We start from the raw sequence: 71,529 nt of genomic DNA, 5'->3' as shown, positions 1-71,529 counted from the left end.
AGACTCTCCAAAACTCTCAACACTGAGCAACCTTAGCTGTCCTCCTCCTCCCTGTCTAGCCTGTGACCACAGCTCACAAAAAGTGACTGGAGCCCTCACCGGTGCTGAGTTACAAACTGATGTCCTGGCTTTGAGCATATGAAAGGCGTATGAATAGCTTTATTTTACTAACGAAGAAGCAGAGTTTACAGAGGTGATGTAGGTAGCTGGTCCGTGGAAGTTTGGCCCAGGCTCCTGACCACGAGGCCACAGTGATTTTTTAAATGCATTCTTAGGTAAGGCAAAGAGCAATGTATATAATGACTCCACCTAATGTAACCTGTTTGTAAACCAATTTTTTCTTTTTTTTCTTTTCTTTTTTTCTTTTTTTGAGACATTGTCTCACTGTCACCCATGCTAGAGTGCAGTGGTGCAATCACAGGTCACCGCATGTGTCTCACCTCACCACCCCCGGGCTCAAGCAATTCTCCCACCTCAGCCTTCTGAGTAGCTGGGACTACAGCTCATGCCACCTTGCCCATACCCCACTAATTTTTATGGTTTTCTGTAGAGATGGGGTTTTGCTGTGTTGCCCAGGCTGGCCTCGAACTCCTGGGCTTAAGCAATCTGCCTGCCTCAGCCTCCCAGAGTGCTGGGATTACAGGCATCAGCCACTACATCCAGCCTAAATCAAATTTTTGAGCACATTTCCCTAAAATGCTATTTAATGACATACGGTTTTATCCCCATTTCCTATCCACAAGATTTTTGGTTTCTCGCATTCTTTACTTGCATTATAGGACATGTCGACGAGGGATTACCAGACTTCCGGGAGCTGTACTACCCGATAGTTGCCTGTTGGGTTTTGTAGTCTGTCCTCCCACCCCTTCCTGGGGGCATTCTGTGGAGGACAGCGCGGCCCACATGGACACCTGCATGCTGAGCAGATTAAAACTCGTCCTGTTTCCACACATCGCATGAGATCGGGGGGGGACAAGAAACATTCGGGGTGGTTTTGGATCTTACATCTTGGGTCAGGGATCTAGAAGTAATCCAGATTGGACAGGCGGGAGCTGTCAGTCAGGAGAGGCTGTGTCTCATTAGCTCTCGGGCATCAGCACTCCCAGAACCAGTCCAGAACAGAACAGCGAAACCCAAAGGATCTGGCATGGGAGGGCAGAACCACCTGCAGGGAAATCTTATTTGTTTTACTTTTATTTTGTTATTATTTTTTTGAGACAGAGTCTTGCTCTGTCACCCAGGCTGGAGTGCAGTGGTACGATCTCGGCTCACTGCAGCCTCCACTTCCCGGGTTCAAGCGATTCTCCTGCCTCAGCCTCCTGAGTAGCTGGGATTACAGACGCCCGCCACCACGCCAGGCTAATTTTTGCATTTTTAGTAGAGACGGGGTTTCACCGTGTTGGCCAGGCTGGTCTCAAACTCCTGACCCCAGATGATCCACCCACCTCGGCCTCCCAAAGTGCTGGGATTACAGGTGTGAGCCACGGCGCCTGGCCGGGAAATCTTCTTAACTCAAGGGACATGGAATGCCCCAAAAATAACCCTTGGTGATGATGAGCTTACTGTTTAAAAAAACCAAACTAGGCAAGGAAATGAACCTCAGAGCCTCAGCAGCCACAACACAGAAAGGATAACTTGGAAGAGGCTTTACATAAGTAAGCTTAGGAGAGTGAACTTTACGTAAGTAAGATTAGGAGAGTGAACAGGAGGTGAGAAAAGGGGCCTGGTGAGTGCAGCCAATGTTGTCGGGAAGTTTTACTGTGAAGAGGACAGAGCCAGGCGGAAGCTGGTCAGAGATGGGAGAGGATGGGGAACTGTGTGTTCCAGGAATGACCAAGACCTGAGACAGGGAGAGAGTGGGGCTGAAACCTAGAGTGGGTGAGAAGGAGAGGGGAGAGAGCTTCTAGTGGGAGGTGAGGGGGTCTCTGTGGGCAGGGGGAAGGCTGCTTGTCCATCAAAGCCCGAGGGAAGAAGCCGGCACAGATGGCGGGATGGTTCCAGCATTGGGAGAGGGACGACGAGGCTGTTTCTCCCTGATGGCTGCTATTAAAGACATGAGACAAGGTTACCTGGTTAAGGTGACAGAGTTTAAGGAGAAAGGGTAAAGTATGCAATTATTCCCTTGCAGAGGGGGACAGCAAGCTTTCCAGAAGAACTCCGAAGGGTCTCTGGACAGCACGGAGGTGTGTGATTGTGAGTGCAGCAGAGGAAGCTTGGCAAGAGAATTGAGGGCATTTTCAGGCAAGCAGTGATGACACCAGCTTATTGCATGGTGAATGCCCAGAGAACAAGCCAGGCACTTCGTCAGAGGACCCCCAGATGCCAGTCGCTCAAGGTGGGTTCTTGTCCTCTGTTCAGTTTCTCTAGAGAGGCAGAGCCCAGTCTCCCGGAGGGCAAGTGCCTGGCTGCAGGTGCTCCTCGGCAGGGTAGGGAAAGGGGCAGAGTCTCACTGTCCATTATGTAGATTTCACTGAATCCTCTTGTTTGCAGCCTGCGTGGCACCCCACTACCCTCCATTGATCCTAGTGGCCCTAAAGTCTAAGTCCCTTCTGTTAAACTTATTTAGAAAATGAATCTCCGTTCTCCTGCTGGCTCTGGTGGGAAAGGGCTGGGGAGAGAAGGAGCGTGAGTCTCTGTGTGAGGTGGGGTAAGGAGCATACACGATCGACCCACAGTCAGACTTGAAAACAGTGCCCCTCTTCTCCTGTCTGAGGCACATCCTGACCTCTGCAGGTTGGGCAAGAGGCTAGTCAGGCCCTAGAGGTGGCTCCCAGCCATTTGATCCAGAAATTGTCACCCCATGTGTCTATGTCATGGTCTGGAAGCACCTGCAGGGGCTGCTGCTAGCATGGCCCCTGACCCCATGGATTTCCCCACCTGGAGCTGGAGTAAGGCCTACACTGGGGCCATCTGAAGTGCAGGGTTGAGGCAGAGACTTGGACTGCCCAGCTGTATGGGAGATTCTGCACCTAACGTTCAGTTGACTGGAAGATTAGGGAACAACTCACTCTCCGTGTTTATTCTGCGCTTATAAAATGGGAACTGCCCCAGACAGGGAACAGGGATGCAGTTTTGTCCCCTAATCCAGATCACAAAACAGATTAAAACAGTCCTGCAGAGTTCCACCTTCCCCAGTATCTGCTAGACTCATAACCCATTAAGAGGAGTGTGCTAAGAGGTTCTTTGCCTTTCTTGGCTGAAAGTTTTATGTCCCAGTAGGCGGAAGAGGCAAGTGCCTTTAGCTCACTGCTGGTTATAAAAGTCAAGCCGAATGTAAAGAATTCTTACGCTGGATTCTTTGCTCGGCTTCTGACCCCAGTCCCAGGTTCCCACTGGTGATTATATCTAAGTTGCTTTCTCCTACACGTAAAATAACACCTGTCTAGGTTAATACCTATCCCTACAAACTATAACCAAATATACTCGCGCACCCAAACTTAGACAAACTTTTACACATACTAAATCTTCACAATCTGTGTATAAACTATAAACTAAAATACTAACTTAACACAGTGCAATAAAACCTCTCTAAAAGTCTACCCCCCCGGCGATAGTCCTCAATAAAACATTCAAATAAAACTAACTTTAATTCTTTAAAAGCTTATTTCTTTCTTTAGTCAACAAAACATAATGGAGCCAAGTGATGGTGTATCCGGACAGATGGAGCAGCAGGAAGAGGCAGAGACGCCCACTCAGACCTTTACCCCGGGGGAAGCAGTGGGCTGGGAGTCAGAATGCTCAGGGTTTGCTGTCAGTTTCCCTCTTACCAGCTAGTGACTGCAGGCAGGTCAAAATCCGTAAAGCCGGGCAGCTTTGGAGTAGTCTAAACTTGAGTTTGAATCCCGGTTCTGCCACTCAATCTATGTGTGACCCTAGACCTTGGAGAGTTAAGCTGTCTAACCCTCGCTTTACCTATTATTAAAATGAGGAATGATAGCACCCTTCAGTTACTGGGTGGCTGTGAGGATCAGAGGAGCTCATGCTTGTAAGGGACTTAGCACCCTGTGTGGCACTTAGGAAATACTCCAGTGAGGGTTCTGATGACGATGAACGTGATCCTAACGAATAGAACAGACACTGAGAGCTCAAAAGAACATCATCTTGCCTCGACTCAGTTTGCTTACCTCTAAAATGGCAATACTGCTTTAATCCCTACCCAGTTTTCCTCACATTGTTGTTTTGGGGACCGAATGAACTGAAGCAATGGGTCCCAAGTACAGATCTTCGGAGAGCTATCAGCATATGACACAGTTCTCACCAATCTGAATAATGGGGAAATGAAAAAAATAACAATGTAGTAATGTAGTAAATGGTTTGTTTGTTTGTTTGTTTGTTTGTTTTTTGGAGATGGAGTCTCACTCTGTCGCCCATGCTGGAGTGCAATGGCGTGATCTAGGCTCACTGCAACCTCTGTCTCCCGAGTTCAAGCAATTCTCCTGCCTCAGTCTCCCAAGTAGCTGGGATCACAGGCACCTGCCACCAGGCCCAGCTAATTTCTTTGTATTTTTAGTAGATGGGGGTTTCACCATGTTGGCCAGGCTGGTCTTGAACTCTTGACCTCAGGTAATCCACCTGCCTTGGCCTCCCAAAGTGCTGGCATTACAAACGTGAGCCACTGCGCCTGGCCTGTAGTACATGTTTTACAAATTGAATTGTTCCCAACTTTAAAAGGCTGCATTATCCTGATATTATGTAATTTCTAATCTGAGTGTGTGCGTGTGCGTGTGTGTGTATGTGTGTGAAGTTATCCCTTTTTAATGAAAGTATGGTGCTAATGAATGATAGTTTGTTTTAATGGACTAGCTCAGAAAAATAAAAGTTGTCAACCCTGTACGGATCCCTTGTTTTTTGGAAATCTGTGAAAAACAGACAAACAAACAAACAAACAAAACCTCTATAAGGAAACCTCCAAGATAAGAAGTTTGAGCTTTCCCGTCATAAGATTCTGTATGGAGATAACAAAAAGAACAGCACTTCATATTGAGTGAGTCCCTGCCACATGCCAAGGATGGCTGGGGATGGCTACACATTTCCCATAATCCTCACAACAGCCTGGCAGGCTTGGTGTGGCTTAGCCCGTTTGACAGACGGAGAAACTGAGACGTAGAGAGGATAAGCAGCTGAGCTCTTCCTCCGGGGGGAGTTCAATACCAAGTGCCCCTGACTCCTCGCCTCACAGTGTTTCCTGGATTGTGCTAAAGGATTACTGTGGAGGAGGTCCTGACAGGGCCGTGGAGACTTCACCACTATAAAAAGTAACCACATCACAGGCTTATGGGCAAATCACTTAACCTCTCTCGGCTTCTAGCATCCAACAGGGAAATGAGGCAGAAATCGGGGTCATGCTGAAAACAGATGGAAAGGCAAGCTGGGCTAGGAAATAAAATTAGCACAAAGAAGCCATTCTTTATGATTCTCAATGATTCAGTGCCCTTTGACTATTTATGAAATTGGGAAGCTTCCCAGCCCGGGTAATTGACAGAATGCTGCCTGGATACAGGGACATCATCAGATGGCCTCTTTCTCTCTTTGGCCAACCAGATTCAATCCCTCTGCCTTCTCACAGTTGGCCAGGCCCTCCCTTCCTGCTACCCTAGGTGGTTTTCTGGGTCCCAGGGGCCTCCCAGAGCTGGGTTAGTAGAAGACCCCTCCTGCCCTGTTCACTCTCCCTCCTACCCTTCACACTGCAGGTGGGCCTGGCTCTATGCGTTGTTCATTTGTTCTTAAATGCCCTCTCAGCAACTCTGGGAGGAGGTTTTATTAACATTATTTTGCACATGGGGAAACTGAGGCTCATTGAAGCTAAGAAATTGGCTTGGGGTGACACAACCTACAAAGGGCAGAAGAAGAATCCCCACCCAGCCAGGGCTGCCTGACATGAGTCTGCGCCTCCCATTTTATCACTAAAGCCCCATGAAGACTGAGGGAAGAAGATTCTAAAACTCTAACAGCTCTCAGCCTCCCTTTACATAAACTGTGCCTTCTCTGGATGCCAAGGCGGTCACTATGTACCCACCATGTACTGGGCCATTCACTCAGAGCCGGGGTCAGCCCAGCAACTCCTTCCTGACTTACACCCTAAGAATGGACTCACAGCAACATTTATCTGAGATGTGGTCATTCTGATGACAGTAACATTTCAATTCTAAACCTACCCTTTCCTTTTTAATTTAAAATAAGTGCTTCATAATTCTCTCTTCAGCCCTTTTTAATTTATTTGTTCTTATTGAAGACAGCTAGTAACAAACTCACATGATCATTCAATTTTTGTTGAATTTTTGTTGAAAGAGGTTACAATATCTTTAAGCAAAGGAGAGGAATAGCCTTTAATAGGGAGAATTGAGCCCCTTCTCCAGGCCCAGAGGGCTCATGATCCTCAAGTGTATTGGTCCAGATGTCCCTATCTCATTTCAAAGTCTTATTTCTTCCCAACCGTGACAATGGTGGCATTACAGACTTGCTGTGGTTGAGAACTGAACCTTCTCTGGAGCTCACCTACCCTCATGATTCAGTCTTGTGCCTGATCCTGAGCTTTTTCTGCCCTCCAGGTGCAGGAGATGAAAATTCTTTCTATGCTGTCAAGGGGACCCTCAAACTTTCACACTTTATCTTAAACGTGATTAGTCACTCTCGGCCTTTTATTATCTTGCTCCAATGAGTACGTGGCCATTCAGGACAGTCATCTGATTGCATAGTCCTTATAATCACAACTTGACCCTACTCCTTAAACACCTGAGATATTGCACCTGCTACTGCATCCCTTCCACCAGTATTCGATTCCACCTCACCACCAGGAAGAGTCTTAGCAATTGAACTACCACAGCACACCAGGTGCCACCCAAACTACCCACCAGCCAGCCAGTGAGGGACCCAGTTCCACATCCCCATTGTAGAGGCAGCTTCTGCAGACAACTTCTGGTGCTAGCTGTCTTATGTTGAGATCCCCAGAAAACAAACTCTAAGATGGAGAGTTGTGACTAGGTTTATTGAGGTGTGCTCTTAGCAAGAGAACTATGGGGAAGTGAGGGAAGCAGGTTGGACAGAGGGGGAAATTGAACTACAACCTAGTTATAACAAAGGCCTCAGCCAAGCTCATGGTGAGCTCTGGAGCTAAAGTGGTCTTTCAAAGTTGTCCCAAACCGAGGTAAAGTGGCCAGGCCTTTGTGATCCTACATCAACCAGTCTTCAGATGGGTGTTGTCCTTGAGGAGGTGACATAGCTTTGGGTGAAGCAGCTTCTCTTGGCTGAAAGCAATGCTGGAGTCATGAGCAGTGGGGAAATGAGAGCCTGGTCCTGATGGGAGGAATCTGGGTGGCATACCACAGCATCCACTACAGCCCCAAACAGTCTCCACTTAACCCTGTTGTCCTAGAATAATTATGAGTAATGTGCCTTCTCTGTTAAAAGTGTACCAGTGCGGATGATAAGTTTTGCTGCCCTTCTGTTCATGAGCCACCACCATGCTGCCCACTGCTCCGTGCATGAAGGGCACTGCACAGATAGCTCCTCCTTCCCTTCCTGTCGCTTGCTGCAATCAGCTCCTTCACTTCCCCGTGGGAGCATCTTTAAAGAGCCCACATGGTCACCGGTGCCACTGGGCCATGCTGGCTGCATGCTAGGACCCGTCATCACCTTGGGTGCGTCAGGAAACTTGGAAAGAAGAAGGAGACACAAGGTTCTGAAGTCATTGCTCCTGTGACCCTGAATGTGAACCAATGGTGGCTCCTGGCTGAGAGGGGGCCCTGCCCCGGTGTAACCCTGGTCATCTCCTAAGTTATCAATAGCCTACTTCATACAGTGTCCATGCCCTGTTGCTGTTCCGCAACCTCTAGTGCTCCATCAGTGAAGCTGAAGAGGTAGAACAGTGTTCAGCGATCAGCAAACACAGCCTCCTGCTCCCAGCTGCTTGCAGCTCCCAACCTCACCTCCCCTCCAGGCTGCCCATCCTTTGAGAGCAGATTGATCCCTCCCTCCTCACCAAGGCTGTGGCTTGGTGGCTGATATGGTGGCTGTGTCCCCACCCAAATCTCATCTTGAATCGTACTCCCATAATTCCCACATGTTGTGGGAGGGCCCCAGTGGGAGATAATTTGAATCACGGGGGTGCTTTCCCCCATAGTGTTCTTGTTGTAAGGAATATCTAACAAGATCTGATAGTTTTATCAGGATTTCCGCTCTTGCACCTTCCTCATTTTCTCTTGCCGCCACCATGTAAGAAGTGCCTTTCACCTTACATCATCATGATTCTGAGGCCTCCCCACCCATGTGGAACTGTAAGTCCAATTAAACCTCTTTTTCTTCCCAGTCTTGGGTATGTCTTTATCAGAAGCATGAAAACAGACTAATCCAGTGGCCCTCAGCCTTGCCCTGAACTGACCTGCAGTGGTTGGCAGGAGGTTCACCAGGATAATCATGGGGAACCCAGCACATGAAGAGTGTCCCAGAGGCTTATGCAGGAAGCAGCCCTTCCCTGGGCTTTGATGCCTCTGAATCCAGGGAGCACCCCCTTCATCTGTGAGGATCCTGCTGCAATTCTCATGCACACCCCACAGGCAATCAATGCTGCTGAGAAACCATTTCTGTGAGCCATTGTCACCCTCATCCCCAAGTGTGGGCCCAGCTTTCTGTCTGAGTCTTGGAGCCTTTTGGTGCCTCGAAGCTGGGCTCTGAGGACTGATGTTTGCTCTTCCACACTGATGAATCATGGAGGACACTCAGAGAGCCTGTCGCCCACCCTCTGCTCTTACTGAGCTGCCTCTGTGGACCTTCCTTTCCTTTCCAGATGATGGAAAGAGGTTGGCAGACTGTCTAGAGATTTTTCTCAGGGGTCTTATTGTGGCCTACATTTTTTTCAAGGACAAGCAGAGATTCCATTTCTTTGTCACTTCTTGGGCACTATATATTTTTAATGGCCCCTTGTAAAACCAGAGGGATATTGGCCCTAGCAGAATGGAGGGGCAGCCAGCCCCTTTCTGCCCTACTTGCCGATGTCCTCAGACTGACTTAAAGGTTTAGTTGATCTATTTGGTTCTTACATTTCAAACCCTTGCATAAGTAAAAAGCGTCATAATTCGTTTCATTTTTAAATAAAAATGGAAAGTTAGCACTCACATCTTAATGACATCTTGGTTAGTGATTCTCTCAATACTCGAGGAGGGAGAGAAGGTGCTGAGTGCTTTCATGCATGATCCTATCTGCAACTCTGTGGAAGACGCTGGGCATGTCCCATAGTTCTCAATTTTCAGATAAAGTGCGATACAGGGAGGCATTATGGCACCTTGGGGGCAGAGGCTGTTCACACATCTTGGCATCTTCCATGGCATCTAATGGGATCCCTTGCACAGAATGAGGGCCCTCAATGTTTGTTGAAAGGGTGAAATTGTCAAGATCACAGAGCTTGCTAGGTCTCTGAGATCCTAATCAAATGTTCTCTCCATTAATCTGAGCTCCTTTTGTCCAAGTGAGCCAAAGGCTTTGAAAATAATAAATAAACATCGTTTAGCAAGTTCAAAACTGCAAAGAAAAACAAGCCAGAAGCATGAAAGAGAGCAAATTTTAAACCAAAATGAGCAGGTTCCAGGCATCCAGGATGCTGCTCATTCTCTGATTACCTTCCCCACTGCATTTTAGATGGAACAGAAGGGCCATGGCAGATCCAGTGAAGGGATGGTCCATTTTTACAGAAAAGACCTCTTGCCATGTGGCACCACTGTGGTGCTCCAGCCCCAGGTGAACTGCGTAATCACGGGTGGCAGCAGGACAGCACATGTCCCCAGCCCTTCCTGTCAGCCTGCATCTTTCCTCATGAACTCCTCCCTGGCCTCGAATGTGTCTGGGGAGAGGCATCCTCATGTCAGTGCAGGCCCATCCTCCATGTGAAGTGAATTGAGCCCATGCATCACGCTTCACGCGTGGGAGCTAATGCAATAAAGGCCCAACCCAGAGCCACCGTGGCACATTACACACATCAATCACCCACTCCCACGGACTGAACAGCCTCCTTCCAAGCCCCTGGGTGAATGCTGGAGGTGCTTTGGGGACTGATAAAAGTTGTTCGCTGAGTTTTAACAACTCTATGTCTCTCCTGCTACAAGATTTGGGTTATTTAAATAGGCTGGTGTCTGTTGCCTTTCCAGCCCTTTGAGGTAATAAAACTGCTTGGAGTCTACCACTAAAGTAAAATGGTGGAGACTTTCAGCTCCTGAGTGTGGGCCTTCCTTTTCTCCTCTCCTCTGTTCTCCTGCAGAGGCTGAGCTCAGGCCATCCTTCCACCTACCACTGTCCAGCACTTCCTAACGAGGGGGCCCCTGAGGAGTGGGCTCCAGGCTACAGAGGAGGAGTAACTCATCACTCCCTCACTGAGCAAATGGCAACCATCCCTGATGAATCGCATGCTTGCCCCAAGGCTCAGTGTCCCTACCGCAAAATCATCTGTAATCATCCCATAGTGGCATCCAGTGCATTACATTAACAAAGCCCTGTGGCCTTTGCCGTATATTCAATATCTATGCCAATCTTTTGAGAGTGTACGCTTATGTTCATGTACTCAATCTCCTTTTCATGGTGTGCTTACTGTGTTCTATGTACTGTTTTAGGCACTGCCATTCAACGAATCATTTTATCATCATATCACCCCCAAGAAGGGGTTTTATTAGCCTGATTTTACAAATAAGGAAACTAAACCTCCCAAATGCCGAGTAACTTGGTCAAGGTAAACAGCCTTGAGTCCACAGCCTCTGCGACCTTTCTGCTACATCTTAGAGCAATTGCACAGGATCAGAGGAAAGCCAGAGCTCAAACCGTAGGGGTCATTATCTGTTATCCTGATTTGCCTTTTAAGGGTGCAAATTGTGGGGAAGATTTTTTCATGATATCAAAAGATCAGAAGGGCATTTCAGACAACAGAAGCCCTCGCCCTCCACAGACTCTCCAGCAAAAGCTCTCAGGTGCATTTCATGCCTGTGGGGCCCATCCTGGGCTGAGTGACACACCCCAGCAGCACAGGCTCCTGCACAGAAGCCAGCCTGGCTTCTGGAAAGGAGAAGGTCTGGAGGCAGGGACACAAGCTTTGAAGGCTGGCAGGCCTGACTTTGAATCCTGGCTTCAGTCCTGAGCTGAAGTCACTTATCCTTTTGGGGTCTTAGTTTTCCCATCTTAGAGTAAAGGAAATAATAATTATTTGGCAAGATTCTTGTATGGCTTAGAGATGGGGCAAAGGCTGGGTGCTGGCTAACTGGAGCCGATGGGGGTGGCAGCAACTATTATTAATCCTCCTCCTGAGGGCCCTAGTTCATTTCCCCTTACACTGTTCTAACTAAAGAAAACAATCAGATGGAGATTATTTGAAGAACTAAAAAATTATAATGGCAACAGATTGCCCTTTGCTGTAAAATAATTCTAATTGCTCCCCTAGGTTTGGAGGCCAAGCCCCACTATTACAAATATGATAATTAACATTTCGGATAACAAAAATACTTCAAATGTAAATGAAGACCCTTCCCTTACTTTAAGCCAAACAGGAAACCCACATGTGTGGGGTACACAATGGGTTGAAGAGGCAGGTCCCTTCCCTTGTCTTGGTGTCAGTACACGTGGTTTAGATACCCCAGAGACTGGGTGGCAGCAGCAGGTGGAACCCATCTCAAATTTTCAAATCAAGAAATTCAAATCACACAATCTGATTTGTCTCCTGTGCTCAGTGCAACTAAATCTGGAAACCCCCTCCCTGCCACCCACAATTGTATTGTAACAAAGCTGGACATATCTCCTCTCTTTCCCCATGCAGAACAAATAATTCAGGAAGCTCACAAAACCTTTATCCTATTTCTTATTGCTTTAGCTTATTTGTCCTTTTGACCTCTCAGTTCCATGTGTGTTCAACTAAAATCTAAATTGACCCACTTTGTACCCGGCACTGGGCAGAGCAGAGTGGCAGCTGACCTCCTTTAGCGCCCATCACCTTCTGACTCTGTGCTACGCGCCTCACACAGCTTCTCCCTCATGACCTCATTCCCTGCCCTCAAGGGACTTAACAAGCAAATGGGAGAGACACAACTGTGTACAACCACAACATGGTGCACAGTTTCCACGTCACGAGAAGGGAATGTGCAGGCAGAGGGGTGCTCAATTCCAACTGGAGAAACAAGGAGGTTCCAAAGAGGAGGCAGTATATGATGTGCCTTTTAATGATGGAAATTTCAGAGAAAGCTTTTTCATGACATCAAAAGATCACAACAGTCTTTCATCTAGGAGAAGCCCCAGCCCTCCCATAAACTCCATAAAAAAAAAGGAGCAGAATTTCAAGACGGGAAGTTGGGAAGAGGAATCTGGTCATTGTAAACAGACTATGTTGCAAAGCTTCAAAGACTCCTTAGAGATAAGTAAACCCATGTAGCCGGGTCTTATTTACTGAAAGGGAGAAGCGTCAGAGTGGAGGGAACAGTTCCCTACATTTGCAGTCCCCGCAATGACCATGGATCAGGTAAATGACTAATAATGCAGTTCTATCTTCTTGAGTGGATAATCTTCCTATTACTGACAAATTGAGATGTGCTGCTGTAAGAAGCTTTGAGCGCCCAGGCCTGGGAGTGGAAACCTGGTGCAAACATCCTAGACCGTTTGGAGCTGTCCAGGTTGTGTTGGTGTAGCCCTAACTGTGCAGCCAGACCAAGGCTAGGAGAGGAGCACAGAGCTGGCTCTCTTGCCTGTAATCTGATGCATTAGAGAGTGCCTGGAAAATTATGTGTCCATTAGCTAAATGACCCTGGGGCTTTATGACTTGCTCTTTTTGTAAATCAAAAATAATAACAATAACAGCTCACCATCTTCTCATGCTGTTGGAGAGAGTGAGGATTTCATCTACCGTTAAACAATGACAGCTGCTCACCAAGACAACTCCATTCTAAACCCCAGGATACAGAAGCTGACGGAAAGTCTGTGCTCACATCCTGACCCACCTAGCCAGGACCCCATCATAATGAGCAATTTAGCCCCTTTCTTATCAAAGGGGGTTGGCAACCAAGCTAGTTCAGAAGGGAAGGTGATTGTTTTAGTGCAGCAACCTTCCAGGGAGGGACCAGACATCCCTGTCTTGAAGCCAAGGTAGCCCCACCTAGAAGAGCTCCCTGTTAATTCCACCTGATGACAGGCGTCCCCATTCCAGTCTGCTATGCCCTTTTATCCATTATATCCTTCCTGCGCCTGGGGGTGTTGCCAGCTGGCTGGAGCAGCAGAGAGGTGATGCGGAGGTGAGTGTGTCTTTTGCAGGGCAAGAACAGGGCTTCTCTCTGGGCAGTTCGCCCCGTTCTAGATAGCCTCACGCTGAACCCCAGACACTAGTGTGTGGCTGTTTGGTGCTGATTCACCCCAACCAATGGGTGCCTCACTCCAAGGCCAAGGTAAAAATTTCCAGACAATGGTTTTCCCCAAAGGATGAAACACATAAAATGGGCAGGAACTGATCACTCCCAGGCCTTCAGCGTGACAGATTCTGACATCATCTATACCCAAGAGACCTGCTGTGGCAAAAGGTCCATGTCATTTGTTCTGACAAAGCCACCCAGGCTTCTTGCAGGGGACGCTGCGCTGATTGTGTCAAAATCCTCCGTAAGTTCCCTGATCCAAACTTGGGAGGTTGAGAATCCTGATTTCCCTTTAGTCAGAAACCTGGTTCCTAGGGCTGAAATCTCAGTTCATATTCCTTGACCTTTGTTTCTGTTTTCTTTTTCTTGTATAGGCCTTAGGTCCTGACACACTCTCATGAATGATCCTCTTTTCATTGATTAATTGATTGATTCATTAATTAATTGATTTTCTTCTAATTATGGTATACTTAACATCAATGAACTACTCCAAAGAACCAGGGCATTGGCAATGACATGTCTCTGCCTGTGTGTTTCTTCCTCATCAGACTTCTCTGCCTCTCCCACCGGAGCCAATCACTTATTTATCATGACCTTGGTTGTTTTAAAGTTTCATTTTACATATGGTTTTATTTAGATTTAGTTGTTTACTAAATAGTAAACAGTAGTAAACAATATTCTTCTTCGGGATCTTAATTTTCACTCAGTATTTTATGCATGTGTATACAGGATTGTGTTATATATGTTACATAGTCTATGTATATACTATATTGAATATCATGTAGCTATAGCTCATTCATTTGTACTGTACAAATGAATATTTGCTCTCTTAACTCAGACAAAGTGGAGAAGACTTGCTCCACCCGCAGAGAGGCAGGGAGAGCTCCTTCTGCTCCCAGGTCCCCTGCCCCAGCCCTCTGGATACAGGGTAAGCAACTGTGACTGTGATGAAGAGCGAGAGACAACAGGAGGGTCCAGTCACTAATCCAGTGACCTAGGAACAGGGGGGAAGATGTCCTCAGGACTCTGAGAGGCCAGCTGAGGGCAGAGCCCACGCTGGGAGCCAGGGGTCCTTTTGCTCCTGTCCACCTTCCGAATAGCTCTAAGAGTCCTCTCCCTTTGCTGGGCCTCAGTTTCCCAGTCTTGAGGTTGACTTAGTGAGAAAAGGTGACCCTTAACTGTCATGAGTATTGCCTGTCTCTACCCCTTCCCTCATCTCAAGGGTCCCTCTGGTAAAAATTAAGAGGTGCCACCTCTCGGCCATCTCTCTCAAAGGGCTAGCTGGCTCTGGCGTCACAGTGCTGGCTCTAGTCACGATCCAACAGTCCTGATAAAATGATTCTCCCCCAAAATGTTCCTGTGATAAGTAATTTTCACGCTTGTGTGAAGCATATTTGTTCTTCTGCTGCAGGAAGGAACCATTTAGTGAATTACTTATTTCTCTAAGCACTTGGTGCCCTGGGAGAGTTCATTCACTTCACAGAGGCAAGCAATTTACTCCTATAAGTTCACCATGAGCCCTACCAGGCCTCTAAATCTTTGGAAAATTACCCAAACCTTCTCCCCCACAACCCTCTCCAACAGCTGAAGTTGCTCAGCACGTGAACAGAGTCCTTCAAGGTTCTTTGGATGTTAGGTCTCTGCTGAGCACTTATGAAACACCTTCCGGGTATGAAACTCTGCATGAGGCAGCTGGGAGATACGGAAGACAGATGTGCCAATCTCCAGTGACTCACAATAAAACTGGGAGACAAAATGAGTCCCAGATTCGGGGTCATGAGATCTTCCCTGAGGCCCTGGGCCAGCCCAGTTATTCTCTGTTTCCTCGGCTGAAAGATGAGGGAACTTGGTTCTTCATCTCTAAAAATCCTGCTCTTCAGTTTTCTAAAAGGCTACACAAAATGCAACAAGCAATTCCAACCCATGAAGGAGAAGAAAGAGGGTCTGCCTGGCTCCCCCAAAGCCAGTGCCTCCTCACCCCTCAATACCAACCATGAGTGTTTTTCCTGCTGCGCCTCTGCTCCCTGCACCTGCAATGGCCCCGACTTCCCCTCTGCTGCTCTGAAGCCCTCCTCCCCGATGTTGTCCTTGACTCTTCTGTGGCTATTCAGTTTGGCAAGATCTCAAGTCTTTGAGCTTTCAGTTCTGATTAGAGCTTTGTGTCTTCAGAGTCTCTTTATTTGCAGACTGCAAGTAGGGTGGGATTAGTTCATAGATGACAGAGCATCAAAGTAGGATGACCCTTAGCAACTGGTTCCACCTCCTTTGTTTTACAGATGAGGATGCTGAAGAGGACACGTGATCTACCCAGGGAGATTCAGGGAGCACGGGGATAGGGGATGAGACTGGCCTCCAGTCTGCTGTCCACCAGGTTGCGGCTCTTTCTAATTCTTGTGTGTAATTATTTTATTAATATACACATTCAATAAATACTTACTAAGTTCCACTGTGCCAGACCCTGAACTAGGCAGCAGACGTAGAAAGATGAAAAGGGGCCTTCGAAGAGTTTACACTTGGACAGGAGAGACAGACCTGCATGTGCATGTCCCAGGTGGGGTACTCAGTGGTACAGGTTAGAAGCTACCCAGAGCATCATGGGAGCTCAGAGGAGGGGCGACTGCTTCTGGCTTGGGGAAAGATCCAGAGAGGAGGTGATATGTGACACTGGCCTTAAAAAATGTGTCCTCATCCATTGGGAAGAAGCTGTGAGGAAGCTCATCCCAGAGAGAAAGGCTGCAAGTTGGGCACGATCAGGAGAGCGCCTGAGGTCAGCTCAAGCTCTGTGCTGGCAGTGGGAGAGCAGTACACTGTGGCTCAGGCATCGGTGGGAGCCAAGTTCTGGGCCACAGCCCACACACTGCAACCTAAGTGAACGCTACTTTCCTCAAGATTATGTCAGCACTCCCGGTTTCCCCTGACAATGGCATATATTTCTGTAGTCTTTCTAGGTGGCTCTCATGAGAGCTGTGAGTCTGTCCACACAGGCAGCTTTAAGAAGTTAGAAGCCTCATTAGACGGTAAGCTCTTGCCCTCTCCCAGCTAGAGGACTGAGATGGTCAGGCCTGTCCCTGTCAGAACTCCAGCTCCCAAGGGGCAGGTGGGATGGACTGCAAGGACAGGGGCCCACAGGCAGGGCCAGTCCATGGGGCATGGTGGGTCATCTGGGGTGGTCCCAGCAGAAGATGGCACAAGAAACTGTGAACAAGCATCCGGCCTCAGGGGGCCAGGGGCAGTCCATATGCCGACACCCAAGCCATCGATTTCAGGGGTGATTCAGACAGAGGCCAGCTCTGGCCAAGGATTCCAAACCCCAGATCTCTCACCCAGACATTGCCTTTGATCCTTAGACACACAGTCTGCCCAAGCATCTTGCGTTTCTCACAGACACCTCAAACTGTCGTGTCCAAACAGAATTTATTATCTTTCCCCCAAATCCGGTGGCTCTTCCTCTGGATCTGCCTGAGAGAAGAGCTTCTAGAGGTCACTCTGACCTTGTCCACAGCCTATGAAGACTGCCTCTAAAATGTCTGCCTCCTGCTCTGCGTCCCTACCACACTCTCCTCTGCAAGTCTGCCTCTTCTCCCGCGTGGACCACTACAGCAGATCCTAACTGGGTTCACAACATATAGTGTCTTTCCCTTCCATCGATTCTGATTTGGAGTCAGATTTCCAAAATGCAAACCAAGTCACTTAAGCTACTCACTTCTCAGTGCCCCTAGAGTAAACTCCAAATGTCTGAACTTGACCAGTAGGGTCTTCCATGATCTGGCCTCTGCAGAGCTCAGAATAGCAGAAGCCCAGGTGTCAGACATCCTCCCTGTTCCCCTTTTGGCCTGCTAAGCTTCAAGGACCACATTGATGTAGCGATGCCCTAAGTCTGGACTCTGGCTCCTGGACCTCCAGCTCAGGCCACTTGCCCCAGGGATGCTGAGTGGTCTGCACCCCAGGGAGCCTTTAGGCACTGCAGGGAGCAGAGTGCTCACTCTCAGGTCAGACTAGTCATACTCAGGAGGAGAAAGATTCACCCAGACCTGGCACAGACCCTGCTCCTCCTCAGCTGAAGGGTAAATGCTGGGCTGGCCTTTGTTTGATCAGCAGAGCAGCATGCTAGGAGGAAGTCACACACCCATGGTCCCTGGAATTAGCTTAGCATCCCTAGATGGGAATACCTCACCTAGACTGGGGAGAGAGATAGACTAAATGAAAATCTGTAAGCTCTCTTTCTTTCTCAGGCTTCAAAGTGTCTGGGAAATATCAGCCATTCTCTTGGCCTCAACCAAGCCATCATTATACTATCACTGCTTGAAATAGCCATTTTATTCCACCTTCCATCTCTACATTCTGGTTTTTTCTCATCACTTCTGAGAATATCTAGAAAACAGGACAAGCATATGTACCAGAGTTATATTAAGAAACTCAGTCCATAGGGAGAAAACTCTCTGTAATGTATACATTGGATATTATGAGTGTATACTTTTTTAGTCACCAGAGTTTTGGGTTTTGAGCAACAGAAATGGACTCCAGAAACAGACCAGAAGTTCATTCAAAGAGCACTGGAATTGTCCAGAAGGCTGGAGTAGCAAGCAGAAAAGGAGTAGGGGAGAAGAAAAGAAGAAAAAGAAGAAGAGGGAGAGGGGGATGGAGGAGGATGAGGAAGAGGAAGAGGAGGAGAAGCAGCAGCAGCCAGAACCAAACTAAAGCCATGCTACAGAACTAGCCTGGGGGAAGGTACTGCTGTCCTGCCACTGAATACCAGGCATAACAGCTGCTCCACCAGGTCTCACCGCAACAGGGCATTGTACATGGCACACTTGCTGCAACCACCTCCAGAGCCACCAGAGAGAATTCTCCCCAGGCCCTGCCCTTTATATCACTTTAGAAGGGCACATCCACCGAGCTACCCAAGGTATCTAATGGCCATGACCTGAAAGTCATCCTTGAATTCTTCCTCTCCCTCTCCCCATCCCTGTCTCTCATGCCTCACATCCATTTTGACATCTATTCCAGCTAACTTCGCTTTCTTCAATTGCTCAAATTTCTGAAATCTGTCTCCTCTCTCCCTCCCTGGAGAGTTTAAGGTCTCATTGTTTCTTGCCTAAACTATCCTAACAGACTTCCTCTGTATTGTCTCCCGAGCTATACGCCTAAGACAGAGATATGACTTCTGCTTCCAGCTATGGCAGACTAGCTTGTATTAGACCAACCCTTCTACCAATAATAGCCACAAAATTGAATACTGCATTTTAAAAATCCATTTGAAGTCATTGGGAAGTGACCAATATCAAAGATGTGAAGGGCCAAGATCATGGAAAGAAGGTAAATACAAAGAGGCAAGTCCAACATTTAGCTGCTCTTGAGGCATTTGCCCATTCATAAGCAGCAGTCTAGAGTTTGAGAAACTGAACAGACCATTTGACAGCCTTATGGGGCTAGAGAGACAAAAGTGGGACTGCAGGGTCTATCAGTCTAAAAGAGTTAAAATCTGATTGTTGGTCAAAAATGAGAGTTTCCTCTCTGGAGAAAGATAACATCATCCTCAGCCTCAAATAATCTCTACAGCAGAAATATCAATATTTGGCAATGATGGGAATGGTCTGTAACCTGCACTGGCCAAGACAGTAAGCACTAGCCTTATGTGGCGATTGAACACTTCAAATGTGGCTAGTGCAACTAAGGAACTGAATTTTATATATTTTTTATTTTAATTCAAATAGCTACACGTGACTTGTAACTACTATGTTTGATGATGCAGATGTGTACAATGCCTGGCTTTCAATTAAAAATTACCAAGAAAAGGCCGGGAGCGGTAATCCCAGCACTTTGGGAGGCTGAGGCGGGTGGATCACAAGGTCAGGAGATCGAGACCATCCTGGCTAACACGGTGAAACCCCGTCTCTACTAAAAATACAAAAAATTAGCCAGGTGTGGTGGTGGGCACCTGTAGTCCCAGCTACTCGGGAGGCTGAGGCAGGAGAATGGTGTGAACCCAGGAGGCAGAACTTGCAGTGAGCCGAGATCACACCACTGCACTCCAGCCTGAGCAACAGAGCGAGACTCTGTCTCAAAAAAAAAAAAGAAAAAAATTACCAGGAAAATAAGAAGGTAAGATCAAATGACTGAAAACCAAGAGGAAAAAAAATGGCACATATAGATTCAAAGGAGATCCAGAATATTGGAGTTATTAGATGCGGTGTTTAAATCAGAGAGGCAATGACTCCCTGTATTCATTAAGTTTGGCTGAATATTACAAATCCCCAAGTGACAGTAATTTAAATAACTTGTTTATTTCTCACATAAAATAAAAGATGACACACAGGGTTAGTGCCTCCTCTTTCTACTCTGCCATTTTTAATTGTGGCTTTCATCCTCAAAGTGACTTTGTAGTACAAAAGAACTGCTGAAACTCCAAGCATGATGTCCAAGTTGCAAACCAAAACAAGAGGAAGTAAGAATGACACAGGGGTCTCTGCTTTATAACTCATCTCCCTTTAAGCGTCTTCTTAGGAGTTACACACAACACTCTGCTTATTTCCCTTTGGTCAAGACTGACTAACTCATATGTATCTTACTCATGTGGCTAACTAAATACATGGGAAGCTGAGGAATGTAGTCTTTTGTTCCAGAAATTAATAGGCCTAACTAAACAGCAGAGTTCTGTAAGTAAGAAGGGAAGAGATAATAAATCTTAGAGTAGATAATCAGCCATCTCTGTTATACTTTCATATTTAGAGACCTACAACAACTACCCATTGCTAGGCACATAAGGTCCTTCCTGGTTTGCCCCTACCCCTCATTCCAGCTCTGTCTCCTATCCCTCCCCCAGATATTCTACCCACCAGCCACCTCTTGTCACTGACTGCTTCTAAAACCCCAGATACAAGACTCCATAGCTCAATTCCTGCTCTTTCTGTAGCCTGGAATGCCCTTTTTCTGACAAGTCTGGCTCATTTTCAAAGCATGATCCAAAGGTCATCCCTTTTGTGTTATCTCTTCCAGCTTTCCTAGTCATACCCAAAGCCGCTCTCCTGGTTCTCACAGCACTTTGTGCATACCTGTATTGTGTTTGTATGGAATTGGGATAATAGGTTTGGCTTTCATGTCATCTCCCTTTCTAAATTATAAGCCTCTCCAAATCAGAAATACAACTTACTCTTCATCTTTATTCCCCTGGAGTTTACTAAGGTCTGGCACATGGTAGGTACTCCGTCAAGGTTTGTTGAAAGGATAAGAGAGTAAGGAATAAATTTAGTCCAAGAGGGAAAATGCTTTTTCTTTCTAATTCATAAAACTCTAACTCTAGACAAGGTAGCCTTTACATACAAGGTAGATAATTTTGCAAATTCTTTTTTTATACCAGAATTTTATTGTATCACACTTTGCACAAAATAAGCGTTCTGAGCTGAAAAGTTATTTTGCTATTTATATACATATTATTTGATACGATGGTATAAAACCAACTTTAGAGCAGCACAATTACAATTAGCAGTCATAAGGAATTAAATTTAATTCAGCAGGGTCAACCAAGTATCACCTTTGTGCTCAGCATCCCCACCACCCTCCCTCCCCACACGCACTCCAGTCTCTGCCTTTTAGGAGTGGGAGTCTCCTGGCATGGAGGCCCAGAACAGTTAGGTTACAGTAAGTATCATCATAATTGGTACTTTTTACCATAAAATGGTACCTGTTACTATAAATATTTACTATACCATTACTATTATACCTGTTGCTATAAGTATTTTCTGCAATGATGGGAATGGTCTGTAACCTGCACTGGCCAAGACAGTAAGCACTAGCCTTATGTGGCTATTGAACACTTCAAATGTGGCTAGTGCAACTAAGGAACTGAATTTTATATTTTATTTTATTTTAGTTCAAATAGCTACACGTGACTTGTAACTACTATGTTTGATGGTGCAGATGTGTACAATGCCTGGCTTTCAATTAAAAATTACCAGGAAAAGGTCGGGAGCGGTGGTTAGAGAAAGAAGAAAAAGATATAGGCAGAAGTAGTAAGAAAAGACTCCAAAGACTTTTGGAGGCAGTAGAACCTTTTAGCTGGTCTTTAAAAACAAGTCAGGATTTGGGCAGAACTGTGATTATCAAAGCATGAAGCATGGGCCACAGGAGGGAGGAGAAATGATTTGAGGTAGATACAGACACAACATTGAATAGCATTAAATCACAGAGTAAGAAGATTTTTGCCCTTTTCAATTCTCTTTGGTTTCTTTAGTTTACATTAAAAAGAAAGTCTCATTGGTACATCTTGAACAGATGGTGATATTCCATTCAGTAAACACAGGGCAGGTCTCAAGCCTGGATCTTTGGAAGACAATGATATTGAGCTAAAATGATAGTATTTTGTTTTTATTGTATTCCGTTACTCAGGCATCGTCTATTTATAGTAAGTGATTCTGGTTTTCATCATTTCGTTTCACTTGTAAAATCAATTAATATAAAGAAAGAGTCACTCTAAAGAAAACTAATAAGCAAATAACAGTACATGTGGTATGCAGATATGAGAAAAATGGTAAATGGTACTTAAAGGTCTGGTGCTTGGCAAACACGGCAGCGAGTGTGCAGAAGAGAGACTTTCCCAGCCCAGGTGAAAGCTGTGCAAGCCGAGGGCTCCCGGGGAGCAGCGGAGGATCTGGGTGAGGATGGAGGGTCAGGGAGGGCAGGCTAGGGACTCCCAGGAGCTAGATGTGAGGCCTGTGCCTGCCAGGCTAATGTTTCGTCCTGTGGGCAGAGGTGAGCTTGTGTCTCTCAACATGACCCATGCTGTTTCCTGGTCCCCTGGCTCTGAAGACAGGGCTGTGCTGGTGGACGGCAGATACCAAGGAGAGGCCTGGGGGAGGGAAAGAGAGACCCAGAGGCCAGGCTGGTGATCAGCACTTTCCATACTCACACCCAGGACCAGAGCTGCCATCATGAGTCACAGCTGCAGCCCCTCATGCCTAGAATCCTGTCCCCGAACATCCTGCGAAGGAACATGCCACAGAGGAGCAGGGGCTGCCTGGATCTGCCCTGGCGCCTCCACAGATTCCTGTGTGCATGGAGAGGGAGCCATCAGTGCCTGGTAGCTCCTGCGTCTCCACTCGGAGACACGGCTCTCCACCCTTCTCTTGCCTCCCGCCCCCATCCGTGCCTCTAATTACATGTGACTGTATCCTTTTTTCCATCTCTTTTGCTCTGAGGACAGAAAATCTAAAGCAGCCCCCATGACTAGAGAGGCAGACTAGAAAAGCAATAAAAGTGAGGAGAAAAGGGAGGGGAATGTGTCCTGCATAGGCGATCAGCGGGACATCGCCCAGCCCTGCTATATTTCTGGCTGATCTGACCCAAGGTACCAATTGAAGCGACGCAAGGTGGAGGCTCCACTTCTCAGCATCCAATGCCATCAATCTAGACCCTGCTGCCAGCACTGACTTCCCTTGAAAAACATTTTAAAAAGAAAAGGTCAGAACCATTTGTTTCTCCATGTGAATGAGTTCACAAAACCCTGGCTGCTGGTCCCCCGAAGCCTCAACATGAGCCCAGACAGCTGCTTCAAACCTCCCAGAGCAAGCTCTCTGGGCAAAATAAAACTTGCACAGGCAAATCCCCTAGATCTGAGTCTGTCCATCAGGGGTTTAGTCCCCCGGGTCACCTGCCTCCAGTCACAGTACAGAGCACCGCAGAATGGCATAAGGTCTAAGGTTAGGTTGTTGGGGTTTGAATCCTGGCCTTTCTACTCACTTGCTGTGTAACCTTGGCTTTATTACTTAACGTCTCTGAGCCTCTCCTATATGTAAAGCAAGTGTAATTAGCAATGACAGGTGCTGGCTCATAGAATTCTTGGGAAAAATCAAATAGAGTAATAAGTGTAGAATGCTTAGTATGGTGTCTGATATATAATAAATGGACAAGAATATAGGTCATAAAAGGCTACTATAGACAAAATGGTCCTGAAACCCAATTGCTTCACTTGGGTTTCTCTGTATCACTGTAAAAGAAACCACTTCAAAATCTAGTCACTTAAAACACAAATTTATTATGACTTCCCATTATCCTGAGGATTGACTGGGCTCATCTGGGCAGGTCTTTCTGGGTGCCTCTTCTGGTTGCAGTCAGATGGCAGCTGAGGCTGGTGTCATCTGAGGACTGGAGGGGGTGGGAACATCCAACCTGGCTTCCTCACTCATGTGTTTATGCCTTGGCTCGGGGATGGCTGAGCATCTCTCTCTCTGTCTCTCTCTCTCTCTCTCTCTCCATGTAGCCTCTGCATGTGGCAGTCTTGGCCTCTTCACAGCATGGTGGTCTCAGAGACATCTGATTTCTTACATGGCAGCTGGCTTCTTCCAGAGCAAGCATTCTGAGAATCAGGAAGCTGCAAGGCTTCTTACGACCTGGCTTCAGAAGTCACACAGCATCACTTCAGCCACATTTATCTGGCTACACGGGGTCAGCTAGGATTCAATGTGAGAGGCAATGGTACAACGGTGTAAATACTAAAACCAGTTCATTGGTGCCATCTTGGAGACTAGTTACCACAACAACCAGCAGCCTCTTCTAATGTGTTATTGAAAAGAGCTCTGGATTCTGAATTGGACACTTGGGTTCAAGCCTTTAGGGAAGTCACTACCACCCTCAGGGTCCCTGAGAGTGACACGTGCCTTGCGGGTTGTGGTGGAGAACAAATGTTATTGAGTATAGAAAGCTGGCACACAGGGGCGCACACAGAAGTTCCCCTCCCTATTCAGAGCAGGGTGAGATCCTCACCTCAACACTCTTAGTCCTCCTCCTTGAAGGAGCCACTTTGAGATGAGGCTGCCATCACTCTGCCGTTTCTGAGTTCTGTCTGTGTGTGCCAGCAAGTTTAGTTTAGCTCATCACCTGCCGGGCTGGTGGCTGGCACTGAATAAATGATGTACTATTCAGAAGCAGAGTTGTCAACTCACGCTGTTTCTCCAGAAGCCTTCCGAATGGAATCTCTGCTAAATCTGGAGTGAGTTATTTAAAAATCTTTTTAAAAAGGTTAAGCCACTTGATCTAAGAAATCCCAGAAAGGCTTCTATTTTCTTTTGATCTCTATTCTTTGAATCCTGCCAGGAACCAGCACACATACTCATTTGGGACTTAACATGAATTACCAAACAGCTGGAGAGAAATCAAGGTGACAAATTACTGACAATGGTTCTTAATGCCTGGTTCTTAATACTGTATTCAGGACACCACATAAAGCCACTTAGCCCTTCAGTGGATAGCTCTATCCCCTCTTTGTGGCTCTGGGCCTGCCTGGGTGGGAAGGGGGTCAGAGAAATCTGGAGACGCTTTGCCCGGCCTGGAGTCCCTGGAATGGGGGGAGATTGAGGTGCCAGCCATGTCTGTACCCACTTTGTCCAAGCCCTCTCATCAACTCCAAGGAATCATTTTACCAAGACCAGAAAACATCAGACTTACTGCTCCAAAGAACCCACGCTCATTAGTGTCAGCAGGGAGGGACAGCGTCACATCTACCAATATATGCAATGCTAGTCAAAGAAGGAAATGACTGTGAAAACTGGGCACATAAACCTTCTCTGGGAATTGGTCTATGATCCTTGTTATATTCCCTTGGGCATGTGGTTTAGTGGAAAGAGCATGGCCCGGGAATCAACTCGGACTGTGCTTTACCTGGCGGTGAACTCGCCCCTGCAAATCCTCCTTCCCACAGATTCAGCTTCCAGAACATGTTGGCGAAATGCTACATCTCCTGCTCAGTCCTGTGCTCTGAGCTTCAGGCCCTACATCTCACTACCTGCCAGCCTCCTCTGGACGTCCCATAACACATCCAAAGCTCACTGCTCACCCCTCTGAAATGCCCACCACTTCCTTGCTCACCACCTCTTATACTTTCCTGGTCCTGGTTAGCAATAGCCATTCAGCCAGCAACCAAAACAGAAGCCCCAAACTCCATCATTCCTCCAACTCACACATGTAACCCGTCACTATACCCCATCGATTCTGTCTCACAATTATCTTTGGATACAGTGTTTAACCTTCATCCTCCCCATCCATCCAGCAACTACCTGAGCCCAGACCCCATCACATCTCACCTGGACTATGGGAGTGTCTCCCACAGAGCCTTCCTCTGCACTCATCCTGTGCCTCAGCCAGCCCCGGTGCCTCCTACCCCTGGGACCAAGGTCCAGATAAAAGAGGAAAACATGAAAAGGGCAAGTGTTTAGCTGTTTCCTGAGGCACATTCTTTCCATACTGTGGGCTCCGTGTGCCTTCATCTGCCATGAAGAAATTGGATAAAATTGAGTCTTCTGGAAGCTTCTTCCTGCTCCAAGATTCTGTGATTCTTCTGAGAACACTTCTGCAGAGATTTTTTAAAGCTGGCATCTTTTTCTGACCAAAAGCCTCAGGCAGCCTTGCCATAGCTGAGGGAGGAAAATCACCAACTTCTTCTTAGTGCAAATTAATGTCATCGATCTCCTCAATCTGGTCTGCTCAACAGAAGGCAATCAATATGGAGGAAAAGAGTGGGCTGGAAATAAAAGGCTGGAAGGGTTCCTTTCAGGAACAGCTGACCTTTCAGAGACAGGGACAGTGAGCACCCAGAGCCCTCGGCCTACCTCAGAGTTCATCTCCTCAGCATTCGGGCGGTGTGAGTGTGGAGCTAGCAATCACCCTGAGACGAGAGAGCAGGGACCTGGTCAAAAGCCCTAGGCTACAGGATTGGCTCTGCTGTGTGACCTGGGGTAAGTGAGGCCCCATCTCTGGGCCGGCTTCCTCACCTCTAGTTGTACTCACTGATAGCTAAGCTGGCACTAAGTTATCTAAAAGGAGGTAGGTGAGCCTTACGGGGTCCTAGGGTCTGTTCTGAGTCCGTGGGAAGCTAAAGCTGTTTCTGTTTTCTCGCAAAACCTCGGTTTGAATCCGTAAGATTTAACAAAGAAGGAGGGGCCTCAAGATATCTGACTGAGGACATCTGATATCCGCCTACTCCACAGAGAAGAATCAAACAGCAAGTAGATAATCATGCTTCCAATAAATCATCTAAGACAGAGCATGGGAATTCAACAAGAAGTGACAGAAAACACCTGAGGCAAGGACGGAGAGGGAAGCAGGATCGGCTGGAAGCTGGGAGAGGATCTGCAATGTGGGGAAAGGGGAAGTGAGAGACCCCCAGTGGTCTGCATTCCCACCTTCGACTCTTGCAACCTTAGCCACAGGAGAGACTCTCAACTCCTGCCGGCCCCAAGACTAACTGAAATGGGCTTTCTGGAGACTGCACAATGATATTGCTCCAGAAAGGGAGCTCACACTGGGTCCCACATCCCCTTAGCTATCCTAAACAGCTACAGCATGGCACCATTTGGAGCACCCAGCTCCCACCAGACTGCATGTGCCCAGAAGCCCAACAGCCCCTGCATCTCCACATCCCTGGAGTCTGCCTTCAGCAGTGGGGTTGCCTATGACTGCTGCTACTGAAAGCAACCCCACTCTTGCCAGCAACAGGGCCTCAGCCACTGTCATTCCCACCTAAGCATTCTTCCAGGGGCCCAAAGATCATCCCACCTCTGCCTACTATAGCCAGTGCCTGTACATACCATTTGAGGGCCTGAGGACCGGCCCAGGCAGCCTGGTTCCGCCCACCCCCCCAGGGCCTGAGCATGCCGCCCAGGAGCCTGGAAATTTCCCAGCTTCATCCACCACTGTTGTCACCTGAGCACTCCTACCAGGGGCCCAAACTTGGGCCCACCCAACCTGCCACTACCACCGCAGCTGGCATCCACCCACACAAGCCACCTACAGGCCTGAGGACTGGCTTCACCACCCAATTTTAGCCACTGCTAACACCAGCATGAAATGCTTAGGATCCAGGGGGCTGTCTCCACTGTTACTGCCACTGCCCATGCACACCTGCTACCCAGGGGCCCAAGGGCCCATCTACCTGTCCAGCCCACCACTGCCACTGCAAGCACCCAAGCAAGGCACTTAGAGGTCCAAGACTTGGCTAGATCCCCTAACATTGGTGTCAGCATACACCACCCTGGGGTCTAAGAACAGGCATGCTTGGCCCACCGCTGCCACAACTGGGGCCCAACGACTAGCCCACTTGGTGTCGCTATGTGCAGCAAAACTTCAACACAGTCTCCACTAATAAACTCACCATAAGCCACGGGAAATCACAGACAACCCTCATGCTGTTTACAGCTGAAGAAATTACTTGGAAACTACACTACTGCATACACACAGAATAGAAGCCAAAGTGGCCTACCCAATCAACACCATAGATACATTTTTAGGAAAAAGTCTTCCACTACAAAAGCAAACCCAGAAAACTGGAAGAAGTAATTGTTACATCAAATGTGTAGATATCAATGTAAGAACACAAGAAACATGAAAAAGAAAGAAGATATGACATCTCCAAAGTAACATAATAATTCTCCAGCAACAGATTCCAGTGAAAAAAAATCTTTGAAATAATGGGAAAAGAATTCAAAATAATGATGCTAAAGAAGCTCAGCAAGATACCAGAGAACACATAAATAATACAAATAAATCAGAAAAAAATAATTCAGGAGATAAATGAGAAATTTACTAAAGAGATAGATAGATATTTTTTTTAAAAAAAGAACCAGACAGAAACCCTAGAACTGAAGAATTCATTGAATGAATAAGTATATTCAAAAGCTTCAACAATAGACTAGGTCAAGCAGAAGAAAGAATTTTAGAACTTGAAGGCAAGTCTTTTGAAATAACTCAGTCAAACAAAAATAAAGAAAAAAGAATTTAAAAGAATTAACAAAGCCTATGTGACATATGGGACACCATGAAGTGATCAACTACTTGTCATCTTTGATCAACTCTTTGTTTGCTGTGACACTGAAAATTCAGTGTCTCAGAAGGAACTCTATTTAGAAAAATAATAGCTGAATTTTTTTCAAGTGTAGCAAGAGATTTTAAACATCCTGATACAGGAAGCTCAGAGATCCCCACATAGCTAAAATTCAAAAAGGTCTTCTCCATGGCACATTATAGTCAAACTGTCAAAGGTCAAAGACAAAGAGAGAATTCTAAAAACAGCAAGAGAAAAGTATCTAGTCTCTTAAAAGGGAACCCCCGTCAGACTAACAATGTATTTCTCAGCAGAAACCTTATAGGCCAGGAGATACTGTAATGATATATTCAGAGTGCTGGGGGAAAAAAATCCTGTCAGGCAGAGATACTGTACCCAGCAAAGTTATCCTTCATAAATGAAGGAGAAATAAAGTATTTCCCAGACAGGCAAAATCTCCGAGGATTCATCACCACTGGACAGACCCTATAAGAAATGCTTAAGGAAGTCCTACACCTGGAAGTAAAAGAATGATACCTACCATATGAAAACACACAAAAGAGGCTGGGAACAGTGGCTTACACCTGTAATCCCAGCACTTTGGGAGGCCGAGGCAGGCGGATCACAAGGTCAGGAGATCAAGACCACTAACAAAGTGGAACCCCGTCTCTACTAAAAATCAAAAAATTAGCCAGGCATGGTGGTGGGTGCCTGTAGTCCCAGCTACTCGGGAAGTTGAGGCAGGAGAATGGCATGAACCCAGTAGGCAGAGCTTGCAGTGAGCCGAGATCATGCCACTGCACTCCAGCCTGGGCAACAGAGCAAGACTCGGTCTCAAAAAGAAAAAAAAGGAAAATATACAAAAGTATAAAACCATCGGTAGAGCAAACACGCATATAAGGAGAACACTAAAATGTTACCACAAAAAAAGTACAATGACAAGCAATAAGAGATAAAGGGAAGAACAAAGGATATATGTAACAAGCAGAAATCAATTAATAAAATGACAGGTATAAGCCCTCACACATCACTATAACTTTGAACGTAAACAAGTTAAACTTTCCACTTAAAAGATACAGACTAGTCCAGACGCGGTGGCTCACACCCGTAATCCCAGCATTTTGGGAGGCTGAGGTGGGTGGATCATGAGGTCAGGAGATTGAGACCATCCTGGCTAACACAGTGAAACCCCGTCTCTACTAAAAAAATACAAAAAATTAGCCAGGTGTGGTGGCAGGGGCCTTTAGTCCCAGCTACTCGGGAGGCTGAGACAGGAGAATGGCGTGAACCTGGGAGGTGGGCTTGCAGTGGGCCGAAATCGCACCATTGCACTCCAGCCTGGGTGACAGAGCGAGACTCTGTCTCAAAAAAAAAAAAAAAAAAAAAAAGATACAGACTGACTAAATGGGTAAAATAATATGACCCAACTATATGCTTCCTACAAGGAACTGATCTGCCCTATAAAGACACATATAGAGTGAAAGTAAAGGTATACAAGAAGATATCTATTCAAACAGAAACCGAAACCAAAACCAAGCAGGATTAGCTATACTTATATCAGATAAAACAGTCTTAAAGTCAAAAACAGTTAAGAGACAAAGAATGTCGGTATATAATGATAAAGGAATCAATTCAATAAGAGGATATAATAATTCTAAATGGATGTGTACCAAACACCAGAGCACCCAGCTATATAAAGCGAATATTACTAGATCTAAAGAAAGACATATGCTCCAATACAATAATAACTGGAGATTTTAATACCCGATTCTCCATGTTAGACAGATTATCTAGACAGAACTTTTTTTAAAAAAAACATTGGATTTAAACTGCACTTTAAACCAAATGAAACCAAAGACATTTACAGAATATTTAATACAGAAGCTACAGAATACACATTCTTCTCATCAGCTCATGGAACATTCTCCAAGGCAGACCATATGTTAGGACACAAAACAAGTCTCAAAAATATATATATATATACACATATATATATATATATTAAGACAGAGTCTTGCTCTGTCACCCAGGCTGGAGTGCAGTGGCATGATCTTGGCTCACTGCAAGCTCCGCCTCCCGGGTTCATGCCATTCTCCTGCCTCAGCCTCCCAAGTAGCCAGGACTACAGGTGCCCACCACCACACCTGACTAATTTTTTGTACTTTTTGTAGAGACGGGGTTTCACTGTGTTAGCCAGGATGGTCTCGATCTCCTGACCTTGTGATCCTCCTGCCTCCACCTCCCAAAGTGCTGGGATTGCAGACGCGAGCCACTGTGCCTGGCCCAAAAAATTTTTAAAAATCAAAATCATACCAAGCATTTTCTCAGATCACAACGGAATAAACTAGAAACCAACAATGATGAGAACTTGAGAAACTGTACAAACACATGAAAATTAAACAGCATACTCCTGAATGATCACTGGATCAAGGAAGAACTTAAGGAGGATATTCAAATTTTCTTGAAACGAATGTTAAGACACAACATACCAAAACCTATGGAATATAGCAAAAGCAGTGTTAAGAGAGAAGTTTATAGCAAAAAACTCCTACATCAAAAAAGTAGAAAGATTTCAAATAAATAATCTAACAATGTACCCCAAAGAACTAGAAAAGCAAGAACAACCCAAACCCAAAATTAGTAGAAGAAAAAAAATAAAGATCAGAGAAAATCTAAATTAAATAGAGACTAATAAAATAATACAAAGGATCAATAAAACAAAAAAAATGCTTCTTTAAAAAAATAAACAAAATTGATGAACTGCTAGCTAGATTAACCAAGAAAAAAAGAAAGAAGGCCTAAATAAATAAAATCACAAATGAAAATGGAGCCATTGCAACAGATACCATTAAAATGCAAAAGATCATCAGAAACTATCATGAACAACTATACACCGACAAACTAGAAAACCTAGGAGAAATTTATAAATTTCTGGACACATACAACCCAACAAGATTGAATCAGAAAGGAACAGAAAATCTGAACAGACCAATAACAAGGAATGAGATTGAATCAGTAATGAAAAATGTCCGAAAAATAATAGCCCAGGATCAGATGGCTTCACTGCTGAATTCTACCAAACTTACAAAGAAGAATTAATACCAATTTTTCTCAAATTATTCCCAAAAAATTGAAAAGGAGAGATTCCTCCTTAACTCATGCTACAAGGCCAGCATTACCCTGATACTAAAACCAGGAAAGGATGCAACACGAAAAGGGAACTACAAGCCAATATCCCTGATGAACATAATGCAAAAATCCTCAGGAAAATATTAGCAAACTGAATCTAACAGCACATCAAAAGATAATACACTATGATCAAGTAGGATTTCTCCCAGGGGTGGAAGTATGGTTCAACATTCACAAATCAATAAATGTGATACATCACATCAACAGAATGAGGAACAAAAACCATATGATCATCTCAACAGATGCAGAGAAAACATTGGATAAAATCCAACATCACTTCATGAAAAAAACTCTCAACAAAGTAGGCATAGAAGGAACATAACTCAACATAATAAAGGCCATATATGACAAACCCACAGCTAACATCATGCTGAATGGGGAGAACATAAAAGCCTTTCCTCTAAGAACTGGAACAAGACAAGGATGCCCACGTTCACCATGCCTATTCAACATAGTACTGAAAGTCCTAGCCAAAGAAGTCAGTCAAGAGAAAGAAAGAAAATGCATCTAAACCGAAAATGAGAAAGTCAAATTGTCCCTCTTTGCAAATGACATTATCTTTTATCTAGAAAAACCTAAAAACTCCACCAAAACACCCTTAGATCTGATGAATAAATTCAGTAAAGCTGCAAGATACAAAATCAACATACAAAACTCAATAGCATTTCCATATACCAATAATAAACTGCTGACACGAAATCAAGATGGCAATCCCATTTACAATAGCTACCAAAAAAATAGCTACAAAAAAATAGACCAGTGTGGGGCGGGCATGGTGGCTTATGCATGTAATCCTGGCACTTTGGGAGGCCAAGGCAGGTGGATCACTTGAACCTAGGAGCTCAAGACCAGCCTGGGCAACATAACAAGACCTAATCTCTACAAAAAATTTAAAATATTAGCTGGATGTGGTGGCAGGCACCTGTAGTCCCAGCTACTCGGGAGGCTGAGGGGGGATGATCCCTTGAGCCCAGGAGGCAGAGGTGGCAGTGAACTGAGATCATGCCACTGCACTCCAGCCTGGGTGACAGAGCAAGACTCCACCTCAATAAACAAACAAACAAACAAATATAGCTAGGAATAAATTTACCAAGGAAGTGAAAGACTTCTACAAGAAAACCTACAAAACACTGAAGAAAGAAATTGAAGAGGACACAAACACATGGAAAGACATCCCGTGCTCATGGACCAGAAAAATTAATATCGTTAAAATGATCATACTACCCGGCCAGGCGTGGTGGCTTATGCCTGTAATCCCAGCACTTTGGGAGGCCGAAGGGGGTGGATCATGAGGTCAGGAGATAGAGACCATCCTGGCTAACATGGTGAAACCCCGTCTCTACTAAAAATACAAAAAATTAGCCGGGTGTGCTGGTGGGCACCTGTAGTCCCAGCTACTCGGGAGGCTGAGGCAGGAGAATGGCGTGAACCTGGGAGGCAGAGGTTGCAGTAAGCCGAGATCATGCCACTGCACTCCAGCCAGGAGGACAGAGTGAGACTCCATCTCAAAAAATAAATAAATAATTTTTTAAAAAATGACCATACTACCCAAAGCAATCTACAGATTCAATGCAATCCCTACCAAAATACAATGTCATTTTTCACAGAAATAGACAAAACAATCTTAAAATTCATATGGAATTAAATAAAAAAGCCCGAATAGCAAAAATAATCCTGAGCAAAAAGAACAAAGCTGGGGCCGGGCATGGTGACCCATGCCTGTAATCCCAGCATTTTGAGAGACCAAGGTGGGCAGATCACTCGAGGTCAGGAATTCGAGACCAGCCTGGCCAACCCTGTGAAACTCTCTCTCTACTAAAAATACAAAAATTAGCTGGGCATGGTGGTGTGTGCCAGCTACTCAGGAGGTTGAGGCACAAGAATTGCTTGAACCTAGGAAGCAGAGGTTGCAGTGAGCCAAGATCGTGCCACTGAACTCTAGTCTGGGCGACAGAGTGAGACTGTCTCAAAAAAAGAACAAAGCTGGAGGCATCACGCTATCTGGCTTCAAAATATATTACAAGGCTATAGTAACTAAATCAGCATAGTATTGATATAAAAACAGACATATGGGCCAATGGAACAGAATAGAGAACCCAGAAATAGATTCACATATTTACAGCCAACTGATTTTTGACAAAGGCACCAAAAACGTACACTTGGGAAAGGGTACCCTCTTTAATAAGTGGTGCTGGGAAAATTGGATATCCATATGCAGAAGATTAAAACTGGGCCTCTATTTCTTACCATATACAGAAATCAACTCAAGATGGATTAAAGACTTAAATGTAAGACCTGAAATCATAAAAGTCATGAAGAAAACATAGGGGAAACACTTCAGGACATTGATCTAGGCAAAGATTTTATGGCTAAGACCTCAAAAGCACAGGCGACAAAAACCAAAATAGACAAATGGGACTACGTTAAACTAAAAAGCTTCCACACAGCAATGGCAACAGAATGAAGAGATAATCTGTTGAATGGGAGAAAATATTTGCAAACTATTCATCTGACAAGGGACTAAAATTCAGAATATACAAGGAACTGAAGCAACTCAACAGTAAAACAAACAAATAATCCCATTAGAAAGTGGGCATGTGATCTGAACAGACATTTCTCAAAAGAAGACATACAAATGGCCAACAGGTATATGAAAAAATGCTCAGCACCACTAATCATTAGAGAAATGCAAATCAAAACCACAATGAGACATCATCTCATCCCAGTTAGAATGGCTATTACTATAAATATAAGAAGTAACAGATACTGGCAAGGATGTGGAGAAAAGGGAACTCATACACTGTGGGTGGGAATGTAAATTAGTACAGCCACTATGGAAAACAATATGGAGATTTCTCAAAAACTAAAAATAGAACTACCATACAATACAGAAATCACACTACTAGGTGTTTATCCAAAGGAAATGAAATCAGTATATGAAAGGCTTACCCGCACCTTATGTTTATCGCATCACTACTCACAATGGCAAATACGTGAAATCAACCAAAATGTCCATCAAATGGATGACAGGATAGAGAAAATGTGGTATACATAAATATACACTGTGGAATCCTATTAGGCCATAAAAAAAGGATGGAATTCTGTCATTTGCAGCAGCATGGATGGAACTGATGGTCATTATGTTAAGTGAAATGAGCCAGGCACAAAAAGACAAATATCATATGTTCTTACTCACATGTAGGAGCTAAAAAGGTTGATCTCATGAAGATAAGACAGTAGAATGATAGATCCCAGAGGCTGGGAAAGGTATGTGCATTGGGGAGGGTGGGAATGAAGAAAGGTTGGCTAATGGATATAAGTATAGGGTAAGATAGAAGGGATAAATTCCACTCTTCAGTAGCAGAGTAGGGTGACTATAGTTAGCAACAATGTATTGTATATTTCAAAATAGCTGGAAGAGAGGATTTGAAATGTTCCAACACATAGAAATGATAAATACTTGAGGTGATGGAGATATCCTAAATACCCTGACTTGACCATTACACATAGTATGCATGTAACAAAATTGCCTGTATACCCCACAAATAGATACAAATACCATGCATCAACTTCAATTTTTTTAATTAAAGAAAAAAAAAGAAGTGCGAGGAAGATGTAATAGCTAATTTTATGTGTCAATTTGGCTGGGCCATAGTGCCCAGATATTTGGTCAAATATTATTCTGGGTGTTTCTGTGAAGGTGTTTTTGTGATGAGATGAACATTTAAATCAGTGGACCTTGAGTAAATTACCCTCCATAACAGGGGTGGGCCTCATCTAATCAGTTGGAGGTTTGCATAGAACAAAAACTAACCTCCCTTGAGCAAGAAGGAATTCTACCAGCAGACTGTCTTTGGACTCAGACTCTTTCCTGGATCTCCAGCCTGCCAGCCTACCCCACCTTTCTCTCTCTCTCAGATGTATATATACACACGCTGCTGGTTCTGTTTCTCTAGAGAACCCTGGCTAATATCCCTTCCACCTACAGGAGGGAAAGGCCTTAGAATCATAAAAGTGCCACTGGCTTTGTCAAGGCTACCAGAAGATTCTGAGTTCAGCCTTATCTATCCAACAACTTTCAGACTGCTCCCCACAGGGACCATGAGATGGGACAAAAACCCTCTCTGGATTCCAGGAAACTCCTGTGCTAAAGGAGCCTCCTTCCCATGGGTAAATGTCGCAGGTGGGAGTCAGAAGAGGCCTGCAATGAGGGAAGAGAGCCGTCCGGAGCACCTACTTTGATAACTAACAATGACTGTTGGGCATTGTTCTATGTGCTTTCCTTACATGATGTGTTTAATCATCAAACTCTAGGAAGTAGCTACTATTAATATCCACATTTCACAGCTGAGGACCCTGAGGCCCCAGGAGCTTAAGTCACTCCTTAACCTGGAGCCTACACGATGCTATTCTGCCTGCTGTGCACTGGAAGTTCTACATAGTAGGTCTCTTGCTGGTGACAACCTGTGAGCTAGATGGCACTATCTATGTTGTTCAGATGAAGAAATAAGACACAGAGACATTAAGTAGTTTCATAAGGTCACACAGCTCATGGTGGCAGAGTCAAGATTCAATTCCGAGTCCTCTGACCACCGCCCAAGCTCTCTCTAGCCAGTTGCGCTGTTTCCCACATGTATTTGTTGCACAGGGAAGACAGTTGCTGTGGGGATCTCAGCTATCCCTGCTACTTACAAGCCTACTGGCCCTTCGGGTGACATTTCATGAAAATTGTTGTCATTAATCGCCATCATCTCAATGATAAGTATACCTGTGTGTGCGGGTTGCCAAGGACTTCCACATACTTCTCTGTCTTGGTCCCCAAGGTGAGCCAGGGCAATTCATAATATCCTTTATTCCACAGGGGCTGGTGGAGGCCAAGCATGAAGGATGGGTGCTAACATTTACTAAGTCCATGCTGTATTTCAAGGGCTTGGGGTTATGATTTAATTCTCTCCACAGTCCTGTGAGATGACATTGCTGCCTCCATTTTACAGGTGAGGAAACAGCACAGAGAATATCCAGTGCCAGGTGAGATCACAGAAAACATAGATTTTCCTAGAGGGTTGTTCAAATTCTTTGCACTGTCCCACTCCCTGTCACTCCTGGTATCTCCCATCCACTTCACCTTCCCTTCCTTTTAAGGAAGTGCCCTGAAGTCTCCCCTTTCAAATTCCAATTCCTAATTTTGGTTATCTCAATTCATTCTTGAGAAGAAAACGTTCAGAATGAATTAATCCTCAGGAAGAGCAGAGAGACTGCTAGCCTCTCCCTGGGGCTTTGCAGAGAGGAGGTGCTTTCAACCTGAAGCGCCTCCAATTTTGGAATCGGGGCCATGGGACTGTGCAACCTGGAGCTGTGACCAGGGCAGCATCTCTGTGCCACTCCTCCTCACCCTCACCCCATCCCCACCTCCCATCTTAACATCCTTTGAGACCCCCAAGCCATAACCCAGAGGTCAATCATCACCCCTCCCTCTCCATTCCCACAGGTCCAATCCAGGACCAGTTCTGGCAGAGTATACCTGTCAGACTCTTCCAGAAGCTTCAGCCCTGCCCCAGGGCCACCATGCCTCCCTAGGATTGCCCCACAACCTTCCCAAGGCCACCTCATACTGTTTACACCTCGCAAGCACCTACTCCCTCTGCCCTCTTGCTTGCAGTACTGGTCACTCTCCGACCCTGCCCAAGCCCTCAGACTCCCACCCTCTCTACTGCCACCCCTCTGCCTGGCCTTTCACCTTGGAATTAATTCAGTGTCAATCTCCTCCACTAGACTGGAGCCTTCATAAGAGCAGGAGACACAGCTGTCTTATTTACCATTATATCCCCAGGGCCTAGCACAGTGCCTGGCATATAGAAAGGGCTTAATAAACATTTGTTGGGTAGACGAATGAATGACTGAATAACTGAATGAATGAGTTAGCAGTATTATGGCACAGTCTTTTAACGTCTTGTACTTTTTGCCCCCTGCTTCTTCTTTTTTTTTTTTTTTTTGAGATGGAGTCTTGCTCTGTCGCCAGGCTAGAGTGCAATGGTGCCATCTCGGCTCACTGCAACCTCCGTCTCCCGGGTTCAAGTGATTCTCCTGCCTCAGCCTTCTGAGTAGCTGGGACTACAGGCATGCACTACCATGCCCAGCTAATTTTTGTATTTTTAGTAGAGAGGGGGTTTCACCATGCTGGCCAGGCTGGTCTCGATCTCTTGACCTTGTGATCCGCCCACCTCGGCCTCCCAAAGTGTTAGGATTACAGGCGTGAGCCATCGCGCCTGGCCTTGCCCCCTGCTTCTTTAACCCCAGTGAGCTTCTCCAGGACCTTCAAGGATCGAGGCAGGGGCTGGCTGTGTGGCTTGGCCTGCTCTCCGCCATGGGCCAGGTTCACCCAACTGTCACTCCATCAGTTTCCCTATCTAACCCTCAGAATGCCCCATCAGCCTTCTACTCTCTTCCTTCCCTCTGCTCTCTGGTGGGGAGAAACAGTTGAATACATCCCCCTTCCTTGAATACAACTCTCCCCACCCGACCCCTTCCTCAGCACTGAGCCTCACCTCACACCCACATCTGCATGGCCCTGCCCAAATTTCCTGGGACCACACTGGATTCTATTTACTCTTCCTGCCTCGGGTCTGACCCTCACTGAGGCAGCTATGAGCTGTAATCTAAGGGATTAAGCATGTGGCTGAGAACTTCGGTGGTCAGTGCCCTTGATCTATGTCTCCCTAATGGGCTGCTTCCCCAGAATGGCAGGTAATAAAAGTGCTTTTCATTGTTGTTCTCCAACACTTGGTATTTCCTCAGTTCTGTGCTACAGAGTCCAATTGCAATTGATTAAAACTTTAGACACACATAGCAAGGTAATGTTCATGTTTGTGGGAAGACTAAAGTGCTGAGATCGATATTGTTGTTCTAGGACCTAATCTCTGGACCTGCGTGCGTGTCCAGCCCATGGCTCTGTGGGACAGTCAGCACCCTGGTCACAGGCCCTCCTGGAGACATGCAGCTCACAAATCTGAGTCTTGGGCTAAGGCCAGGATTATGTGTCCTATTTTCTGACAAAGACATAGGCATGGTCACAGGCAGCAGAGTTTTGCAACCCTTAAACAACACAAAAAACTTCTGCAATTTTCCTCCAGAGGAAAGGGAAACCTAAGAACACAAACAGTTGCTTCTCAAAACAGCCCTTAGTTATCTCAGTGAATTGGAAGTCATTGGTGTCAACACCATAAAAAACAGACACTGAGTGCTCTTGGCAAATACTGCCCCCAAAAGATTCTCTCTAGGGGAATTTATGGAGCAAAGAAGGAACACCAATGTGTTAGGTTTTGCATACTTTTGACTTGTTCTAATTTTTACAATAAGAAGCGTGTTTTGTTTGTATAATTAAAAACAAGTCATTTCCCTCCAAATGCTTTCTCCTTGAGGCATAGAATCGATGAACTGCAGGATCTCAAGGAGCCATAGAGCCCTCGGAGATCATCTAGCCCAACTCTCTCTTTGACAGAGGAGGAACCTGGGCTCACAAAAAAAGAAAAAAAAAAAGGGACTTGCCCAAGATCACACCGGTCAAAGTCACACACCAGACAGAGGACTTTGGAATCCATTTTCCAGACACATTCATTTATGAAACTAATTGTTCCACAGCTAGTCCAATTGGAGCATGGGCTGCTACAGAAAGTGTGGCTAAAATTTCCCCAAGAAAAAAGGAAGAGGCAATTAGTGGTGTGCTAATAACCTGAGTTTGACTACCCTGAGCAGGGGCTTGCTAAAGCTCAATAACTGAGTGGGAAAATGCTGAGCCCCCTGGGATGAAAAAGCAATCTCTGCCTATGTGTCTACTGATATTCCTATATTCCATCATCTGTGTATTGGGAGAGAGAAAAAAAAAAGCATTTGAGTAAAAGAAACGGTATCACATGAATGAGGGCGGGGAAGGGTGGGAAGGGTGGGAAGGGTGGTGGGTGGGCAGGTCAGGCAATTCTACGGCTTCTCCTTTCTCCAGCTCCAGAGAGAAAAGTCCAAGTTGCAAGAAGACAAGAGAGCATGAAAGGAGATAGGTCCCCGGAGGCCCCTTGGAAACTGTGGATGGAAGACACAAAGCAACGCAAAGGGATGGAGCGTGATGCTCCCCTGCAAGGCAGAGTAAATGAGGGAGACGAGGGAGCCCTCTGCGGAGGTAAAGCACACACATAATCGCTCACGAGAAAGGCTGCGTGAGCTCCATGAAGCCTGGACAACATCCCACTATTTTTTCCTATTGTTTGCTGGTGTCTAATGCTGGCTCCCCAAAAATCACCAAAGCAACCTGTTGATAAGAAACAACTGTATTTATTCTTACTTCAGCAAGGGAGAGTGCTACTTCCACTGAGTCTTAGGCATGTCCAGGAAGGAGTCAGACAAAGTCAAGGAATGTACTGTATCGGGATTTTGAAGTCTGCTTGAAGGTGAGTCTTTAAATTGGGTGAGTTCCGGGTTAGCTTATCTGGGATTTCCTTGGGTTCCCCTTCCTGGTCCAAGATGGCACCCATGGCTGCAGGTGACACTCCCTCCTACAAATGCACTCAGATATAGGAAAAAGCAAGTATTTGGTATTTTTTTTTTTTTTTTTTTATGAATGAAGGAAACATTCCCAGATGTCCTCCCAGGCTCCCCTTTCCATGTCATTGGCTAGTGTGAAGTCATATTCCCACACCTCAGCCAATCACTCCAAAATGAAAGGAACTCACATAATTGGCCTAAACTCCTGAGGTAGATTCCAACTCTGATTCCATTTCTAAATTTCTAAGGTTCTTTCCAGTTTGAGAATCCTAATTTTTGTAAGTAGCCACTCCTTTTTTAAAAAGCTGCTTTTCTGACTTATTTATAGCCCAATTTTCCTATCCCACTCCCTGCCTTTAAGGCTGCAGTTGGCCCCTGGTGACACGTTTACCATGTGAACACTGCGAACACAGTCCTGATGAGCTGGGTACAGGCCCAGACAGTAAGGGCAGGCAGCTAATTGTAGTTTTACCCTCTCTCTCAGCTTCCCTACAAAAAAGAAATAAAAGGATGCTGGGAAGCAAAGTCTGAGCTGAGAAAATGTTGACTGCAGAGAGTATACTGTTTTGGATTCTCTATGGACCCCAGATCAGCATATACTGATGGGCTGATCTCTCCAATCTGTCTAGGACTTCTGCAATAACCCGAAATAACCAGAGTTATCCTAAACTAACCCAAGTCAGCAGCCTAAAGCCAAATCTGCCTTAGTGACCAGGCCCTGGATGCCAGCACTTAGAGAAAGGGCAGTCTGGGCCTTTGGCTTTCACTGTAAGGCAGAGCCCTGCCTCCCAGTAAGACCCACACAGTGAGGATTCTTACAACATAGGAGAGCACAGGTCAGATTCCGGGCAAGCAAACAATCAAAGGCAAATGTCCACCATGTGGTTTCAGAGGCTCTAGCTCTCCCCTCCCAGCCACCACCCTTCACCCTCTGCCCACTCACTCCCAGCACCAGTCCCTGTGTTCTCAGACTGCGAAATGTATCCACATGACACACTAGCAACCCACTTTCATCAAGCAGCAAGCACGGAAGGAGGAAGGCAGAACTCTTGGTTGGCCATAATTTCTCATCCACAGAATGAAGAGGAAGAATGGGGCATCTGAGCACACTACATGACAAATGTGGAAGCTGGAAAACCAGCGTGGCTGGCTGCACGGAGGGGGCGTGAGGACTGGCATCAAGTAGATTTGCCCTGTTGCCAATGGCATACTGCCAAGGGGTGTTGGGTTGGAGGGCATCCATCCTGCACCCAGTCACTGAAGCCCTGAATGTTCCAGACCCAATCTAGGGGCAAGGGAGGTGACAGAGAAGACAAACACTGTGATCTGCTCTCAGACACGTCGCTGGAACCCTGCTGGGGAGGTAAAGCACATGCAGTCACTCGTGAGAGAGGCTGCACGGGCTCCATGAAGGCTGGACAACATCCCACTGAATCATTACTGGTTCTCCAGCCCCTAAAATAAAATTTAATCTTCATTGATTTCTTACTAGGAGCCCAGCTCCATGCTATTTTCTACATGTGTGATTTCATTTAACCTAACTGTGTGAGTCAAGTTCTCCAGAAAAACAGAACCAATAGGGGATATATAAAAAGAGATTTGGTATAAGGAATTGACTTATACAATTATGGAGACTGGCAAGTCCAAAATCTGCCGAGCTGATGTTCCAGTCCAAGTCAGAAGGATGACAGCTGCCATAGAACCAGGAAGTTCTGATAAAGGCCACCAAACAGGAAGAATTCTCTCTTACTAGGGGGAGGGTCAGACTATTGTTCCACACAGGCCTTCAACTTATTGGATAAAGCCCACTCACCTTATTATTAATTTTGGATGAGACTAACATTAAATGTTACAAAAATACCCACAATAATATATGACCCCATACCTGGGCACCCCATGACCCAGGAAAGTTGACACATAAAATTAACCTTCAAACTTACAAGTCTCCTAGTATTATTTAGAGGTGAGTTTATTGAGACTCAGCATGAAATGAAGACCCAGGATTTGGAACAAGAGACTCTGATTCCAGAACTTGAAGCCTTAACCATTATACTATACTACCTCTAGCTCCAGGCATACGGCAGATGCTCAGTATGTATTTTGTTGAATAAATGAATGAAGTACTAACGAACGATGTAAGCAAAGCCCTGTGGTTGAGGTGACTAATGGAAGCTTTCATGAATTTTACTAGGTTGCTGTTTCTAGAGTGGACAGGGAGGTTGGGAGAAGGAGATGCGTGGAGACAGAGGCTAAAGTGGCCCCATGGTCCCCACCTCTTGGTGCCCATGCCCTGATGTAATCTCCACCCTTTGAGTATCAGCAGGAATTGTGACTTGATGCTAAGCAATAAAGTATAACAAAGGTGACAGGTATTGCTTCTGTGATTACATAATGTGAGCTTGTGAAGTCCATCTTACTAGAAGAGCCTCTCTCTCACCGGCTTTGAAGAAGCAAGCATTCATGTTGAGGAGGCTCATGTGGCAAGGAACTCATGGCAACTGCCCACAACCAGCTAGAAACTGAGGGCAGCCTCCAGCCAACAGCCAACAACAAACTGGGGGCCTTGGTCCGACCACTTGCAAGGTCCTGAATCTTATCAACATACGGGATCCTTCTCTAGCTGAAGCTTGGATTGAGACCACAGTCCTGGCTGACATCTTCATTGCAGCCTTTCAGAAGACCCAGCTAAGTCACACCTGAATTCTTGACCCACAGAAATTATGAGATAATAAATGTGTATGTTTAAAGGTGCTAAGTGTATGGTAATACTGTTACTCAGTAATGACAGCACAGCCTCATTGGCAGAGAAAACCGCAGAAGCCTAGAGCTGGAGTTGGAAAGGTATAAAGAAAATCAGTTCATGCTTGTTCCATGTGGCTGAAGTCGCAGGAGGTGGAGTTTGGAAAAGTGCATTGGTGCCAGACTGTGGTGGCTTTTGAAGACAGAATGAGTTGTCTGGGCTCTGTCCTGTGGGAAAGGAGTTTCTGGTGATGGCTGATCCCAAGAGTGCTCCATGTGGGAAGTGGGGAGGTCCCTTTGAGCAGCCCTCAAATCACACGTTGGTGAATGTCTACCTGCAAGTCTGGTCCAGGTCTCTGGGGCTTCCAAATGAAGCTCTGGCCAAGATCCTGGGATAGAAAACCCCAAGTCCCACTTTGTGACTTTTTGAGTCAAGTCAGCTTGTGGCTGGGTGCAGGTCAGAACCTAGAGCCCCTGGAGAACAAGGACACCTCTGAGTTATGTTGACTCCCTCAACCTCCCCCTGTCCTCTGTGCACTCAGCTCAGGACCAGACCCACAGTCAGTGCCCAAAAGGACTCCTGGAACCGTCGGGGCAGCAAAGTGGCTCAACCTCGACCTGCAGTAACATCAGCTCACTCCACAGCCAGTGGAGAAACAGCCACGGCACTTTAAAAATCACCGTAGGGGATACAAGTGTATGGTAAATAACTCATGGGGTTTAAAACTCAAGAGTTTGTAGATGGATTAAAACCAAAAAAAAGATCTTATCAACTGAAAAGGATATTTAGTGAAGCCCCTTAGTGGGGTCTCTTTCCCATTGTAATACATTAGTTGAATGATTCAAAATCCCCTACCTTGATGAGGGCCCCAAGAGGCAGAAGGTCAAGTGCATCTGCCTGGCATTGAGACATCACGGGGGAGCTTCAGCTCCTGGGAGAAGGAAGCTGCTCAGAGGTGAAGTGGGGTCCCAAAAAGAAAGAGCTGCCACGTGCCTCGTATTTGGCCAAATGACTATTTGGAGAATGGTCAGGAGTGTGGTTCATTGGTTCCTGATGGTCCTGGACCATAGATCTAGAGGAAAGTTCTGGTGTGGAAGAGAGACCAGGCCAGGATAGAGAGAAAGGTTATGGGAGACGGTGCAGCAGCTTGGGAACCACAACCCCACGGACATTTAAAACAGGAAGTCCTCCAAGACCAGAAATCACCAGAGAGTCCAGCCAATGTTCAGAGGAATAAAACACCCAATGGTAAACCAAGGCCACATTCCAACCATTCCAGTCACTGCCCCAGGTTCCAGAAAGAACAACTTTAAAGGGCATCCCAGAGGGAAGAAGTTCATTCAGCCTACAGATACCTCCAGACCACTTTGGCACCAGGCTGGGCATAGGCCATGTCGTGGGGTAAGATAAGGCTCCTGTCCTCCTGGAGCTCCAAGGTCAGTGGGCAGACAGCAGGAAGACAGTGACAGCTCTAACAGGAATCTGTCCAGTGTGCTCAGAGCACAGAGGAGGGAGGAGAGAAGCTGCCCGAGCAGAAGCAATTAGAACAGGGCCAAGTGCCACCAAGCAGACAAGGGTGGGGAGGACAACCCAGGCCAGGCAGCTACATAAGCCAAGTGGACCAAGACAGAATGCCATGGAAAGTGCACAGTGGAGATGAGGCTGGAAGCATGGCTTGGGGCCAGACTGAATCCTAAATCATATTTCTGAACAAGTCAGCTGAGGAAGATCTCTGGCTCCTTCCTGAGTTGTCATCTACTCTGAGAGAAGAGTTTGGAATAGAGGCACAAATGTCCAAGAAATAGCTCTTGACTTCCCCAGGTACACGTTCCTTTTGGGCTCCCTCCATTAAGTTCTGGCACTATCTTCTTCATTGGGTCTCCCCTTGAATGTCGATTTCCTGCTGAAAGAGAAGCATTGGAGACCTCTGACGGGGAGTGGACCCTGTTGTCTTACCCTTGTCACTCAAGGATATTCTACTTCCTAAGACAATGAGGGTTCCTAAAACCCTTATTCTGGTGTTCCCTGCCCTCCACATGCTGGCCCCAGCTTCCTGTCCAGGGCGGTCTCCACTCCACCACTTCCCTCCCTGTGGGGATCTTCTGCTCCAGAGCCTCCAAATCACTACAGCTCCGTCCACGCCTCCCCAGCTCCTGCTCACAGTCCTTTTCCCTGCCCCAATTCCACACCCCTAAACACCTAAATGTCTATCTGTGTTAGTCAGGGTTCTCCACAGCAACAGAACCAGTAGGATGTGTGTATGCACATATATCTATACAGAGAAAGAGAGAGAGAGAGAGAGAGAGATTTATTTTGAAGAATTGGCTCATGTGATTTTGGGGACTGGCAAGTCCAAAACCTACAGGGAAGGACAGTAGGCTGAAGACCTAGGAAAGAGTTGGTGTTGCAGTTTGAGTCCAAAGGTAATCTAGAGGCAAAATTCCTTTTTTGTCAAGGAATATCAGACATTTCCCTTAAGGCCCTCAACTGTCTGGATGAGGCTCATCCACATTATGGAGGATTATCTTTACTCAAAGTCTGCTGATTTAATGTTTGACCGAATAACTAGACACCATAACCTAGCCAACTGACACACGAAATTAGCCATCATACTATCCTCCAGGACTCAGCTCAAATTTAACCTCCTCCTCCAATTCATTCCCACTTTCAACTGAAAATGCTTGTCCCCTCCTAAACTGCCATAGTCCTGCATCCAGCTCTTCTCTTGGGACATTTAGAATTTGCTTCCCTATAGTACAATGATTTATATCTTTGTATTTGTTTTCCTACAAGACTGTGGGCACTTGAGTCAATCAAATCCTATTGCACCACTTAATAAATAGCTATATGACCTTGGGGGGGGGCGGGGGGGTGTTACTTAAACTCACTAAGTCTTGGTTTCTGCAAAACATGGAGATGATATAATACTCACCTTAAAGAATCCTTGAGATTTTCATGAGATAATGGATGCAAATTACTTAGCACAGCACCTGGTACATATTGAGTAATCCATTCACTTATTCATTTGTTGAGCACATATTACACGTCAGAAGTGAATGTGACAGACCAAGCCACTGCCCTGATGGGCAGAATTATATACAAGGTAAATAAATGAATTTTTTAAATCTAACATAAGATACTGACAAGTACTTTGAAAAAAATAAACTAGAGGCTGGGCGTGGTGGCTATGCCTGTAACCCCAGCACTTTGGGAGGCTGATTACAGGAAGGCGTGACTTTCCAAGTGCCCAAGCCAAGGCAACATTTGTGGAGCACACAGAGAAGGACCCCTTAGAGCAGGAGCTCTGTTTCACTCTTCCTAAACCGGATGTTTCTGTTTACTAAACAGTCTTCAGCTGCTCATTGTGCACAGAACAAAGTAGTCCGTGAAGGTCTTTTCAGGACACAGGTGGCCATGCAAATGGAGTAATGGAGCACAGACAAAGGTGTGGGAGGGTTGAGGAATGTTGAAGAATCCCAGACTGGCAGCACTGGGGACGTAAATGGGCAGTGAAACTTCCTCTCTAATAAAAACACAAAAATTAGCTAGGCGTGGTGGTGGGTGCCTGTGGTCCCAGTTACTCAGGAGGCTGAAGTGGAAGAATCGCTTGAACCCGGGAGGCAGAGGTTGCAGTGAGCCGAGATCATGCCACTGCGCTCTAGCCTGGGCAACAGAGCAAAACTCCATCTCAAAAGAAAAGAAAAGAAAAGAAAAGAAGAAATTAGGATAAAGGATAGAGGTTTGAGGAGTAAGGAGGACAGATCTAGTTTAGCAAAGACCTGAATTAAGAGAAGGAGCCAGCCATGCAAGACCTGGGGGAAGAACATTTCTGGGAGGACCAGCAGGAATCAGTCTGAGTTAATTCTACTTGTAATCCAGGGGTCAGGTCCTTCCTTTCCTCTGCCCCACAGACTGTGTCTTCTGCGCTAGGGGAAACTGAGGAGATAAACCTTATCTTCAATCTACTCAGGACTTTACCTTCAGATAGATGATCCTTGGCACCCAGGAACCCATGGTAATGGAGGCCACTGGCCATCACTGATCAGGGAGACTTCCCTTATCTGTTCCAAATGCTGCCTCACCTGCTTCACTGCCTCATCTTCTCTAGTCTCCACTGAAGGTTTAAGTATTTCTGTACTCAAGGGTCATTGTCACTGTCATGTGCCACACAGAGTCAAAGAAAGGAGTGAGAGTTCTCAGGAGAGGGTACCCCCAGGCTTTTGGAAACTAGAGATCCAAATTTCCCACACTTATCTCCCTTCTTCCCTAGCTCTCTGCTTTCTTTCTCCCTTCCCGCAGCCCTCTCCCTGCAGTGTTTCTCAACCAGGCATGGTATTGTCCTTCCAGCCCATCCTAGGAGTGCTTGGAAGGGGAGGAGGCCATTTCTAATGGTCACAATGACGGGGAGACTCTACTGGCCTTTAGTGGACTGAGATCAGGAACACAATCCACCCTAGAATGTACAAGATGGTCCCACATAATAAAGAATTGTCCTGCCCAAAAGGTGAATGCAGACATGAACCTCTCAACATCCCTTCAAATGTTACCAAATCCCCTTCTTCCCTACCTGGATTCTGTCCTTTATCTCTTCAGGAAAAAATCAAGTATCAGTCTCCCAAGTCCCACAATGTGTCCACAATGTGGACAGCCTCACATGTGCAGTGTCAGTGCCTTCCATCCCCAAGTGGCTCTAACTGCTCCACCAAGAGAGGAAGAGCAACTCTGAGTACCCGCAGCTCCCTCAAAGGCAGGGGTCGGCTCTGATCCTGTGTCTGGGCCAGTGGAGAAAAATGGTGGAAAGGGGTTCCAAGCTGGGCTGTGTGTGGTTGATTCTCCCCTGAAGTAGCTAGAATCAAACACTTCTCACCACTGAGGAGATACACGTCCTTCCAAGGGCTACCCTTCTAGATGAGAAACATATATTACCCCTACTGACCCTTCCTCGTTCCAGCTCTGACTTCCATTACAAATTTCCCATATGAACTTGACACAGAGGTCCAAATTCGTCTCCATCAAAGGTAATAGCCATGGTGGTGGAAGAGTCAGATTCTCAGTTTGCCTTGCCATTTATCATCATCATCATCATCACCACTACCACCACCACCATTAATTATTACTATTATTAACCATATGAGGCCTTGCACAGAGGCAGACACTGGTGGGAGTTCTGTCACTGGAGGGTCCTAACTGCATGGGTGATTGTGTGGAAAAGATGGGTCAAGGCTGTGGTCCTTTGAACAAATGTCCCGGAGCCAAACTGACTTCCTGATTTGCTTAATGCGCTGCCTAATGCTTGACTAAAAGTGCTTGAGAAAAATCCTGTCAAGGAGAGGAAGGGTGCCAGGGGCACTGGAAAGGCTCATTTTTTATTCTTTAACTTAGGGGAGTTGGCAGGAAAGGGGGTGATGACTACTCCCTGCAGAAAGCAAAGATCCAGATGGCTCCTGAGAGCCAGCCGGAAACAGTTGTTCCTTGGCAGCCTCGTTCTCCAGCATGACTTTCCAAATGCCCAAGCCAAGGCAGCATTTGTGGGGTGCCCAGAGCAGGACCCATTAGAGCAGGAGCTCTGTTTCACTGTTCTTAAACTGGATGTTTCTATTTACTGGAGAGTCTTCAGCTGCTCATTGTGCACAGAACAAAGTAGTCAGTGAGGGTCTTTTCGGGACACAGGTGGCCATGCAAATGGGGTAATGGAGCACAGACAAAGGTGTGGGAGTGTTGAGGAATGTTGAAGAACCCCAGAACTGGCAGCACCAGGGACCTGAATGGACATGGAAAGGAGTGACTGCTGGCACCCTGAAAGTGAGCTGTGGACAGAGCCATTGACAGAGGCTGTGGCCAAACCATAGTCCAGCAGGATAAGAATCAGGGAAACAAATGCCTCAGTCTCAATATCTTCTTGCTGGCCAAAGGCAAAGAGCATGGGAACTCACTGATGCAGCCTGTACAGGACAGCCTCCTGGCTACAGAGCAAGAAGCATGGGTTCTTTTACAAACCACTCCAAAATGTAGTGCCTTAAGACAATAACCATTGATTTAGCCCTTGGTTTTTCAGTCTAGCAATTCAGCAATTAAAGCTGGGCTCAGTTGGACAGTTCTTCTCGTCTGCTGTAGGCTGATCTTGGCTATCCCAGCTGGGCTCACTCATGTGTCTGCAGTTGATTGGCAAGTTATCTAGGGCCAGTCACTTTAGAATGGCTTTATTGGAGATGGTTAGAAAGACAGGGGCCTCTCTTGACATGGATCTCTCACTCTCCAGGGTGCTAGCCTGGACTTGTTTACAAAGCAGTCAAACAGTTTCAAGAATAGCAAGCAGGCAAGCCCCAAAGTACAATCACTTTTCATACTTCTGCTTACATCACATTTGCTTCTGTCCATTTGGATGAAATAAGTCACATGGTCATCACCAAATCGAGGGTTAGAAAAATAGATTCTGGCTGGACATGGTGGCTCACGCCTGTAATCCCAGCACTTTGGGAAGCTGAGATGGGGCGATCACCTGAGGTCAGGAGTTCAAGACCAGCCTGGCCAACATGGTGAAACCCCGTCTCTACTACAAACACAAAAAGTAGCTGGGCCTGGTGGCGGGTGCCTGTGATCCCAGCTATTCAGGAGGCTAAGGCAGGAGAATTGCTTGAACCCAGGAGGCAGAGGTTGTAGTGAGCTGAGATCACACCAGTGCACTCCAGCCTGGGCAACAGAGAATGACTCCATCTCAAATAAAAAAAAACAAAAAAGAAAGAAAAAAAAAAGAAAAAGAAAAATAGATTCTACCACTTGAGAGGAGGGGAATAATATGTGGCTAGTGGCTAGTTTTCAACCTATAGTCTGTGCTCCAGCCACAATTGCTCACATTCCTCCCACATGCAAAATATGTTCCACCATATCCCAGGACCTCTAAACCTGGATCCCTTGAATCTGGGATTATACCTATGGTAGTTGGTTTTTGCTGCATAATAAACCACCCCAATATTTAGAATGTTAACACAACAACCATTTTTTAGCTCACAATTCTGCAGGTTGGCAATTTGGGCTGAGCTCAGCTGAGCAGTTCTGCGGCTCTGGGCCAGGCCCCACTGACCTCTGCTAGCACTCACTCAGGCATCTATGGTCGGCTGAGTGCCAGATGGGGAGCTTCAGTGCTTCTCCTTCCACATAGCCTCTTAGCCTTCAGCATGCTCATTCATGTGGCAGCGGGATTCCAGGAGCAGCAAGAGAGGACAAACCCAGCGTGCAATCATTTTTCAAGTCTCTGTTTACGCAGAGACAACTGCTGACATTCCATTGACCAAGCAAGTTACGTGTCGGAGCTCAGAATCAGAGTGGGAGGGCAGTCAAAGTTACAGCACAAGGGGGCATGGATCCAGGAGGGGAATAATTAAGGATGGGTTTGCAATCAGTCTACCACCGTGGGGTGGAGACTAGATCCAGTGACACAGAGAATAGGCATCTCCCAGATCTAAATTCCATAACATGACATTCAAGTCTTTCATAATGGGAACCACCTGTCTCCCCAGTGTCAACTCTCTCTAACCCCAACCACACCCTGTGTACTGTGCATCTGCCAAACTGACCTCTTCACAGTTTCATGCATCTGCCTTGCCTTTTTCATCTTCCTGCTCACTGTTCTCTAGATTATTCCACATCTTTGCCTGACCAAATCGTCTACATCCTACTTGATCCAATTCAAAGCCATCTTCTCCCAGGCATCTTTTCTAACATCCCATTCCCATCCCCTTCCCTCTCTCCCAACACCACCGAGCTGGACGGGACTCTGAATTCCCACCTACAATTTCTAGAGCCCCCTCTGTACCTCTTTTCAGGCACCTAGCATTGTGCACTTATCTGCAGGTGGATGTTCTCTCCTTTCTTGGACTGTGAGCCCTCATAGGGCTGGGTTCTTGTGTGACTCATCCTTTATCCCTCCTCTGCCCTACTGCCCAGCACACACTAAATGTCCTATTGACCTGAGGAGGTCAGTACTGGCAAGCCAAAGACTGCAGAGCAGACGATGCGACAGAGCCAAGGAATGCCCTTCAGAGACGACCCAGCCAGGAACTCCAAGAAGTGACTGGCAGGAAGTGTCAGAGAAGAGCATGGAAGAGCAGGATTTGGGAGACGAGAAAGAGCAGGGCTTCAGGCTTGCCGCAAGATAACCCGGGCCCTGAAGTCAGAGTCACGGGGAGACTGACCTCCACTCCATCTGAGGAAGAACTTCCTAGGACAAATGCCCAGATTTAGAATGGGCTGGCAAGAAAAAGGGTGAGCCATCCCTCTACTGGCAGTGCATAAGCATTCCGGTTAACTTCTGAGAGTGTTTTTGTGGGGGCCTTATTCTATTTGCATTTAAGGTGTGCACATTAATAATTCTTTCATTAGACTCATGTTGCACCTTGGCATGCAGAGTGTGCAGTCATGGGCTCATAAATGAAGGGGTTTAATGAGCCGGCAGCTCTCCCTGCAAGGCAAGCCTGCGCGGAGCTTGGCAGCAGGCCCGTTTCTCGGAGTCGGCTGGGCACAGCACATCATGTACTTCGGGCAAACTGGCTTTGGTTTCATCGGGGGTGGTAAGTGTGGGAGGGGGAAGTAGATGTATGGGGTAGGTGTTACTCTGAAAGAATTCTAAAATGTGAGAGAGTGCCATTCCAGTGAATTTCCTACCACACACCTGAACACCCTTGAGGGATGGGACATCCCTGTTCCTGTCAGAAATCAGGCTAAGCCCAGCGGTGCCTCTCACCGAGGGTAGGTGGAAGATGTAACAAGACAGCCCTTCCCTAACACAGATGCTCTTTGACCAGCCCAACTTGCTTGTGTTCTAAGTGGTGGAACAGTGCCCCAGAGAGGGGATGTGGCCTCCCTAAATGCTAAGATGAGCCAGGACTCCTGCTCCTGGACCCAAGTGCCAGGACTGAAAGAATAGAGGGGACTCACACAGGTGGAAGGTGGCCTTAGGGCAGGCAGTGAGCCAAGAACCCCTCCCCGGGAGCTGGACCTAGAGTGATTCTTCAGTCCCTCCCGGTAATGTCCCTGGGAATAAAACTCCCCATCTCCCGACACCCTTCTCCATATGTCCAAACCCTGCACATCCCACAAGGCTCACCTCAGATGTCAGCTCCTCCTTTCATTTTCCCATCAAACACCCCAACTCTAACCAGACGTGAGCTCTCTGGCCTCTTGGGTACTCTGCACTTCTTCGTGGCTCAGGTCAGACTGCATCTGGAATTACAGTTAGATGTGCATATACCTTCTTGATGACCCCTGACCATGAATTCCTTGGGCTCATCTTGCTCCTTCTGTCGACTCCCTCGCTCAATGCCCAGCCTAGGACCTGACTCAGATGCATTCAACAAACACAGGCTGGATTGCTGACATCCCTTTGCTTTTGGCCCACTAGCATTACAAGACCACATTGCTTACTGTTAGCCAGCACCAGGGCCTTCCCCACAAAGCAGACATACCTCCCTGTCTCCTTTCCACTCCTTTTGGATGAACAAGAACAGCCTCTTGGGCCTCCTTATTGCAAGCTTCCTGGACACCCACCACTGTCTTAGATAATTACCAGGGCTGAGGGGCATTCTCCAAAGCCCAGGAGGCCCTCAGCAGATAGGGTGGTGTTTGATGCACAGCTTTCCCTCCTGCGACGCCCTGGTGAACAGCTCTAATGCCACCAGCAACTGCCATCTGACTCCCTAGCACTGGCTGGAAGTCTTTTCCTATTTGCCCCCAGGAATGCCAAACTCAGTGAGCTGAGCTCTTCTTAGAGCTGTCTGACTCCTTTGCATCAAACATCCCTCCTGAGATTGTAAGAACTAGAATGACTAGCTCCAGCCACTCACCTTCTTCTGCCTATGAGGAAGAATCCAATGAATGCCAAAATAGCCTATACTGTTCCAAAAGTCTGGCCTTTTCCAAAAACCCTAGCTCTTTCCACACAGAAGCTCAACAAGCTCCAGGAGAAATTCAATGCTCTCCTCAAAAGCAGACACCAACTTGGTGGACCATAGGTGCATACTGCAGAATCCCTAACAAGTAAGTGATTCAGAATGGAGGGGCTGAAAGAGAAGCATATAGCTCCAAGAGCCTGAGCCAGAGAAGCTGATGCTTGCAGACCTTGGAAGAAAGTTTTCACCACCCTCATCAGTCCCATGCTTTCCCATTGTCTACAAAAAAGGTAGATTATTTTGTTCAGGATTCAGATACTTCACATCATGACTCTTATCATTCTAGTCTCATCTCCTTCTAAACTTCCAAGCCACTACACTAGCCCCCTTGGAGCATTCATGCCTTTCAAATACACCCAACCCATTCCATTTACATGTTTTGTTCCAGCTACTGAAACATCTTTTATCTTAGGTTGGACTCTCAGACCCTTAGACAAGGATTCAAGTGCAAGTATATTTGGGACAGAAAAAACCAGCAGGATAGTGGGGAACAAAAAGAAGTCAATAAACGGTACTTTTTTCAGCAGGTTCCCATTGTAGCAACTAACAGTTGATCCTACCTGGGAGACAGTGTAGAGCTCACTTCAGAATTGTCCTCAGCCAAGAGTCGAGAGAGGAAGTTGGGGGTATTTGTCCACCACTTCCATCAGTCACAGCTGTGGGTTTCTGCTGGGCGGGAGGGTCATGGACTCTTCGGCATGTAAGTTCAGCTTGCACCAGTGAAAAGCCAAGGGGACGCGGGCAGTGGGCCAAGGGGGCTGCTCCCCCTTTATGTCCCTCCTCCTTTCCCCACCACCACTTTTTAGTTTACCCAAAAGACCCACTCATCAGGGTTCAATGCCATCTCCTCTCAAAAGCTTTTCTAACCTTTCATCAGAACCAATGACTCTTTCCTTTGGTTTCCACAGACAATCAGAGACCAACTGTGAGAAAAATCCTTTAGGTTTTGCCCTTCACTCTGCTTAAGAGTGAAAGTCTTAATTGACAACTAGGCAGAATGGTGTTGGCTCGGCCGGGTGCAGTGGCTCATGCCTGTAATCCCAGCACTTTGGGAGGCCGAGGCAGGCAGATCACGAGGTCAGGAGGTCACAAGGTCAGGTGGATCACAAGGTCAGGAGATCGAGACCATCTTGGCCAACATGATGAAACCCTGTCTCTACTAATAATACAAAACATTAGCTGGGCATGGTGGCACGCGCCTGTAGTCCCAGCTACTCGGGAGGCTGAGGCAGGAGAATGGTGTGAACCCGGGAGGCAGAGGTTGCAGTGAACCAAGATTGCACCACTTCACTCCAGCCTGGGCAACAGAGTAAGACTCTGTCTCAAAAGAAAAAAAAAAAAAAAGAAAGAATGGTTTTGGCGCTCGTTCTCATTCCTTGATTTATTTCCTTTCTGCTTTGCATGAGGTGGTGTCTGTGACCTGTGTACTCATAGCAAGTCTTTGAACCCATCAACATTAGAAATTAGAAAATATCTCTCAAAAAGTAGCATTGGTTCTGTTGCCTAAATGTGTTCTTACTGCAAAAATAAAAATGTAAATGATGTCATTTGAAGCAGTGCATGGTTATTGCTCTTATAATACAATAGTAAGTCTTATTTGCATAAAGAGAGAGATTATATCTACGGTCATATAAAAGTAAGAATGAACACCTGAATCCAAACTGCTCCTTCAAGTTACCTGGAACTGTGATATTTGCATACACCGAACCATCTACTCTTGTTCTGAAGAGGAGAGAATGAAAACTAAAGGAAACAAAGAATCAAAGAAGCCCCGAACCCACGGTGAGTGGAACCCTGAAGTGACGGGAGGACAGACTGGTATGTGGCAACCTTACTCTGTTCCTTCAAAGCAGCTACTGAATGTTGCAGTGAGCCCGCGAAGAGGACGGTCCTGCCTGCAGTCCTGCAGAGGGAACAGCTGTGCTTAATAAGTTAAAAAGCTGGGGCTTCTACCAAGCCACAAAAGAAGCCGGAGACAGTGTGTGTAGATCTGCAAGCAAATAGACGCGTGTCTAACCCTGGGCTGCCGCGCTTCCCCTGCTTAGAAATCAATCATCTACAAGGGGTGGGGCCTGAGGAGCGCGGGCTTCCCCTGCTTAGAAATCAATCATCCACAAGGGGTGGGGCCTGAGGAGCGCGGCTCTCACTTGTTACTTTAGAAATCAATCATCTACAAGGGGTGGGGCCTGAGGAGCGCGGGCTTCCCCTGCTTAGAAATCAATCATCCACAAGGGGTGGGGCCTGAGGAGCGCGGCTCTCACTTGTTACTTTAGAAATCAATCATCTACAAGGGGTGGGGCCTGAGGAGCGCGGGCTTCCCCTACTTAGAAATCAATCATCCACAGGGGGTGGGGCCTGAGGAGCGCGGCTCTCACTTGTTACTGGCTTTTTACCCAGCAGGTGGGAGTCCAGAAGGCTGACTTGGTCTCTAAAATGAAGCAGAACCTGTGACGACCACAGCCACCCAACAGCAAAAGACGCGGCAGAGCCTGGGTGAGCACAGGACTGAGAATTCATGGAGAAAGTTCTTGAGTTTAAGGGAGAGGTTAGACCATTTAATTGGCCAAAAAGGCCCAACTCTAAGAGCCGACCTGCAAGAAGCCAGCCTGGCAGCTTCTCCCACCACCACTCCCAGCTGCAGGGGCTGCCTGCTGTCCTTACCTCCCAGACAAGGGGGATCATGTCCTCCTTGGGGTCACCGCGGGCCAGTGCACACTTCTGTGGCCTGTTTTGCTCGCTACACTTACCTACTGTGACACCACTATTGCTGACACAGCCACCTCCGTGCGGGGGGTCCCTGGGGCAGACACCTTGCTATCTTCATCTTAGGATACCCAGTTCCTAACACAGTGCCTGCTGCAAATTATCAGTAATAACAGTAAGTCTTTGTCACGTAACGAGTTACCTTTCAGTCTCTTTGCAGTCTCTTTCCTCCCAATGCCCCTTGGCTGCTCTCGAAGCCCTGACCCCTGACCTCCTGCCCCTTCTGTCTCCAGGGCCATTAACTCCCCTGCTGGTCCCTATCCATGGAGCGCTCCATTGACAGATGAGTTTGGTTCTGGACCTAAGAAGGACAGTTACAGACACAGATATGTTTTAAGGTGAGGAGTGGGTATCGGATACCTGAAAGAGACAAAGCCTACCCAAACCAACCTTATCTTCCTACCAATCTACCCACTAAGAGAGAGAAACTAGAATATTTTTGCCGGAGAATTAAAATAGAGACTCACATCTACCCTCCTTCCTTCACTCAAAAGCCCTGCCCATCCCTCAGCACACATCTCAAAGAGGACCTGCCCCATGAAGCATTCCTGATCCCCAGCCAGGTGTGATGGTCGGTCCTGCAAGGCCCCCACAAGGTACCTTTTCTATGGCACTCACAATGTACTGCCTTCTACTGGATTATCAATGACCAGACTACAGGTCCTGGTGGGCAGGGGCTGGGTCTGATTCACTGTGGTCCCACCTCACCCCAGCTCTACTCCCACCCCAGGCCCTGACCAAGACGGGAGGAAGCTGACTAAATTGGGTTGCATAGGCTAAAAGGAAGGATAGCCAAGAGCATAATGTGGCTCAGAAGAATTTCAGTTTCACTTTCCCAGAAGTTAAACTTCCCACTCATCAAGGTTCAATGCCTTCTCCTCCGAAAAGCTTTTCTAACCTTTCGTCAGAACCCATGACTCTTTCCTTTGGTTTCCGCAATCAGAGTACAACTGTTGGAAAAACCGTTTAGGTTTTGCCCTTCACTCCGCTTAAGAGCGAAAGTCTTCATTGATAACTGGGCAGAATGGTGTTGGCTCTGAGCCAGCCTCTGAGCTCTGAGGCTGAGGGAGCTATCTAAATATTGGAGAGTAAAAACGTCAACATTTAGAAAATGTATACAACACAGTGAACCAGTATTTTTCAAATGATCAACGTCTAATGTTAGGCAATCATGTGCAAGCCAAAGACACGTTCAAAGTACAGGAGAAATGGATGGATTTTAATGTGAGATAGTACAAGAAGTTTATTGATATAGTTTCAGATTTCATATTGTAATAAACCTTTAAGAAACTATCACTTCTTGAGTTTGGGTATAGAATCCAAAAAAAAAAAAAAACCACCCGGCCCGGGGAGGTGGCTTACGCCTGTAATCCCAGCACTTTGGGAGACTGAGGCAAGTGGATCACTTGAGGTCAGGAGTTTGAGACCATCCTGGCCAACAGGGTGAAACACCATCTCTACTAAGAATACAAAAATTAGCTGGAAATCGCTTGACCAGGAGGCAGAGGTTGCAGTGAGCCAAGATCGTGCCGCTGCACTCCAGCCTGGGCAACACAGCGAGACTCCATCTCAAAAACAGAACAAAACACAAAAAAAACCATAATTGTCAAGAAGAATATTAAAATCCTCCTCTCCTTTTCAACTACATGTCTGTGTAAGGCCAGATTTTTCTCACACACTTTGGCCAAAACAACGTGGCACAACTGATTGGATGCAGGAACAGCGATGAGTCACTGGCGTAATCTATTGATTCAAGCATTAAAGAGATTTGCAGAGATATAAAACGATGCCACTCTTGTAAGCAGTTGTTTCTTGTTTTAGGAAATATGATTACTTTTTAGTTAAAACATTTACGTTGACATGTAATGAGTTTATTATTGCTATTTTTAAATGAATTGGTAAGTCAACATTTGTTAAATTTCTGTGTTTTAATTTATATAGTAAATACGGACAGATATAAGTCACATAAACAAAATATCTTTGGGGTTTTCTGTAATTTTTTTTTTTTTTTTTTGATGGAGTGTTACTCTGTCGCAGAGGCTGGAATGCAGTGGCGTGATCTTGGCTCACTGCAACCTCCGCCTCCCAGGTTCAAGCGATTCTCCTGCCTCAGCCTCCTGAGCACGTGGGACTACAGGCACGTGCCATCACACCAGGCTAATTTTTTGTATTTTAGTAGAGATGAGATTTCACTGTGTTAGCCAGGATGGTCTCGATCTCCTAACCTCGTGATCTGCCCACCTCGTCAGTAATTTTTTATAGTGTAAAAGAATCCTAAGACCAAATAGTTTGAGAACTGCTAAATGGTGATATTCTGTAGTTTTCGGATTGTGGGTCCAGCTACCGTGGGAAGACTGGCTGTGCTCAAAGATGGGGGGGGAGCCTTCTGCTACTGGTTGGCAAGAGCTACCGAAGCCTGGAACTAAGGCAGCGGCAATGGCACGGCCAGGGGGTGTAATGTGAGTTCATCATTAAAATCGGGGTCACTATGTCATATTTTGATTTGGTTGCAGTGCTGAACCTTATGCAACCCTGGCCCTGGAATAGGCATGGTCTCCTCTGAAGGGAGTGGTTATATCCAACACCAGCCATTTGAGAACCAGATGGGTGCTCTGACAAGAAGCAGAAATGAAGCGGGGAAGCAGGGAGAGGAACTTGCTCCAGCTGTTCTGGGTAAAGACCTGTTCTGGGCACACACTCAACTTGGCAAGTGCCAAGATAGTACCCGCCATAGGGATGCCAGGGGGAGTTCAGGTGAGGCAGGCCCTTCAGGCTTCAAAGGGAAAGGTGCTGAGTGCCAGGTATCCTGGGTCACAGTATACCCTGTGTTGATCTCCCTTCACTTATCACTGAGTCTCCAGTGGGACAAATCCAGTCAGGTTTTCCAGCCTTGTCTCAGCTGTGCTACAGGAAACTAAAGGAAGAAGCATGCATGTATGCAGGGGAATCACAGGCCCCTACACAAGTTATTATAAGTTATTTATGAGATGGGAGCAATGGTTAGGGAGAAATTCTCAAGAAAAAGGGAAATCAGGTGAATCAGAGAAACAGCTTCTCCATCCAGTGACAACTAGACCTTGTTTACAAAAGGCAGAATTTTCCTTAGGAGGTGAGAGAATTGAGAGCTATTTTGGAAGAAAGAATAAATAAATAGAATGAATTGAATACGGCAGGTGAGGGACTCCAAAACTTACAGGATATCTACTTGGAGCTTGAGGTGCCTCTTAGACATTCCAGGTGGAGCTGCCCAAAACACAGAAGGTTGCATATGTCTGAAGCTCGGGAGGTCTGGAGTGGAGGTGTTGGCTTGAGGATCATTTACCTACAGAGGTCAGCAGTTCTCCGGCCTCAGAGCAATTCACAGTCACCTATGGAGGATTATTAAAAGGAAGATGGCTGTCCCAGACCACCTGAATCAAAATCTCCAGGAGTGATTCTGATACACACCACCACGGGTTCTCTGAAGGCAGAGGAGATGCGGAGAGCTTCCAGAAATAAAGGAGAAAGAATGAGTTCCAAATGCAGCCACAAAGCCAAAAGCACCTTGCTCTTGGTCCCCAGGAGGCTGTCAGGAAAGAATGTGCTTCATTCAATTCGAATGGGCTGGCAGACTCCAGCACACGGAATACATCAACTGCTGGTCTTCAGACAGTGCAAGAGTCCTCTGCTAATATTTGGAGCCTTAAGTGTAGCCACTGAAGCTCCCCATATATCAGGCATCATTAGGGATCCCAGCAGCTGCATATGGGCCTGACCATAAAACAGTCAGGGGGAGAGCCAGAGGACCATGGGGAGCAACCCTCAGCCTTCCCTAGATACAGCTGTGTAAAGTAGGCCCTTGCTTCTAGCAACAATCCTTTTCCCTGCAGCTGGACTGAATAGAACGAACATTTCTGAAACATAGCCAGGGCACAGACTGTTCTCTTGGAAACTCCAAGTTGTCTTTTCTAGCAAAGGGGTGAAAAGGTGAGTAAAACATTTTTCATTTATTAAAAAGCTTCTATTGACCACACACAATAAGCTAGATATCCAGACCAGGGTTTCAAACCTTTCTTTTTTGTTTTGTTTTGCCTGGAGAAAGGCAAAGGCCTTTATTTCTTCCTGCCTCCCCGTGGGAAGACTCCACCCTGGGGTCCGCTGGCCCACCACCCCTGGGTGCTCAGTTTCTGCCAACATTGGCCAGCAAGTCCTTGTGGTACCCCTGGGGCAGCCTGTAGTAGATTCGGGTCCTGTCTACAGCCCTGGCGCCCAGCAGCGCTGTCCTCTCAGAGGCATAGTCGCCCCGAGCTGGGCTGTGCTCCACTGTGGCAGTAGCCCCAGGGGAGGATGCCGGCAGCCTGGCAACAGCTCCAGCCGTGCTGTGGCCCCGTGGCCTGGCCTGCATCTGGAAGGACACAGGTTGCCAGAGCCCCTGGCGCAGCTCTAGCATATCCGTGAGCAGCTGTTCCCTGTGGACACTGCCCAGCGCCTCCTCAGTCCAGCCTGGTGCCACAGTCACGTGGGGGAGGACCTCAGCCACAGCTGTAAGCAGCTCTCTGCCAGCCATGTGGCCAAGGACTGAAAAACTCCCATGGGAGATTTTGGCCCCCATCCACACAAGCCGATGCAAGAGGCCAAGGCTGGAGAGGCATGCCAGCAAGGCCAGGGACGGCCAGAGGGCTGCGGGCTCCACTATTTGCAAATGGACGCTCCAGTGTCCGGGATGTGTGGCCGGCTGCTGCAGGCAGGACTCCAACCTCAGGATGCTGCCACTTGGAGCACAGACAGTGGGCACGGGCTTCTCAGCCACAGTTCCCTCGAGGCCAATGTTCAGCAGGATCATGCCTTCTGTCTGGGAGGGTGACCATTGCTGTACCCCTGGGGCAGCATCGAGAAGACCATCTCCCTCAAACAGCTGGAGAAGAGGGATCAGGCTGCCTCCCGTGTAGTACATTTGTTTCCGTGTGGCATTCACTGTGGGGCCCCAAATGGCCAAGGTGAGGTGGCTGCCATTCATGAACACCTTCTGTAGGCCACAGCTCCACAGCCATCCTCTCTAAGCTTCATGGCACCCTGCCAAGTAGAGGCCAGCTGCTCGAACTGCAACAGGAAAGGCTCAAAGATGTCATAGACTTGGTGGACAGCAGTGTTATCCTGGATGTAGAGCAGACCCTCTGCCCACATGGGGTCCGAGGCAGCCTGCCACAGCGTCAGGCTGTACCTCAGATTGGCTCAGCAGCCAGCTGCAGTGGGGCTGGGCGGCCCACACCGTGGAATACCGCACAGAGAAGGTGACACTCTGGGGCACCACTCCCACCAGCTAGTGCATCTTCTCCACCATGGCTCGGGTGTACATCCCGTTTGGGAACACAGGCACGTAGAGGGTGGTCCAGCCTGGAGACAGGGTGGCCTTGGGATACTTCTCCTGGACCAGGGCCAGGAACTGTGTGGCACTGACCTCAGTTGAGATGGGCATGTCGAGGCCCTTTAAGATGTCAGCGTTGATCCACATGGGCGGCCGGACTTTGCCCCACTCTGTCAGCCGCCACAGGAGGTCCAGGGAGGGGCCCACGGCCTTGATGTTCTTGAAGTCCAGTTTGATGCCCTTCTGGGAAGAGCCCAGCACACCGTCCAGCCACTGCTCCAGTGCGTCATCACTGCAGATAGCCGGAGGGTGTGCCATGATGGGAGCTCCCGTCTCGTCAGCTGAGCCGAGCCCTTCGACACTGATGTCAGCATCCAGGACTGTGATGTTGCTGTTCAGGGCAGCTGTCACGGCTTTCTTGCTGTTGGCTGCATGGTACCAGGTGACCTCCAGGGCATCTCGGCAGCTGATCTGGCCCAGGTTCAGCAGGTAATCCAGCATGTCGGCCCCGGGGCTGCAGGCCTCCAGCTCACAGCCTGGCCACTGCAAGGTGATGGCAAGGGCTATCGCGGCAGTGACCACTACAGAAACACAGGTAATGCCAGCAAACCCCCACTTGACCTGATTCTTCGATAACTGCTCCCTGCAGGCCATGACGACGTTCTCTGGGGAACGCCCCCAACTCCGCACGACCCCAAGTCCCCAAGGCCCCTGCAGGCTGGGATCCCATGGGGGGCAGGAGGCCCCAGCAGCACCTCGTTCTCCACCAGTCAAACCTTTTAAGTGTCATCATTTTGTTCCCTTTGTGGAATCTTTCTTTCGGACAACATCGCCTGCTTGAGTGCATTAATTAATAACTTGTTTACCCATATGCTAATGAATCAGTGACATGAAAACATGTAAACTCCAGGCCAGCCCTGCCTAACCCACAGTGAGTACTTAATGCATGTTCGCTGCAGTGGATTCAGCCCAATGTCAGCATACTAAATGGATGTGTTTTGCACCAAAACAAAGTAAACATCAGCCCTACAGTTTTATTATAGTTAAGAGTTTTTGGGGGGTCAGGTGTGGTAGCTCACACCTGTAATACCAACACTTTGGGAGGCCAAGGAAGGTGGATCATTTGAGATCAGGAGTTCAAGACCAGTGGCTAACATGATGAAACCCCACCTGTACTAAAAATACAAAAATTAGCTGGGTGTGGTGGTGCACACCTGTAGTCCCAGCTACTCAGGAGGCTGAGGCAGGAGAACCGCTTGAACCTGGGAGGTGGAGATTGCAGTGAGCCCAGATCACACCACTGCACTTCAGCCTGGGCGATAGAGTGAGACTCCATCTCAAAAATAAAAAAATAAAGAGTTTTTGGAATAGTTCAAGGACTTGCTTATAGCACCGTGGAGTATTACAGTTCCAGGTAACCTAGGGTGAGAAGCACTTATGTGCACTTTGTCCCCCAAAACTGAACACTGAGTATATCCTCCCTCCCATGGGAACATGCAGAAATTCCCAGGAAGACATCTGGGAGAATGAGGAGATGCCTGTTTGGTGTGGATTATATGGGCGCCTTAATTGGGCTTCTGGACCAGAGATGAGGCGGTGTCAGTACAAGGACACATTCTGGAGCCTGTGTAGTTCTATCTGGCTGTGGGCAAGTCAGGCTAACCTTTCAGTCAAGGGATCTCCAAGTGTGGTCCAGAGACCACATGCATCAGCGTCATCCGGAGAACATGTTTAAACACTGACGCTTAGGCCCCGCCCCAGACTACTGAACCAGAATCTCAGAGGACAGCCCATAGTCTGCATTTTTAAATAAGTTCCCCATGATGCAGGGGATCCTGGTGCATCTCACCCTCAAGAGCTCTATCCGTTACCCTGCAATGCCAGGCATCCAGGGGAGGTTTCTTCCCCGCAACACACTCCTCATCCACACTGCAGCCAGACGGACCTGTGAGACACCCAAATGTAGGGAAGGCCTGCGCCTTCTCCGCCTCTTGCTAGAGCTGTCTTCCCACGCTCACCACAAGGCAACATTTTATCCTTCAGGGCACTGATGACACAGCCACTGCCCATACGTTGGAGGTGCTCTGACAAGGGGCTCAGGCGATGCAGACCTTACCCAGAGATACTGGAGGGGATAATGCAAAACGGTGCTACCTGGGCAGGGGGAGGTGCTGAGGCACCACTCAAGCATGTGTTCAAAGCCGCATGCTCCCTCCCCTTTCCTGATACCTGGACCCTCAACCTTGTGAGCCCAAGCGGCCTGTCTTTTCTCTCCTGCCAGCCTCTGTGTGAGTTCCTGAGACAGCTTGGACCTTCTGTCTGAGCCTTCTTAACCCAGAGCCACCAGGCCTGCATTCCTGTCTTGGGGAGCTCTGAGCTTCCAAAAAGGGGTAGAATGAGTGAGAAGGGGGAGTGAAGGCAGCCTGAAACACCAAGGACCTTTGATAGGCTCTCTGACCCTCGGTGCACCACAACCCCAGGGAAAGAGGCCGCCAGACGAGGGCCAGCTGCTATTATTTTCTAGACCGGAAAATGGTTGTTCGGTGGTGCGTGATTTGGAAATGGTATCCTACCTGCTCCTGGCATGCCTGACCCTCCTCCCACCACCCCCCACCCCCGATGATGCAACTCAGTGGCCACTTTATGAATTCAAGGACCAAGCCCTGCTTTAAAAAGCTACAGGCCAGATGGGCGCTGTGGCTCACGCCTCTCAGGACTTTGGGACGCCGAGGCAGGCGGATCACCTGAGGTCGGGAGTTTGAGACTAGCCTAGCCAACACGATGAAACCCCGTCTCTACTAAAAATACAAAAATTAGCCAGGCGTGGTGGCAGGTGCCTGTAATCCCAGCTACTTGGGAGGCTGAGGCAGGAGAATTGCTTGAACCCGGGAGGCGGAGGTTGCAGTGAGCCAAGATGGCACCATTGCACTCTAGCCTGGGCAACAAGAGCGAAACTCCGTCTCAAAAAAAAAAAAAAAAAAAGGCACAGGCCCAAGTCCATGCACCACGTAGCCTCCCTGTGGATGCTACCTGTGTCTAGCCCTTTCTCTGTTTTAGCCAGAGGAAGGGGGTCAGCAACCCCACGCACCCCCTCTGCTGTCTGTCCCACTCACACACACAGGTCTCAGGCTGCCTAACAATTCGCCCTGCCCCATCCTTGGTTAGTCTTGACATTGTGCTTTAAGGGGCAGGCATGTTGATGGCGGGAGCCCTGTCACCACAGCCAGAAGCCTGGTCCCTTGCTGGCCCCTCCACTCCCAGGTAGAAACAGTCTCTTCACTTCCCTCGCCTCAGCCTCCTCATTTGTAAATGAGGTATGGAGTTCAAGTCCATACCCAACTGCGGGGGCTGTGGTGAGAATTAATCTGATAATCGATGTTGAAAAAACTGGCTTAGAACACTGCAAAACAGGCTAGAATTTTAAATGTTTCCTTCCTTCATTTTTGATGCTTGAAGATTTTTCAAAGCCTTGCTTTGCTGCTTTTAAAAGTCATATGCAGTCATGTGCCACATGGTAACATCTGGTCATTGGCAGACTCCATAAACAACAGTGGTCCCACAAAATTATAATGGAGTCAAAAACTTCCTATCGTCTAGTATTTTTATGCTACGCCTTTTATCATTATTTTAGAGTATACTTCTGGTATTTGTTTAAGTTAACTGTGAAACAGCCTCAGGTAGGTCCTTCAGTAGGTATTCCAGGGGAAGACACTATTATCATAGGAGACATGAGCTCCATTCACATTACTGCCCCTTAAGAGCTTCCGGTAGGATGAGGCGTGGAGGTAGAAGGTAGCCATATTCATAATCCTGACCCAGTGCAGGCCTAGGCTAATGTGTGTGTCTGTGTCCTTGTAACAAAAAATTTATAAAATAAAAATAAATGAATAGAAAAAGTTTATAGAGTAAGGGTATAAAGAAAGGAAATATGGGCCGGGCACGGTGGTTCATGCCTGTAGTCCCAGAACTTTGGGAGGCCAAGGTGGGCGGATCATGAGTTCAGGAGTTCAAGACCAGCCTGGACAACATGGTGAAACCCCGTCTCTACTAAAAACAAAAAATACAAAAAGAATTAGCTGGGCGTGGTGGCGTGCACCTGTAGTCCCAGCTACTAGGGAGGCTGAGGCAGGAGAATCACTTGAACCCAGGAGTGGGAGGTTGCAGTGAGCCAAGATTGTGCCACTGCACTCCAGCCTGGGTGACAGAGTGAGACTCTGTCTGAAAAAAAAAAAAAAAAAGAAAAAAAGAAAATATTTGTATACAGTTGTGCAATACGTTTGTGTTTTAAGCTCAGTGTTATTATAGTATAAAAGATTCAAACAGTTTAAAAAGTTAAAAATTTATGAAGTAAAAAAGTTACAGTAAGCTCAGTTTATTCTGAAGAAATAAAATTTCTGAGTAAATGTAGTGTACCCGAAGTGTCTTGTGTTTATAAAGTCTACAGTCATGTACGGCAACTCCTAGGCCTTCTCATCCACTCCACATTCACTCACTCACCCACTCGCCCAGGGCAACTTCCAATCCTGCAAGCTCCATTCATGGTAAATGCGCTGTACAGGTATATAGGTTCAAGGCACTTATTATGTACACATTTTAAAATCTATACCTTGCCAAGGTATACATTTTATTTCCTTTTATACTGTATTTTTACTGTACCTTTTCTATATTTAGAGACACAAATGCTTACCATTGTGCTACAGTTGCCTACCTTATTCAGTACAGTAACATGCTGTACAGGTTTGTATACTAAGAGCCATAAGCTATACCATAGAGCCTACATATGTAACAGGCTACGCCATCTAAGTTTGTGTACACTCTACGATGTTCACACAGCAATCAAATTGCCTAACCATGCATTTCTCAGAACATATCCCCATTGTTAAGTGAGGCATGATGGTAGAAACACGGCAAAACATTTTGAAACAGTAAAGGAATAAAGAAACTATTATTTATAAACCCATCACCTAAGCAACCCTGGGTATTGTTTATTTACTTCCTTCTGTTTTTTTTTTTTTAATTTGAGACAGAGTCTTGCTCCTATAGTCCAGGCTGGAGTGCAATGGCGCAATCTCAGCTCACTGCAACCTCCGCCTCCAGGTTCAAGCGATTCTCCTGCCTCAGCCTCCTGAGTAGCTGGGATCACAGGCATCCGCCCCCATGCTCGGCTAATTTTTGTATTTTTAGTAGAGATTGGGTTTCACCATGTTGGCCAGGCTGGTCTCAGACTCCTGACCTCAGGTGATCTGTCCACCTCAGCCTCCCTAAGTGCTGGGATTACAGGCGTGAGCCACCGCGCCCGGCCTCCTTCCCTCTTTTTTTTTTTTTTTTTAACCCAGCTGGGATCATGCTCTGTTTGTGAGTTTGAATACTGTTTTGGGATCACACTCTATTTGTGAGTTTGAATACTGTTTTGGGATCACACTCTATTTGTGACTTTGAATACTGTTTTGGGATCACGCTCTATTTGTGAGTTTGAATACTGGTTTGGAGATTCATTTTTCTTATGTGCACAATGGACATTGTGAGCATAATTCTTTTTCAATCACTTTTACAGGATAATTTCCCAGAAATCAAATCGCTGGGTTAAAGGCTATGACTATTTTAAAGCTTCTGATACATATATCATAACTCTTGTTAGCCCTTCTCCCCAGAGTGGGAAACTGAAGCTCAAAGACTGAAATACACAGCCAAGCTGGACAGAAACCCTGGGCGAGGTATTCCATGTTTTGTGGTCTATGCTCAACAGCACAGCATGAAAGAGAAGGCGGCCCCTCCTGCAGAGCCTGGGATTACTGCGCACTGATGAGGACAAGCAGCCCCGTGGGGGATGCAACCTGGAACAAAGGCTGGGGAATTGAAAGGACAGCCTGGGGTTCAGGACCGCTGAGTTTGACTGGGGGCTCTTCTGCAGCTCTGTGACCCTGAGCAAGTCCCTTTGGCCTCAGTTTCAGCCCTGCAAAATGAGGGGCATGGACTGAGTCTAACACCCCAACCCTCTGCCAGATGCATCACTCCCAAACCAAAAACAGAAACATTTTGGTTTTAGTTTTGCACAGAAGGACTAAAGATAATTCATTTGCTCCAGCTCGAGATAGTAACCGGTTGCTCTCTTGGCCATAAAACTGGTTGCTCTCTTGGCCATGAAACTGACCTGGCTGGATCTCCCAGCCAGCAGGCTGGGGTTCATGAGACAGCTAGCTCCAGAAAACAGGCCCCAAGCTGGAATCTGCCAGAGACTGGCGGGAGAATGCAGTCCTTTCAAGATCAGGTCAGATGGTCTCAGCACCAGGCTCCGCTGTCGGCACTGTAAAGAGATTTCCCTGTCCACCCAGCCCTGGGGACAGATGGACAGATGGAGGGCGTCGGTACCAGCCGTCCAGGGTGCTGGCCTGCTGCCTGCTGTCTGTGTGCACAGGGTCCTGCGGGCGTCGAGGCTGCTGCTCTTGGTTATTTATTCAAGTGGCCACATCAGCAGTTGTGAAAATGGGACCAACAAAACAAGGTCGGTGGGTACAGCTGTTTGTTAGATGCCCCTGAACTTACGTGTTTATCTGGCTGACACACAGGCTGCCATTTCCCAGAATGCAGAGGTGAGTGCCTCTGTTTGCGGTGGAGGGTCAAGGTCCTAGAATCCTACACGTGTGCGTCTCTCTCTGACTTGCTTTAAGCCTGGAACAATGGTTGCTCCCCTGACGGAAGAACCACCTCAGCTCTCTCAGAAAGAGGAATGGTGAGCTCAGGGCAGGGTCTTTATGGAAGATGTACCTGTGGAGCATCAGGAAGCCAAGTCACTGGCAGGGACCACAGGGCATGTCATTTCCATGCGTAAAAGCACATATACACAGAAGAACATGCTTCGCAAGAACATGTTCAAACAAAAAGGTAAACATATCAAAATGATGGTCTATGGGTTAAAAAAAAAAAAAGAATAGGATTCGGGCCTGGGGATAATCACCTTTAGCACAAGAAAAGAGGGGACATGCAGGGATCGGTCATGCAAATGCGCTGTGAGCTGATTGAGGAATGTCATCAACTCCCAGGACTTGATGGCCAAAGGCTTTTTAAATAAAGGAAAGAAAAAGAGACAAAAGCCAACCAAACACGGGAGATGTCATTAAGAATGGCTTTTGGCCCCAGTGCAGTGGCTCACGCCTGTAATCCCAGCACTTTGGGAGGCCGAGGCAGGTGGATCACTTGAGATCAGAAGTTCAAGACCAGCCTGGCCAACATGGTGAAACCATGCCTCTACTAAAAATACAAAAAACTAGCTGGGCATAGTGGGCATGCCTGTAATCCCAGCTACTCAGGAGGCTGAGGCAGGAGAATCAACTGAACCCGGGCGGTTGCAGTGAGCCAAGATGGAGCCACTGCACTCCAGCCTGGGCGACAGACTGAGACTCTGTCTAAAAAAGGCTTTTGAAGGGCCTTGACTTTGTTTTTATAAAGGGAGGAGGTTAATCCACGTGGGACAGAGGTGTGGGCCACCTTAGTTCTCAGCCCCGGGAGCGCATTCGAATCCCTCGGGGAGCTTTGAAAAGACACTGGATTCAATTGGCTTGGGGCGAACTGAGCTTTCAGGTTTAAACAGAGCCCAGGGTGTCTTATGAGTAGTCAGAGCTGAGAGGCCTGCACTGAAGTAACCTGTGTGGCATCTGATTGCTCAGGAGAATAGGAGGGAGGGCTTGCCAAGAGCTGGAGGAAGAAGGGTTTTTGACGAGGAAGGGCCAGTTGCAGTCAGAGATGGAGAAGGAGTGACTTGCAGTGGGCACCATTTGGGATGAGGGAGGAGAGGAGAAGCCAGAACGGAAGCAGGAGTGAGTGTGTGCAGTAAGAACCGAAGGGTAGGGAGAGGGGACCTGTAGATGCAAAGGAACGGTGAGGTAGGAAGGGAGCAGGGTCCGTGGGACCGCAGGCCGACCTCTCACATTACAGACACAATGAGAAAGCTGAGCCCCAGAGAAAGCAACTTATCCAGAGACAGGCCTCGAACACAGCCACCCAACTCTGCTGGCCCGTCCAGTGCTGTTCCCGCTGCCCCACGGAGCCTCTCTGCTCTGCCTGAGCCGCACATCCCCATCATCCCCATCTGACCAATGCTCATCACAGAGGCAGGGGAGAAGCACCTCAGAGGGAGCTGGCAAGTGCTTTGAACCTCCTGAGAAAAAATCACCTGGAAAGGACTTTAGGAAGGAAACCGACTAGTTAAGACTGCTTATTCCCTTCCCTCTCTCAGCTCAACGTTCTCATCCATTGCAAACGTTCCATCACCCTCTGAAGTCAGGGCTGCTTTTCTCCCTAATTCCTTAATTCTGGAGGCTCACTTGTTTGTTCTTTCAATGCTGCCAGCCAGGCTGGGTGACTGTCGTAGCGATTCTCCAATTTCCTGCCGCTCTGATGGTCTGTTAGTCACCCTGCTGAGAAAGGGGGTCTGTGGAGTTAGGGTCTGAGGGAGATGGCTGAGAACACTTGCTCTCAGCCAGAAGGCATGGCGTGGCCATGTGTCCACCACGCTAAATGTCTCACAGGTGCCCAATTCTTACAGACAAGAAAAGTAAGCCCAAGAGAGGCAATGTAAGTTTCCAAGTGATGGGCAAGCTCACGTGGAGGAGCTGGGTCTTACTTGTGCACTGCTGGGCCCACACCTGTGACATCACGTGGTAGAGGCTTGCTGGGCGCAGTGGCTCACGCCTGTAATCCCAGCACTTTTGGAGGCCAAGGCGGGCGGATCACGAGATCAGGAGTTCGAGACCAGCCTGAACAACATGGTGAAACCCTGTCTCTACTAAAAATACAAAAATTAGCCAGGCACAGTGGCACACACCTGTAGCCCCAGCTATTCAGGAGGCTGAGGCAGGAGAATCGCTAGAACCCTGGAGGTGGAGCTTGCGGTGAGCCGAGATCGCGCCACTGCACTCCAGCCTGGGTGACAGAGTGACACTCCATCTAAAATTTAAAAAATTAAAAAAAAAACAAAAGCTCACTGAACTGGAGGAAGTGGCCGGCCTGAGATCTGCTCCAGCCTTCTGGTTCTCAGCCCATCACTGGCTGGGACACAGGCCGGCCCAGCCTCTGTCGATCATCCTAAATACGCCACAGCCACAAGGGTTCTGGCCAGGCCTGCAGACATCCCTGGCTTAGCATGGTGCAGACCACACTGCCCGGGCTCCGTTTGCCTGCCCTGGGCAGCCCTTCCAGCGCTGTTTCCGGTTACCGTGGCCCTCATTGTCAGCTTTCTGTCAGGATGTACTGGCAGAGAAACTGCTGCCAGGGTGGGTCACGCAAAACATTCCAGAAGAAAACCCAAGCTCTCAGGGTTGCCGAGGGAAATGAAAAGTCATTTCGTTTTAACTCAAACTCTCCTCCCTCCCTCCCTGCCCCCAGATACACACATGAGCACTGCTTCTCTCCCCTTATACACACTCAGATTCTCCAGCTGGTTGTTGGACCTGCAGTACATTTCTAGTTCATTAACACTTATCGATTTTCTCTAATGTGGAGAGACTACATGGAGAGGGCATTGTAGGTGTCTTGGCAACAGCCCAGCTAAAGGCCCAGTTGACAGCCAGCATTAATCCCTGGATATATAAGTAGAGATACTTCCATATAATATACTAGGGTAGAGTTATGAGCAAAGTGTTATTGGAGCTCATGGAGAAGGTAATTAATTATTAGTGGTGGAGACATCAGGGAAGGCTTCATTGAGGAGGTGGCAGGTGGACGGACCTTCAAAATGGGTAGGCTCTGGCTTGCCCATGGGTATAATGAGGAGTTAGTCTACACAAGCTATGACATCACAATAGTCATGGTGGACGCCAGGGTCACTGTAGTCAACCAGAGAAACCCACATCCCTGCAAGTGGCACGGTGCCCAGCAGTCGCTGGATGTTGTTTGCTTGTTTTAGGGACCTTGAACAAGGCATGGAGGTTCTCTGGCCAGAGTTTCTTCATCCCTCAGGGAAGGGCAGGAGACAGGGAGGGTACTGAGGCCAGTGTAATAGGAGGAATTAGATCGTGCTTTGCTGGGTGTAGGAGACGCTGGCTTGGTCCACTCACCCACTGTGGAGACTTTAGCTAGCCACTCACTCTCACTGAGTCTCAGTTTCTTCATTTGTGGAGAGAGATGGTAAGCAGTCTCTGCACCACCTGCCCCATGTTTATCCATGAAAACCTTCTGAGAATTACCACGACTGGAGGAGCAAAGATGACTGCCGTGACTGTCAGTGAGGCCGGCAGCTCAGGGTGCCCTGTGCCATGGGTTCCTGGCATGGCTCGGAGTGTGCCTCTATCCTTAATGCCTCCCACTGAAGTGTGTGTTCCTTCCAGTTTCTCTTTCTGTTTAACAAATCACCCCATGAGACAACCATCTGGGGAGCGGCATAAACCAGCCCTTATCTTGCCGTTGATGAGGGGTAGGAGTTTAAACGGGACTCAGCAGGGAGGGTTTCTTGCTGTTCCACCACACCTGGGGCCTCATGTGGGAAGACATGAAGGCTGGGGGTGTACTCAACTGCTGGGGGCTGGCAGTAGCTGGAGTTATCTTCACTTACATGTCTCGTCATTAATTCTGGTCTTCAGGTGACTATTGCCAGATCACCTATACCTGGCCTCTGCATGTCATCTCTCAATATGGGCTAATTTGGGCTTCTTCAGAGCGTGGTGACTGGGTTCCAAGAGAAAACGTCCCGAGAGAGAAAAAGGAAGTGCATAGAATTTGTATGACCTAACCTTGTAATAATTCACACAATGTCGCTTCCCCCGTCTTCTGTTGGTCAAGGCAGTAGCAAAGTTCCACCTGTGTTCAAGAGAGAGGCGGATAGACCCCAGCCTTCAGTGGGAGGAGTAGCAGGA

At 47.1% G+C, this 71,529-nt stretch overlaps 1 protein-coding gene and 3 long non-coding RNA genes across 7 annotated transcripts; 1 reads left to right on the top strand and 3 right to left on the bottom strand.

The window, feature by feature from the left end:
• Positions 1–23,371: 23,371 nt before the first annotated feature.
• LOC134733187 (uncharacterized) lies at positions 23,372–54,635 on the bottom strand. Of its 4 annotated transcripts, XR_010116706.1 has the most exons (6): positions 54,411–54,586; positions 53,136–54,297; positions 51,735–51,850; positions 25,436–25,765; positions 24,120–24,340; positions 23,372–23,806 (listed from the first exon to the last, which is right to left on the bottom strand). It is a non-coding gene; the product is annotated as an uncharacterized lncRNA (long non-coding RNA). The 4 variants fall into 4 exon arrangements; XR_010116707.1 differs by lacking the exon at positions 24,120–24,340 and having other exon boundaries at positions 53,136–53,241; positions 54,411–54,635; XR_010116705.1 differs by lacking the exon at positions 24,120–24,340.
• A 313-nt stretch (positions 54,636–54,948) lies between these two features.
• Positions 54,949–56,370, top strand: LOC134733193 (uncharacterized). Its single transcript, XR_010116719.1, has 3 exons — positions 54,949–55,453; positions 55,572–55,676; positions 55,833–56,370. It is a non-coding gene; the product is annotated as an uncharacterized lncRNA (long non-coding RNA).
• A 2,141-nt stretch (positions 56,371–58,511) lies between these two features.
• On the bottom strand, positions 58,512–69,091 carry LOC134733355 (uncharacterized). The gene is made up of 3 exons (XR_010116807.1): positions 69,004–69,091; positions 67,226–67,447; positions 58,512–58,706 (listed from the first exon to the last, which is right to left on the bottom strand). It is a non-coding gene; the product is annotated as an uncharacterized lncRNA (long non-coding RNA).
• Positions 59,431–61,336, bottom strand: LOC134733354 (protein FAM151A-like). The gene is given in 3 exon segments (XM_063622333.1): positions 59,431–60,291; positions 60,390–60,541; positions 60,543–61,336. Coding segments are annotated over 3 exon segments (1,740 nt in total). The 3' UTR covers positions 59,431–59,497.
• Positions 69,092–71,529: the final 2,438 nt, after the last annotated feature.

The sequence above is a fragment of the Symphalangus syndactylus genome, chromosome 17, assembly GCF_028878055.3.
Source record: "Symphalangus syndactylus isolate Jambi chromosome 17, NHGRI_mSymSyn1-v2.1_pri, whole genome shotgun sequence".
Classification (NCBI taxonomy): Eukaryota; Metazoa; Chordata; class Mammalia; order Primates; family Hylobatidae; genus Symphalangus; species Symphalangus syndactylus.
The sequence above is the reverse complement of the archived record's forward strand: the minus strand, read 5'-3'. Positions and strand labels throughout refer to the sequence as shown.